The 60,948-nt window shown below is 34.0% G+C and overlaps 3 protein-coding genes across 3 annotated transcripts; 2 read left to right on the forward strand and 1 right to left on the reverse strand.

The window, feature by feature from the left end:
- Nucleotides 1-13,385: 13,385 nt before the first annotated feature.
- LOC133311396 (endoglucanase 1-like) lies at nucleotides 13,386-16,633 on the forward strand. Its single transcript, XM_061512441.1, has 7 exons — nucleotides 13,386-13,616; nucleotides 13,746-13,955; nucleotides 14,515-14,715; nucleotides 15,091-15,183; nucleotides 15,267-15,428; nucleotides 15,525-15,636; nucleotides 16,140-16,633. The coding sequence occupies exons 1-7, from the start codon at nucleotides 13,386-13,388 to the stop codon at nucleotides 16,631-16,633; spliced, it is 1,503 nt and encodes a 500-aa protein (XP_061368425.1).
- A 26,397-nt stretch (nucleotides 16,634-43,030) lies between these two features.
- LOC133311406 (large ribosomal subunit protein uL11c) lies at nucleotides 43,031-45,608 on the forward strand. The gene is made up of 4 exons (XM_061512455.1): nucleotides 43,031-43,295; nucleotides 43,373-43,545; nucleotides 43,645-43,708; nucleotides 45,212-45,608. The coding sequence occupies exons 1-4, from the start codon at nucleotides 43,115-43,117 to the stop codon at nucleotides 45,421-45,423; spliced, it is 630 nt and encodes a 209-aa protein (XP_061368439.1). The 5' UTR covers nucleotides 43,031-43,114; the 3' UTR covers nucleotides 45,424-45,608.
- Nucleotides 45,609-47,426: 1,818 nt separating this feature from the next.
- Nucleotides 47,427-49,895, reverse strand: LOC133311409 (mitochondrial import inner membrane translocase subunit Tim13). The gene is made up of 2 exons (XM_061512457.1): nucleotides 49,736-49,895; nucleotides 47,427-47,833 (listed from the first exon to the last, which is right to left on the reverse strand). Exons 1-2 carry the CDS (start codon nucleotides 49,847-49,849, stop codon nucleotides 47,684-47,686), a joined length of 264 nt encoding a protein of 87 aa, XP_061368441.1. The 5' UTR covers nucleotides 49,850-49,895; the 3' UTR covers nucleotides 47,427-47,683.
- Between the last annotated feature and the right edge of the window lie 11,053 nt (nucleotides 49,896-60,948).

Raw genomic sequence — 60,948 nt, forward strand, 5'->3', positions numbered from 1 at the left:
GCTTCGAGGCAGTTGAAGCTTCACGAGGAGAACTACTCGACTCATGATTTGGAGCTGGCTGCGATTGTGTTTGCTTTCAAGATTTGGAGGCATTATCTTTTTGGTTTGAGGTTTGTGGTGTTCAGTGACCACAAGAATTTGAAGTACCTGTTTGACCAGAAGGAGTTGAACATGAGGCAGAGGAGATGGATGGAGTTCATTAAGGACTACGACTTCGAGCTGAGGTATCATCCTGGCAAGGCCAATGTGGTAGCTGATGCTTTGAGTCGGAAATCCAGTAGTTCATCCAGTTTGTTACTTGGTAACTTTGATGTGGTTGAGAAGTTCCGAAACTTGGCAGTGACCGCTCCGTGTGAGAGTGTACTTATCGAGTTGGAAGCAGCATATGTTGTGAACGAGCTGCTAGAAAAGATCAAAGAGGCACAAGTTCAGAGAGAGTGTCTGGATTATGTGAAGAACCAAGACGGTGTGTCTTGGAATGAGGATGGATTGCTTTTGTTTCAGCAGAGGATTGTAGTTCCTCGAGGTCCGTTGACAGAGGAGGTTATGGCAGAAGGCCATAAGGGTCAGTTTTCTGTTCATCCTGGTGCTACGAAGATGTACCAAGACTTGAAGAGAAATTTCTGGTGGCCAAGAATGAAGAAGGACATAGTTGTGTATGTGTCCAAGTGTTTGATCTGCCAGAAGGTGAAGATTGAACACCAGAAGCCGTCTGGTAAGCTTCAACCTCTTGAGATTCCAGATGAGAGAGCATTTCCATGGACTTCGTTGTGGGTTTGCCGAAGACTCAGGTTGGCTGTGACTCGATATGGGTCATTGTGGACAGATTGACGAAGTCTGCCCATTTTCTTCCAGTGAAGGTGAGCTTCACTACAGAGCAGTTGGCCAAGCTTTATGTTCGCGAGATCGTGAGGCTTCACGGGGTGCCCGAGAGTATCATTAGTGATAGGGACCCGAAGTTCACATCTCGGTTCTGGGAGGCGCTGCAGGGAGCTTTTGGTACGCAGTTGAGACTGAGTACAACCTATCACCCTCAGACTGATGGACAGACTGAGCGGACTATCCAGACCTTGGAGGACATGTTGCGGGCTTGCACGTTGGAGCAGGGCTCGACATGGGATAGGTACCTTCCATTGGTGGAGTTTTCGTATAACAACAGTTTCCATGCTAGCCTGGGCATGGCACCCTACGAGGCGCTCTACGGTAGGAGGTGTCGTACACCTACATGCTGGTCGGAGGTTGTGGATCGTGAGTTGTTTGGCTTGGACTTTGTCCAAGATACCACCCTGCAGATCCAGATGATCAGGGAAAAGCTGAAGCAGGCGCAGAATTGCCAGAAGAGCTACTACGATGTCAAGCATCGACCACTGGAGTTCAGTGAGGGTGAGCACGTGTTTGTGAGACTTTCACCTGTCACTGGTGTTGGACGGGCACTCGGAGTGAGGAAGCTGAGCCCGCGATTTATTGGGCCATACCAGATTCTTGGTAGAGTAGGACCTGTTGCCTACCGGCTTGCCTTGCCTCCGAACCTGGCCAACATCCACGACGTGTTTCACGTGTCTCAGCTTCGGAGATACATAGCAGATCTGTCGCATGTGGTGCAACCGGATGATGTGGAGGTTCAGGAGAACCTAAAGACTCCCGTCGGACCACTAAAGATTCTCGATCGTGGCGAGAAGCAGCTGAGGAGCAAGATCATTCTGATGGTCAAAGTGCAGTGGACCGGGAGGACTCCTGAGGAGTGTACTTGGGAGCGTGAGGACGAGCTTCTCTGGCAGTACCCCGAGTTTCGATCAGGTATGTTTCTGATTTTGAGGTCAAAATCCTAAAAAGGTGGGGTGAATGTAAGAACCCGCACCATTAATTAAGGAATTTAATTAATAAATTATGAGAAAATAGGAAATGATTCCATAATTGACCCTAATAATTATTATGAGGCTTTAATAATTATAGTGAGTGAGTAATAATGCTGAAAGTCGCTTTTCGGAATAAAAGTGCAGATACCGGTTCTGCTAGTCGGTACAAATGTGTACCGAAAAAGTATCCCGAAAAATTAATGTAAATGCATGATAATTACTAGAATAATATGTAGGACTTGTAAAACGAGTTTCAAGTCCAAATAATGAGAACTGGTGCTAGAAACCGGTACTGGCTTGGAAAAGCGCATACCGGAAAGGTGCTCAGAAAATTATAAGAAAAATATGTAAATTCTTGGAAAAATGTTAAGTGTAGCAATTAAAGTTAATATTGTGTGTTTAAATGTTAAGTGGCTATATATAGGCTTGTTAGCACAAAACCCTAGGCCATAACACATTCTCTACATGAGTCTTGGGGCTGGCCAACTGCTGAGTACTGTTCCATTGTGTTCCTCTTCCATTTCTTGAGCTTTGAGGCAACTTCCTTCACAAATCCTTCTCCTAAACACTTGGTGTCGGGTGAGAGTAGCTTTGGGGTTGTGTTGTTGACCCTGTTCTGTGTTGGGGTTGCTGCTTGTGAGTGTTGGATGGGCTGTCCTCTTGAGTTGAGGTGGTGAGAGTCTTGCTCTTGGCTTGTGAAGCTCCAAGGAGCTTCCTTTGTGTGGTAAGGGCCAAGCTTTGGTAGCATTTTTCGTGTACCCTTCAAGTCAGACTTGGAGAGGCAGAGTGTGGAGCTCCAAGAGCCTTTACTTCTGAGTTTTGAGCCTTGGTATGTTGTACCAACCTTTAACTTGAGTTCTAAGGCTTAAAAATTGTACCTTGATGCATCTAATGGTTAAAAGATGATAACTTGTTGTTGGGTAATGTTGAACACACCTAGAAATGCATGTTTAGGTGTTTAAAATCGGTAAAAAGCCAACCTTGGAAGGATATCTTCACGAAATGCAGTTTCTGCATTCTGTCGTGAAATATCCGGATATGTGCCCGAACAATATCCGGATATGTGATATCCGAATATGGGTTTTGAGTATCCGGATATGGGATTCTGGATATCCAGATATTGCATATCCGGATATGTCCAGTGAGATATCCGGATAATGCATATCCGGATATGGTCCCGAGGAATATCCGGATATTCTAGGATTTCGTGAAACAGTAGCTATGCTGTGTGTACAGTAGGCTATTGGGGGTTTGTGGACCCTAGTTTGATGAAGTTGAACTTCTGTAATTAATGAACTAAGTCAGAATCGTTGTGATTAAGGACTTATGGCTTGGTATGGAGCCTTAAGCCGTAAAATGTAAGGAAAGGCGTTGACTTTAATTTATATGCTTGTGTTGCATTGTTATTGATATAATATTGGTCCATAACAGATTGTGAATCTGCTGTGTTTGGACTTTGAGCTTTGGACTCTTGGCTTTTGGAGTTAGCTTGCAAGGTAAGCTTTCGTGTCCTCGGTTTAGCCATGTTGTGGTTCCACCATGTCCCATGGGGGTATGGATGTATGCATGTTGTGTTACATGCTTTGAATATTTGAAATGATGTTGAGCTTTACGTGTAATGGCTTTTAATATGCATGTGTTGTTTCATCTTGATGGTAATCTTGAGTATGTGGCGTCATACGATATGGTGATCCGGGGTGAATGCAAGTAGCGTCTTGCACTAGTGTGGGTATTTAGCGTATGTAAATCCTGCATTTCTCTGGCCAGTAGAATAGAATTGACACACATGACATGATTATCTGCTGCATTACACTATTTTAGAACTGATGATGATAAACTGCTTTTAAACTTATATTGCACATGTAAGTGAGCTTGGGGTGGAAGATCCTTGAGGACCCTTTGTCTTACTGAGATTTCTTGTTTAGAGATCTCACCCCACGTTTGGGGAATGCTTATTTCAGGTTCTGGTAGTTTGGTGACTGATGCCTCTGGCGGCAGGAGGCCAGAGCTTAGTTGATGATATTGATGTTTGCTGCCATGACTGGATATGGATGCTGTTTATGTTTTTCGCTATTTATGTTTACGTTACTTTTGAGACTGATGTGGGGCATGTTGCCTTATTTGAGTGAGCATGGGGATTGTCCATGACACTTTATGTTAGTGCTTTTGATTTGGAGTTGTATAAACTATTAGATGGTCTGGTCTACGTTGTTGTAGTTCCGTGACTAGAGCCACACTCTTATTATATATGTTATGAGGTATATTCAGTTAGCTGTTCTATTGCAATTACATACAGGCGATGCTTTATTAATTGATTAATAAGCAAGATGGTAATGATAATGACATCATAATTGAAAAGAAAAAGATATTCCGCATTTTAAATTAAGCGCTGCTTAATACGATAGTATGATAACATTACCGGATATATACGGGGTGTTACAGGGGGTAAGTAACCACTCTTTAAAATTAATGAATTGGTATGGTGATTGGTAAATTCATATGTTGAACATGTCATTGAATTGTTAAATTACCTTAGAATTGATTAATTGTTGGTGAGTTTTGTGTTGGTTGTATCTTGGAACCTAGAAGAGGAAAGGCTTAGAAGTGATCTTTAAAGATAAATTCTTGGACCTTGGGATTAGTCTCATTTGGTGTTCCACCACACTCATTGGAATGTTGGTAAATTGCTTGATTGAGTGGTTGTTGTTAGAGCTATAATATAGTTGCATTCATACAGACTTGGAGTGCAATTGGTTGTTTAATATAATGGGCTTTAATGTGTTAGCCATTATATTGTGAATTGATGGAATAAGTTCATTAATCAATGGAATAGGTATTGACTTCCCTTTGGGATCTATTCTAAGAGGTTGTTGCGAACACGACAAGTATACCGGTCGTACAAGTAATAAAGTGATTAAGTAAAAGTATCGTTCCCACGAGGACTAAATTCAAGCAATAGTTTCACCATTTTTATCTAAGTTAGACAATTCAAAAAGTTATTTCAAAGGTAACCAATATTTAATTAAAAATTCAATTAAAGATGCAGTAAAAGAAATTAACTAAAAAGATGAACTTGAAATTATGAATAAAAATGCAGTTAGGTTTACTTCACCTCTGGTCCCCCTTAATTGGTTTAATTACAATTCAAAAATATCTTATCTCAATTATTTCAAACAACTCATCATCTAAAAATTAATTGGTTAAATCCTAATGTCTTAGTTCTTTAACCCAATCGGAATCCTAATATCTTAGAAATCCCTTTTAGATTAAGCCTTAAGCACAATGAATTATAAAAGTTTGCAATTCTTACAAGCCTATGTCTAGATCATGCAAGAATCGGTGGTCTACCCTTGTCTAGATCAAGATCCCAATATGTCTATTGTGAACCCTAACCCTCTTTATCCCTATATAGTTGGCCAGATCATACAAGAATTTAAACATGCAATTCAAGGTAAAAACAAATAATTTGAGACAGATTATTAATGAAAAGATTTAAACAAAAACAAGGATTCACGTTGGATCCATATCCCTAACTACTAAGAAAACTAGCTAGACATAGCTGGCTTAAACAAAACAAAGAAAGAAAAAGAAATCATAAAGAAGAAGAAGAAGAAGAAGAAGAATCAATATTGCTTAATCTCCTTCAAGCTTCTCTCTCTCTCTGAAATCTCCAACTCTGGACTCCGGTGTTCTCCTTGCCTCTGTCGAAATCTGAATTTGTGTTTCCAAGAGATGCCTTTTTATAGCGATGAAACCATGTCTTTTAATTTTCCATACTATCTTCAATGAAATCTTCACTAGAATCTCCTATTATATCTTTGATCCAATCCTTCAAATATTCCCTTTTTTAATTTAATGGAAAACTTTCCTTAAAAATATTCAAAGGAAGATTTGATAAAATCTTCAATGATTCAGAAATTCAAAGCAACTCTTACTTGATATCTCCAATTTATCTATTTATTGAGCTGAAATTACTGCATAATATAACAAATCTTATGACAATATTATTGTAAATAAAATAACAATTTAATTTTAATTCTCATAACTTTTAATTACTTTTAAATCAATTTCATGCTCATATTAACCCTTAATACATAGTAAATTGGAGACTCATCAAACATACGGCTCTTGAAAGTTCTACACAAACACTAGCTTCGAGGTATGATTCATTGGAGTGGTCTAGTGAACAAGTGTAATCAATTCATTATTGATTTTGTTTATATGATGATACTATGTCATATGCCCTGACCTTTCTAGCAAGAAAGTAGGGCCGGCAAAATGGGCTGAGCCCGCCGGGCTGGCCCGCCCCGCCTGCCAAATGGGGTGGGCTGGGTTGAGTCTTTCAACCCACCAGCCCGCCCAACCCGCCCCGCCAAACCCGCCAGCCCATATGGGTCAGCCCGCCAAGTCATTTTTTTTTTTTTTTTTTAGGTTACCCAATTGTTATATAGCTCCGTATCTTAGATTTCTCTGCTTGCAAGTGGCTTTTTTGAATTGTTGTGGACTGCTCATACAACACTTTGTTACTTGTTTTGTTATTCTATTTTATCCTGATATGATTTTATTTTTTTATTATTATTTTTGGATTGAAAGATGCATATTTATATGCAGATTATTAAACACTGATCTTCTTGGTTTCATAAGCACATTAGGATTTTATACAGATTTTTGTATGCTTTTATGCAGATTTTTTTATGTGATTTTATGCAGAATTTAATTTTTTGTATTTTATTTTTATATTTTTTTTATTTTAGGCGGGCTGGCCCGTAGCCCGCCAGCCCACTCATAAAACGGGCCGGGTTACTCAATTCAACCCATTTTGTCAAAACGGGCCGGGGCGGGCCAGCCCATTTTGGGCGGGCTAGTGGCGGGCCGGGGCGGGCTGGCCCATATTGCCAGCCCTACAAGAAAGTGAAGTTAAGGGTGGTGTGTTCCTCCAAGGACCCTAATTTTACTGAGATTATTATCTCACCCATTTGGAAATTATGTTTCAGATACACTAAGGGAAGGAGCTAGGATATCTCTGGAAAAGAAACCCATTTAATGCATATTCTTTTTGAACTTAGCTTATTGTGGTGATGATAACAAGCTAGAACCATTTGATATGTATACTTGTATGTCAACATGTTTTGAGTTGTATATATATAGTCCAACTTGTATTTTTTATAAATGAGAAGTCAAGTGTAGTAAGGCATTGATGTTTTATATATATATATATATATATATATATGGGTCAGGATCATTTTACACCAGTGTAAGTTACACTCTCAATCTTATCCGTTGATTTCATTTATATCTAACGGCTAAATTTTTTTAGTAATGTGAGCCATTAGATACAAGTGGATCAATGGTCAAGATTGAGTGTAAGACTTCTAACTCTTACACCGGTGTAAGAATATCCTGCCCCTATATATATATATATATATATATATATATATATATATGAGTTAGGATCCTTTGACACCAGTGTCAAATTTGAAGTTTGACACCTCATCTGAGAGCCGTTAGATCAAAAAAGATCAATGGTGTCATATATTTACAAATCAGAGTCGTTCATTTTTTTTAATCTGATGACTCTCGGATTAGGTGTTAAATTTTAAATTTGACAACTCATCTGATATCTGTTAGATAAAAAAAGATCAATGATGTCAGATGCTCACAAATCAGAGTCGTTTATCTTTTTTTATCTAACTGCTATTAGATGAGGTGTCAAATTTGAAATTTGACATTTGTGTCAAAGGATCCTACCCCTCTCTCTCTCTCTCTCTATATATATATATATATATATATATATAATGGATGAATGAATATAGATTCAATAATAATTTTACCTTTTTATTTTAGTTATTGTTTTAAACTATTTTAAGTGTGAGATTTTTTATTCATTCTTAAGTGATATTTACAATAAAATTAACTTTAAAGTAAAAATATATATAAATTCTTCTCACGTACCCACATATTCTATAAAGTATTTTTTTTTTGGATACAGTATAAAGTTATATATAGCAAAATACATTTTTATTACTATATTATGTTTACTATTTATTTTAAATTTACAAATAATTCATTTTATATATTTTTTATTTTATTTTTCTAAATAATAGAAATTTTAATGAAGGAAAAAAGTTTGGCCCATGAATTAGTTCTAACGAAACTCATTAATTCATAGGGTTTTAGGGGTTAGGGTTAGAAAAAGTCCTATCACAAAGCGGGTTTAGTAGGTTAGAGCTAAAGATAGGGCTTTGCAGGCTAGTCCGCGGGCTAAAGCCTATTTTGACACATCTAAGTCTTAATATATATATTTTTTGTCTTATTATACTAATCTATTTATTTATCATATACATATATATATATATATATATATATATATATATATATATAAGAATTTATAATATTTACATAATTTTTTATTTATACATTAGGAAAAGTGTTTCTCTATAATATTATATAAAGTTATGTCCTACAACCTCAAAACAACGTAGTTTTGAGGGTTAGGATTCAAAATAAATGGTATTTTGAAAAAAAAAATATTTCTCTTTGTATTATGAATTTTACTAAAATATCTTTTAATTTTATTCTTTAATCTCAAAACGACATCATTTTTTGGGTTGAAGGAAATAACTTTATCTCCTGTAATAAGAGAAATGTTAATCTCTTATATATTAGTATAATATAATTACTTTATACAAAACATAGTAATTTCATTAAATATTATATTTATTTAAAATTTTAAAATTTTAATTTTCTCAACCTATTGAAAGGCCTTCATGTAATTTATGCCTTCAAAAATATTTTCGGTTTAATCTATATTTTTATATGTTTTTACAAAAAGTGTCATGCATAAAATAGGCATTTATTTAGGTAAAACTTAACTTTACCTTACTTATTTCCTACAAGAAATAGTCACTCAAGTTTGTTGAGATATTCAAGTGTGATGAGTCTCACATTGGTTGGTAATGGACTAAGTGAAAAGTATATAAGTGGAAGGACCCATGAACCCACTGTCTTAAGGTTTTGGGTTGAGATATGGTGTTGGACTCACTTGATGTATTTTATCCACTTAGCTCATTGATGGTGGTCCCCCGCCACGGGCTTCCCCATAGACCCGTCTGACATTGGTATCAGAGCCGGAATAGGCTCGAGCTAGGCTGGTGATTGGTTACGAGGCGGGTCGAGTACTTTGGCCATGGGGTACTCGGTTGAGGAAGAGCATGCCAATGGTGGGTTTCACACTTGAGTGGGAGATCGTTGAGATATTCAAGTGTAATGGGTCCCAAATTGATTGGTAATGGGCTAAGTGAAGAGTATATAAGTGGATGGACTCATGAATCCAATGCCTTAAAATTTTGGGTTGAGATGTGGTATCGGACCCACTTGGTGTACTTAGAATAGTTTAACCCATTGATGGTGATCTCCCGCCACGGACTTCTCCTTAGACCCGCAGATAAAGTTGATCACAAACAAGAAAAAGTATAAAACAGGTAGTGGCAAGTTAACGACAAAAAAAATGCACTTCGTTTAGATTTGCATTTGACAGTTCAAACGTCGGTTTAGGACTTAAAATTTACCGTTGGTGGTATCAATGATGTTTGTTAAATTTTCTGTTTACTATTGTCATTGAAATTAAAGCTGCTCTAACCTTATGCAGCTTTTGTTGCAATTCCTCAATGGAAGCTTTGTTATAGATTTGGCACACAAGATAATTAATTGTTTCAAAAAAATAAAATAAAAATGGTGCCGTGTATTACCACTTATACTCCACGATAGGAAATAGCCACATGCATGTACATCCCTAGGCATAGACAAACCACCGTTTTACGAGCGACTGAGCGAGAGCCGTAGGAATGCTTGAAGTTTTCTTCTTCATTTTAATATAACGAGATTTATAACTTGCAATTACAGACTAATAGAAAAATCGAAATTGAACACAAAAAAATTAATACATCTTATATAAATAATGGTAGATTTCATTATAATTTTTTAATTTTATATTTCAATTATAAGATGAAAAGTTTTGTTTTTTGTTTTTTTGGTAGATTTCAACCAGTGTCTGAAGCCTTAACAAGTCTAATTAATCTGGTTTCTGGTTTGAGTCTTTCCACCCTTTTCAGAAATTACGACTCTCATTAGTCAAATCTATTATCTTTTGGGTAAGTCAAATCTTAAGATCTAATTGGATCACCACTGAACCAATAACATGGCTAAGATAAAACTTTCATGTTAATATAGTGTGAAAAAGAATTTATACTCAAAAGTTACAATTTAATATGGAAAAATATTTTCTCATGTTGTATGAGAATTCAATTCTCATATTGTGACTCTTCAATTTGCGTGCAAAGTTTTTTTTTTTTCTCTTTTTAATAAATGTGGGAATCACTAATAGTTGAGTCACAACATGAGAATTCAATTATGATGTAACATGAAAAAATTAAATCTCATTTAATATATAAAAACCAGTAGCAATTGCGGGTCATAAACACATGGGTTTGCATTTGTCATTTAACATGACATAACAAACTTTCCTACACACACAACATTTTGTGGGGTCCACACTTTTTGAATAAAAAGAAAAAAAGGAAATTACGGCATGCAAAACGAATCTCTATAACATTACAGAATCATTTTTCCTACAAGAGTTATAAACCCCATAAACAAATTAGATGATAAAAAAGGGAGGCGTTGGATCAATTAATTGGGTAACCCAAAATCAAGCGGCATCTTTTTCTCTCTTTTCCATGGATTGATTGCAAATTAGAAGATGCACTTCTCTTCCCACCGAAAGAAATGCAGAAAACCTTGACCATTCATGTGAACATCCTTATCACGTGATACTTATTACGGTTTTCTGATTGGCTCCATGACATGCCAAGCTTCATTAAAAATGTTGGCGTGCAAACCTACTACATCCCCACCCTTCTCTCTCTTTTGCTATCTCTTGCTAGTCACTCGTGGCCTTCAACTTGGTTGGCTGCTCATGTGACTCTGATCTTCTCATGTCCGTGACTTTGTTGCTACGGACAAATTACACTTCTCCGTAACACTTACAATTCTCAAAACACACTGTGCCTTAAATTTTGGTACCCGGTATACCCGATTTCTAACAAGTGTAAGTCCAACTTCCTGGCGTAAGTTACGCCAACAGTAACAGCACAACAGTAATAACTATATTCTAATGTAACGTGCATAGGTTTAGTGTTTTTATAAAAGGATGTAAAGTCATCTCTTACCACCAAAATATAATTTTGGCGTTTGAAAACAAAAATATAGTGTATTATCAATAATTTTGTGTTCAAACCCTATAAACACTGGCGGAGCCACTCCTATGCCAGCAGGTGCCAAGCTTGGTTTTAAAAAATTTATTTATTATATGTAAATATATAATTAATTATAATTAACAAAGATTAAATTTATAATTTGGCACCACCTAAATAAATATAATTATATTTATATTTTTCAATCAGAAAAATAAAATCCAATACCCAAATCTTTTTACCTGACCCATAAATTAAAATCACTTTCAAAGTCCTAATTTGTGACTTACAATTGCAATCAGATTTCTCTCTCTTGCTCCTTTTTTCATCTGACTTGTTGCACAACTTGCTAGCTCTGCGAGACTTCGATTGAAATAGCAATGGCTTACGAAATTAAAAGATGGAAGAATCAAACAAAAATATATTTTGTAAATAGAAAAGTATAATGAAGGAGAATCCCTTTGACTCTAAATGTTGTCCGTATGCTTTAATTTATAGTTAATATCTCAATTATAAAGTAAAATTTATAAAAGTATTATATTTGTGTGTTTTCATATCCTTATGACAATGCTTGGTTCATTACTTATCATGCTATGGGAAGAAAGTGAAATTCTTATGTTTGAAATGCTTACCCAAAGGTTAGTGTCTTTTTATATGTTTGTTTTGATATGTAATCATTTAGAAAAATATTTCTGCACTTAATGCATATAAGTTATCTACATTTACTCTCAAAATAACGTCGTTTTGGGATTGAAAAATTAATAAATTATAATTATAAAGACTATAATAATCCTAGAATAAAATAAAATTACAAAATACCATGATTTCCGTCCCAAAACGACGTTGTATTGGGCTTACTGCAGATAACTTATCTACAATGACTACAGAAAAAGCGAACCCATAATCATTAACGATTGTTCATTTGAATTTTTAATGTTATCTGATATTATTTAATACATAATTTAAATAACAACGCTAGAATTCATAATAATTTTTTTTGATTAATTTGTATAATTACGATAAATATCTTGATAATTTAATATGTTAAATTTTTTTGGCACCACCTAAACTTTTGGTCTGGCTCCGCCACTGCCTATAAATGGAGAAAATAATTTTGAGAGAAAAACCTCTTAAATGAGTATGATAGTCTTCGAATCAGATTAGTTGTTTATTGAAAAAAAAATTATATTAAAAGAGAAAAACAAAATTTTTCAAAATCTGTGTATTTTTTTATTTTAAAATTTCAAAACGATATCATTTTGATTGTATGTACTTATTTTATTTCACGTGACAATATTTTTCCCTTTATTATAGCTATCTATCTATTTTATTTTTATGAAAATGGCCTTTTCTTATCTTCAACTATTCAATAAGAGAAGAGTTATATTGAGAAACTTTTTTTTAATAAACTTATAAATTACACTATGTCTTACCAATCAGACTTCACAAAAGTGTCTTTAAGATATAGTGTAGTTTATATGAATTTATAAATAAAAAATTTGTAAATATAACTTTTCTCGTTCAATAATAAGAGCACGTTTGTTTCGCCTTCCAGAAAAAGGAGTTTTTATCTCTTCCTTATTTTAATTTTTTTTTTTATAAAAGTTAAAATTATTTATATTTTTATAAAGGGTTTGTTTTTCTGCAGTTACTGCATATAAGTTATCTGCAATAAGCTCAATACGACGTCATTTTGGGGGCGGAAATCATGGTATTTTGTAATTTGAATTTATTTCAGCGTTATTATAGTCTATACAATTATAATTTTTTAATCTTTCAATCCTAAAACGACATCGTTTTGGAAGTAAATACAGATAACTTATCTGCATTAACTGCATAAATATTTTTCTGTTTTATAAAAATATTTAATTTTTGAAAAAAATATTTGACTTTTGACTTTTTTTTTTTTTTTTTAAATTAAAATTTTTAGCTTCTAATAAAGGTAAATTTTTGACTTTTTTGTGACTTCTATTTTTTTAAGAAGCATAAATCTAAACGAACTTAAAAGTGAAAACTGCTTCTTCTTTTTTTCTTGAAAAAAAGTCATCCAAACGAGTCTAAGAATAAAATATGTGATGGTTAGACTTTCTAGTTTCTAGTATCCCGGTTTGGCGCAGTTGATCCCGTGACCAATGAGCATTAACGTCCAATTAACCAACCTTCCAACTTCCCTACTTCTCCGTCGCATATAAATACGACACATTTCCACGTTATAACCCCTCACTTAATATTCTCTGAAGCCTCTTAAAACTGTCAGTAAACGAAAAAAAACCGTTACATGACAAAAGGGATGGCTTCAACCACCACATTTTTACTAATGTTACAGTTTCTGTTCCTAGTTTTTTGCTCATTCTATAAACCAAGCTTTGCTTTCACTTCACAAGAGTACTATGATGCTCTTGAGAAATCCATTCTCTTCTTTGAGGGACAAAGATCTGGAAGATTGCCTTCCAACCAACACCTGACATGGAGGGGAGATTCTGGATTGTTCGATGGCTCTTCTTATCATGTATATAAAATTTTAAACTAAAAAATTAAACTTCCCAATTTTGATTTCATTACCATAAGTTATAAAAAAAAATGTTCTTTGCAATTTGTATTCAGAGTTTTAGTGTCTCTATTGGTTTATCTTGTTCAGGTGGACCTAGTGGGTGGTTATTATGATGCTGGAGATAACGTTAAGTTTGGTTTTCCAATGGCGTTTACAACTACATTATTAGCATGGAGCGTTATTGAATTTGGAAGCTCAATGCAGAACCAGATTGAAAATGCTAAAGCTGCTATCCGGTGGAGCACCGATTACCTTCTCAAAGCAGCTACCACCACCCCTGACACATTATATGTCCAAGTGAGTAACAATTAACTTCTATCACATTTTTATGCTTATATAACATCACATATAAACCGTGAGAAATATTTATGGTACTATTGTTGTACCATTCATTCAGTGCATCTATTCAATAAAAAATTAGAAATGATTGTCATGTTTGTACGGAAAGGAGAGAAAAATATTTCTTTTATCCAAGTGTCACTTGTTGAATGACAGATGTACCTACTTCATATGCACAGAAGATGATCTCGGAATAGTGACCTAAAATATCACCTTTTTTGAAAAAAATTGTCAAAATATCATGCCAATATTACTTTTTATCAGACTGCCACCTGTCATTGTGAACTTAGTTAGGCCACGTGTCACTTTCCCATTAGCCTACCAAAGTGTGCATGTGGTCACTTTGATTCTTTTAATTTATTACTTTACTTCTTTTAAGTTATCTTGGGTTTAAAAGAACTAGAAAAGGAATAAATATAGTAATAATTTGATTCTTTGCAGCCATAGTAAGAAATAGTAGAGTAGAGAAAATAAATTTGTAAGAGCTGAGGGGATTCTGGATTGGATTATGGTGCAGGTAGGAGACCCAAACATGGATCACCGGTGTTGGGAAAGGCCTGAAGATATGGACACTCCACGCAATGTGTATAAGGTATCAGCACAAAACCCAGGTTCGGATGTAGCAGCAGAGACAGCAGCTGCATTGGCAGCTTCTTCATTAGTATTCAAAGATTCGGATCCCAGCTATTCCTCTAAATTGCTTCAAACAGCCATTCAAGTAATAAAAATGCTTTCGTTTTTTATATGAATTTTATTGCTTTCGCAATTTTGACCTGAACCCAATGTTTATTCAAGAGTTATTTATTTAAGAATGGAATTTCCGATTTTGTATTACAGAATAACATAAATTATTAAAAAGGGCATCACCTAACAGCTTAAATTTTTAGGTTGAATTGACTATTTACATGATATTAATTAGAGTGTGCAATATATACGCTTTTGGAGTGTGTTAGAGAATAATATAGGCCATCACTGAATAGCTTAAGCTTTTGGATTGAATTGGTTGTTTACGAAATTCAATCTCTCTCTGCAACTTGAACCCGTTAATTGGGTCATATTCATGTTCTAATGTCAATGTTATATATTTTTGCAGGTATTCAATTTTGCAGACCGTTACAGGGGCTCTTACAGTGACTCACTTAATTCGGTGGTGTGTCCATTCTACTGCTCTTACTCTGGATACCATGTAAAGACACATCTTCTTCAACTTAATTGCATTATTGTTTTGAAACGAATCACATGCGTTACTGAATTTGTTATTGTAAACAGGATGAGCTTCTATGGAGTGCATCATGGATTTACAAAGCCTCGGGAATTAACTCATACGTGCAATATATACAATCAAATGGACACATATTAGGCGCTGATGATGATGTTTACTCCTTCAGTTGGGATGACAAACGTGCTGGAACAAAAATCCTGCTTTCCAAGGTACCCACCCACCCTTGTAGCTCTGTTTAGTCTCTGACTCAATGTTATCACACATAGATCAAATAAAAGGTTTATTTTGCATGGGCATGGTCATAGGAATTCTTGGAGAAAGACTCTGAAGAGTTCCAATTATATAAGGCACATGCAGACAATTACATATGTTCACTAATGTCAGGAACACCTGGTTTTCAGGCTCAATACACCCCAGGTTAGCAATCTGAATATTCTATTGTATTGAGAAGGCAAAGAAATAAAAGTGACATTTTAGTAAAATTTTACTGAACTTTAGTACAATAAAACAAAAATCAATATGCATACCTCTAAAATGGATAAAGAAAAAAAATTTACAATAATTTTGATTTTGAACATATTATTATCTTTTATGGTCACAATGTATTTTCAGTCACTTTTGTGTGAATTTGGTAAGTTTAACATAAATTTAAATTAAAAGTAGACAAAGTCACTAAGATTGGTCTAATGATAAGGGACTTGGGTAGGTTACATTAGTTTATATATTCAATTCTCACTTGTTTCCAAAAAAAAAATTAAGAGTGGGCATGGTTCATTCCTAGCTGAACCGAATCAAACTGATTTAAACCGGTTCGCTTTCAAACCTAATTGTTTTTATTTTTTCCAATGCGATTATATGAGATTTGACACAATTGAATTTCTAATAAAATTAAATTAAATTGTCACAATGTATTTTTGCAGGGGGTCTTCTGTACAAAGGAAGTGCAAGCAATTTGCAATATGTCACATCAACCGCCTTCCTTCTCTTAACATATGCTAAGTATCTCAACTCAAATGGAGGTGTTGTCTCCTGTGGGACTTCAACAGTAACGGGAGAGAACCTCATAAAACTAGCTAAAACACAAGTTGATTACGTTCTGGGTAATAATCCAAAAAAGATGTCTTATATGGTGGGTTTTGGGGAGAGTTATCCAAAACATATCCACCATAGAGGTTCATCTCTACCTTCTGTTCACGTGCAAGCTCAACATATTTCATGTAACAACGGGTTTCAATACCTCGATTCAGGTTCCCCCAATCCAAATGTCCTTGTCGGAGCCATAGTTGGTGGTCCTGATAGCAATGACAATTTCTCTGATGATCGAAATAACTATCAACAGTCAGAGCCAGCAACTTACATCAATGCACCTTTTGTCGGTGCTGTTGCTTTTTTCTCTGGCAAAGCCACAAGTTAGCAATAAATACATGTAAAACTTAAGCTTAATTAAAAGAATCTTACTACGGTCTGGGTTACACCCATATAGGTATATGATGCATGGTCCAAAACCCCCACTCATTTTCCGTCAAAGGTGTTACTTCAACATGTGGTTTGGTTAGTGAAAAATTGGTTTTTATCACATTATGTGCGTATCATCTCCTACATGTAATCGATCGGTTAAATTAAGTTGAAAGTTTCTATATTATTTGTGAATTGTAACTAAGTTTTTGAGTTTCCAAAGTTTTTAATTGAGGTTGGATATATACAGACATAAATACTTAATATTGTTAGTAAGGAAATCAAACATCATCGTCAAATCTTAGAAAGTTTCATTTTTCAATAATGATCTTACAACAATGCTTCCACCAATTTATATCGATGGTGAATAGCAAAGAAAACAAAAACTATACACCAATGAAAAGAGTACACATTAGCAAATAAAATAACAAACTAACTATAACATATGGAACTGACTAACTAACATCTGGAACTGACTTAACAGAAAGACGGTTAGGAGTTTTATCCTTGTGCTTGACTATCATCAATAGCTTTGCTAATTTGCTATCAGTATTAGTTCCAGAGTATGGTAACATCCCCCTGCAATTGGGATTGTGGATATTCATAAGTCCCAACTTGGAAGTAGCAGTCTGAAATGCAGTGGCATACAAAGCTTTGGTGAAGACATCAGCTATATGATTTAAGGAAGATATAGGCAGTGAATGAATGAGTCCGCTGATTACTTTTCCACGAACCACATGACAATCCAGCTCTACATGTTTAGTACGTTCATAAAAAAAGGATTATGTGCAAGATATCTAGCAGATGCATTATAACAATAGACAGATATAGGCTCAGATATGGGAAAGCATAGATCATTAAGTAAATAAGAGAGCCATTGAAGCTCACAAGAAATGCTTTCCAAAGCATTATACTCAGCCTCACAAGATGATCTAGAAATTGTTGTTTGCTTCTTTGATTTCCATGAAACAAGGGCAGACCCAAGGAAAACACAATTCCCAATTAAGGATCTACGAGTGTCTGGGCAACAAGCCCAATCCGAATCAGAAAAGCTAGAAAGTTTCAAGTTGTTTGTCGAGGGAAAAAAGATACCAACACCAGGTGAGTTTTTGATATAACGAAGGACTCGTAAATCTGCAGTTTGATGCACATATGTAGGAGCAGCCACAGACTGACTTAGCTGCTGAACCGAGTATGAAATGTCAGGTCTCGTTATTATAAGGTATAGAAACCTCCCCACAAGACAACGATATGAGGAACATGCAAAGGAGTCCTTATAGAATGCCCAAGTTTAGAAGAGGCATCCATTGGTGTAGAAATTGGTTTTGCAGCAAGTAAACCACTATCACTTAGAAGCTCTAAAACATACTTTCGCTGATTAAGTATGATTCCCTTCCTTGAACGAGAGATTTCAAAGCCAAGGAAAAATATGAGTGACCCGAGGTCCTTAATGTGAAACTGCTGATCAAGGAAAGTCTTAACCCGTTTAATTTCAGCAATGTCGTTTCCTGCTAAAACAACATCATCTACATATACTAGAAATTTAATAAAAAGAGAACCACGTTTAACAGTAAATAGAGAGTGATCAACTGAGGATTGAACATAGCCAAGGGAAGAAAGGGCTAAGGTTAATTTTGAATGTCATTGCCTACTAGCTTGTTTGAGGCCATAAAGAGATTTCAGCAACTTACAAACTTGATTTGGCTTCTCACTAACAACACTAGGCGATAAGACCATATACACATCTTGATGGAGGCCCCCATGCAAAAAAGTGTTATTAACATCCAATTTCTTAAGGTGCCAATCATTGGTAGCAACTAAAGCTAGCAAGATCGTCACCGTTGTCAACTTAGCCACTGGAGAAAACAACTCAAGGTAATCAATGCCTTCAACCTGAGTATAGCCCTAGGCAACTAGCCTTGCCTTGTGCCTTTCAATAGTGTCATCCACATTATATTTTGTTTTATAGACCCATTTGCATCCAATGGGTGTTGTGCCCTCTAGGAGATCTACCAACTTCCAAGTGTTATTCAAAGCTAGAGCTTTCAATTCTGCATCCATGGCATTTTTCTTGTAATGATGTTTGACAGCCTGACTATAAGAATTTGGATCCACCTACAATGAAACATCAAGACAAAATTGTTGAAATTTGGGAGAACAATGGTTATAAGTGAGGACATCATGTAATGGATATCAAGTGGAGCAAGAGGATGCATGGGAAGTATTACAATGAAAGTCATGGAGATAAGTGGATAGATGTTTATATGTTATCCGGTGGAGCACCGATTACCTTCTTAAGGTAGCCACCACTACCCCTGATATGTTATATGTCCAAGTGAGTAAACATCAACTTCTATCACATTTTTATGCTTACATAACATCACATATAAACCGGAACAGTGACCTAAATGCCACGTTTTTAAACAAAAATTGTCAAAATGTCACGCGAACATTACTTTTTTATCAGACTGCCACGTGTTTAAGTTCGCGATCTGTCATTGCAAACTTGGCAATATATATATATATATATATATATATATATATATAACCAGATACAATTCTATGGCTGTTTGGACAATTTTGAGGTGTTTGATGGGTTATTTGAGCATTTGGATGGGTATCAGATCTTGTGTCTCAACACAAGTTTACCTTTTATACGGAGATGAATAATCATAGCTAGATCCTTAAGGATAATAATAACTTCTTCATGAAACATCTGAAATGTATTAAGTCTATGTTCTCCACTACTGACTAAAGCTGTGATCAATGAACTATTAAGTTGAAAATGTTTGGCCGCGGCACTCCTTGATCGGAACTAACCATCCATTACGAAACATTTTTCCAACCTTACCAAATAAGTGAAATAAATGCCTATAATTTTACCCCTAATGAACAGCTGATAGAAGACATACAAGCCAACCATTATCATAACATTAAGTATTCTTTATGTAAATGACTAACAAATGTAAGCAAACATTAAATGAACTAAAAATATTAATTAATGTTTTATAGTTGAATACATACATAATATTGGTAAAAAATTGTCATGCTAACCCTACCCTATCTTTTGCAATGGGTATGAGAAACTATATTTTTTTTTATAATTTACAATTCTTAATCATAAGTATCAATTGACGAGTTGTGAAATAATTAAAAATGAATACAGAGGATATTTAACTAGGCAGTTTAACTTTATTATCTTCTCACATGAATTAAAACTTACACTAACATGCATACCAATTATAGTTCAATATATTGAAACTTAAAATAAATAGATCACTTAATAAATAGAATGAAATACATCTGGAATCATACTTAACTATATTAGACTAATTTTTTAATAAAATAAAAAATAATAGTTAATTATATTTCAATAGACCAATCAGGAGTGAGTACGTGTGTATACGGTCAGCGAGGTTAGGATCCTGCATGAGGATAAAGAAGCATCTAGAGTACGTTTCATGGTGTGTTTAATTGATTGTGATTTTTGGTGTGCGAGAATGAGGGTGTATAGTACAATCTCTCTATTTAGTTGTTATGGGTTGTCTTGTTTGGAGAACAACGAAGCTAGTGCCTAGTGAAGTAATGATAGTGTCAATGGTGTCTACCTTGTAAACAAACTCCTCTGGACTTAATAGGAGATGTCTACAGAGCCTAAGGTTGCTGTCGAAATTGAAGGTGAAGAAGATATGCTGATTTTGCAAGAAAGTACAGGGCAATTTTGTGCTAAATTAGTTTAGTTCTTGTTTAATCTATTTACGATATGTATTGGGTACTTGTTGTGATACATTAGTCAAATTTTTTATTATAATTGTTCCCACAAAATTAAAATCGATTGGAAACTAATTTGTATTTCATTAGAAACTATAAATAGCATTTGAAACATAGAAAAATAGAATTGGCACTACAAGGTAAGGAACTAAGATCAAAATAGAAATTACAAGTAGTTTGAATTAGCCCTTAAAACTATTACATAGCTGGAACCACATCTCATGTTGGAACAACCCAAATAGGAGGTGGACTAATCCTATCTACACATGGAGTGAAGAGCTTGACAATTCTGTCTTCAAGACCAAAAATACCCCAATCATGACCACCATAAGACCAATCCAAATCCTTCTCTTCCAACCCATCATCTGTGAAATAAATGGAGTTTGCTTAATATAACACCTTACATATTTGAAATGAATTATTAATAATTAAATTATGGGTTAGAGGGTTTATTTAGCGAAAATCTTAAAATTCGGGTGAAAATACATGCGAAGGGTAAAATGGTAATTTGGAAAATACGTAACCCTAACCTATGAAATGATAAATTTTGACTTTATTTGATGAAACTAATAATGGAATTGGATTCAAAACAAAATTTGGAATGAATAGACACTTTTCAGGAAAATTGATGAATAATGATTTTTATCGGGTAAAATACTGCGATACAATTTTACCGGAAAACTCAGAAATGAGATTACTATCCTATGAATGGATATATGTTGAAAAAGGTAATTCCTTCCAAGAAAAATAATTTTTGAATTATTTGGTGAATTTTGGTGGTTTTTGGGGAAACGTGCTGAAAGTACATAACTAAGAGTAAAATCATAATTTTACGCAATTACCTAGAAATTTCAGATTCATCTATTATAGTAATTTTAATGGACTTTGATGAATGTTAAAATTTTGATTTAAGAGATGATCCATGAGTTAATTGGAGATTAGTGTGGTATGTGATTGGTTTAAGTAAGGATTAGTTTAGTAATTACACATATGAGACCCACCTCACTTAAGTGACTAAATGAGCACATGTGAAATCAGAAAATTGAACTCATCTTCCTCCCTTTTCTCTCTCAAAATTGAGCTCCCTCCATGGTTGGTGAAAAATAAAAACTTGAAAATTTCAAACAAACATAACTTGAGTTCTAGCCACCAAATTTAGTGATTCCAAAGCCAAACTAGTGTAAAATCTTTAGAGGAACACATTTCTACACTTATTTTTGAATGGGGGATCATTGTGTGAGGAGATCCTTTCTTGGGAAAGTGATGGTTTTGAAGAATTTTCATGACCTTGGAAGCTTGTTGGAACTTGTTGCACACTTGAAACCTCATCCTTGGAGGCTTAAGAACTCATTGGTGGAAGTGTTTCCATTCCCTTTGAGTTTTTACTTTGGATCAAAATTTTATGCCCTAATGCATATGTGTTGTTGATGAGTATGGTTGGAGAGGTTTAATGACCATGTCCCTTATGAATAGAACAGGTGTTCACTCAAGGATTTATAATAGGGATCATGATGACTCAAGGACACTACATGTCTATTGACTGAAACTTGTTTCTAGTCTTGAATCATCAAGATAGAGAATTAGTGATCTCAATAAGACTGGTACGACATCATCTACTTGTATGGAGATACAAGGTAGGGAAATCATGGAATGCAGGCATGGTGATGCCTTAGCTGATATCGTGGGCGGATCTGTTAGAGAACAAATGGCACTGAACTAAGCCGCCAAGAGACTCCACAAGGATTCATTATAGAGAGTATAATTGGATTTGTAAAGTCTATCATCGTTTGGTAGTACGAATCGTCCTAGACTTGAGGATGTCATCAAATACTATGTCCTAGGGTTATACTTTGATTGTACAACTCCATCCGCTTGAAAAATGAGGAGAACAGTGTACTATTGGGTATAACTCGCATACATGAGTATAGATGGACATGCCGAAAGGATTCACAATCCCCTATGAGGGATTAGTCGTTCACAATAACCGGTAGAACTTGGATGACTTCTAAATGACTTAAGAATCTATGCATAGTAAGAGATCATGAGGAGTTATGATCCGTCTTAGAGTCAATAGAAGAAGATTCCTAGTTCTGTGAAAAGCTATATTTAGTCAATCAAGATAGATGATACTATATCCTTGCTCTCGACTAAATGCGAATGATGATGTGAAGGATGATACCGGCATGGTATCCAAATTAAAAAGGTAGATCACTTGATCAACTCGATTAGTTCTGGGGTCGTAGAGCATTGCTAGTGTCTTATATGGTCATTAAATAAATTGGACCCGTTAAAAGAGTTTAATTGGTTAAAGTTTATTTATGTCAGTGACTAATTGGGCCTAATGGGTCACACACTAAGGTTATTCTTGATTGCTTATATTTAGCAAGTTTGGGCCAATAATTGTTATTGAGATTTTTCAAGACTGTAGGTGTAATTGGGTTGGAGTTGGACTCCAAGCCCAATATCATAATGTGCCCAAATGTGTTAGTGAGCCCAATAGGGTATTGGGCCATGATTCATAGCAAGTCAAATAATTGACTTGGCCAAAATAAGTTTTGGCACAGTTTGAATTTTAAAATTTTGAATTTTGAATTTGAATTCAAATCTAAATTACGAGCTAGGATAAAATTGAATTTAAATTTAAGTTTTAAATTTAAATTCAAGATTTAAATTCAAAAAGTTAGATTGTTAAGGATAATTTTAAATTATCCAAATCGATATCTAATAAGATTAGATAGAGATTTATTATTACTATTTTACTTGAATTATGAATTTAACTAAAATTGTATTTTGCAACAATAAAGGGATTTAATGAAGATTATAAAAGATTATAAATGGATATGATCCATTCAATTCTATTCTTAATTGGAAGTCAAATCATGAGGTGTATATCTTCATGATTAAAATAATATCTTAGGAAGATATACCATATCTTCGTGGATAAGGGCCTAAGTAATGTTATTCAATTAGGATTGAAAAACCCCCCTCTCCTTCCAAGAAAGAAATGTAGCGCCTCCCTTAACTAGAAACCCTAGTCTTGGCCACCCTTCTCTCTTCATCTTTTCTTCCATTGTTGCTCCTCTCACCTAACCTCAAGACAACATTACATTCTTGAGAAAATAATCTAAACACTTGAAAGCCTCCACCTTGCCATAGCCTAGCAAGCTTCCAAGGAAAGGAAGACTCAAGGAGAAAGTGTTTCTCAGAAGCAACCAAAAGGTAGTCGTGTGGATTACCGTTAAAGAAAGTCATCTTCTTTGATGCCTTCAAGTGAAAAAGGTATGAACTTTAAACCCTACATGTTTTTAACGGGCAGATCCTATTACATGAGGCACATAGATTGTTGTAACGCCTCGTCTGCAGTCGGTTAATTAACATTCATATGATAGTAAGCACAACATGCTCAACTTAATCAATGCGGAAGCTAACTGAATAAATTTTCTCTTTTTCCTCATGTATTGCAAATTTTGCACTTCAATGACCAAAATAAAATGGACAGCATCTCGTCTGTATTTTGGACCACTGGGGATAATTTCCACCATGATAATTTCATCTTAATTGGCAGTTTAATATAATCCAGGCATACCAAAACATAGATAAAATATATTGTCCAGCCATCCATGGCCTAGGCTATCCCATACATAACAAGTCTCAAAATAATATCCGTAGAGTTACTTACATGATTACATCAACCAACCAAAAGAGATGTAATCAAATAAGTAACCTAGACATATATATAGACATAACTAACAAAATATATAAACTATCAACCTGGCATAGACATCTCTCATGCTCTCAAAATAATGACATGGCATATAGATACATATCCAAAATAAAACCATGCCAAAAAAAATCAGCATATCAATCAAATCCTACTATCATGTCAGATAGTATCTCTCCTCTGGTCGCTTGCCACGCGATGCCTCAGCACCATCAGCTCATGTACCTGAAATGGTAATCCTTATAACGCGGGGTGAGATAATATAATTACCTCAGTAAGTTAGGGACCCTTGGAGGGCTCCTCCAGCCCTAAGCTCACTTTCGGTATAATCACAGTTTATAAAATATACATGCATGCATCAGAATATGTATGACAATGTAGTGTGCAAATATTAAATCCTACTGGCCAAAGAATATGACAAGTATGCATTACGCAAGGAAACACCGTCTTGCAACATACTATATGAGAAAACACCATCTCATACTATGCATAAGGAAATATCGTCTTGTGCCTCACACAAGGAAACACTATTTTGTGTGGCATACAAACATACATACATATACATGCAACATATAAAAAATCATTTTCAACATACCATATCAAACTACCATCCTCCCTCGGAGTCTGGTGGAACAAATGGGGGATTAACCCCAAGGACCAAAAGCTTACCTGTCGAGCACTATCCTCCAATGCACTCCTTGTATCCAATGGGTCACAACCATAATCTCTCACAATATCACATCCTATTCGAAATATATGAAGGCAATCAATAGTCTACCACATTCAATTTTTTCCATACTACACATACAAGACACCTACACTTGATTTTTAGTTCAATTTATCAAAATGTTCTAAATGGAGATTTCATAATTTTTCCTTTTACAGGAACCAATCCCAAACATGTTTAACAAAGGGACTCACCTACAAATCACGCTCCAACTATTCATGCCATTTAATTTTCAAAATTGACATATAGCCAAAATCCATGATTTTATATAGTAAGCGAAACATTGATTCTTTTTTTTCTCATCAAGAAGCAATACTAAGCATATTTAACAAAAGAAGTTATATCCAAATCACTCTCTAACTATCCATACCATTAAATTTTCGTGCACTATTCATCACAACACCTAGAATTCTTGAAATTTCATGGAAACAAGAAAAGATAGGCGATTCTTTACCACAATGTACCCAAGAATGAAGGGGAAAGCTTACTTCAAGCTCTCATGGCCTCAAGCTCCATCAAAAACCTTATTTTCCATGAAACCTGAAATCTTAGGGGAGGACGAACTCTTTCTACAGTGAACCCCACATGAAAATATGGGTACCAATGTGTTCCTCTCAAAACTTCTCACAAGTTTGGCTTTGGAACGAAGTGATTTGGAGGTCTCTAGCTCTCTTTATGAATTTTGTAAGATTTTTACTCAAAACCTCTTTTTTTTTCCTTTTTTGCTCTCTGTCGTTGATCCGTCGAAGTGGAACAGGAATAGTAAGATTTTTTGAAAATTTTCACTTACATAGGTTAAGTGAAATTCAATTGGGTAAAGGCTTATCTACCTACTCACCTCTATTCATTACCAAACTTTACCCAATGGGCTAGAATATTTTTCTAGTCATGTTTATATTTTTACTTTTACCTTTTGGATAATTTTGTCTACTCACATTTTTATCCCTTAACTGTCATTTTAACTCATTTTTCACCAAAAGAGACTTTATTTCTTTTTCTTCTACTTTCCTTATAATTATTCTTCAATATTAAATCCAACACTGCATGTGAAGGTTATTATAATTGTCTATGCTTCCGCATCAAAGATAATTTTTTTTTTTTTTGTTTTTCACCCTCAGGTAGGCGCACCAAGGTTTGACCAAGGTGCAGTCTTTCTTCACTTTCACCATTGGGAGGAATGGCTGGAAGTGTGATTGATTGTAATATTTGCTATAACATGATCTCACATTATGAATTGAATTGTATGGATAATATGCTATGTGTAATTGTGATCTTTGGCCAATAGATAATTGTAAATGGAACCTTCCATGGGTACGGTAATGACCTCCGCAGTAGGTATGGTAAAATAACCTCCATGTGGGTATGGTAATGGCCTGTGTGAGTTGGTATTTTGGCATGGGTATAGTAATAACCTCCACAGTGGGTATGGTAAAATGACCTCCATGTGGATATGGTAGTGACTTCTGTGAATTGGTGATTTGGTATGGGTATGGTAAATGACCTCCACAGTGGGAATGGTGAAAATACCTCCATTAGTGGGTATGATATATATAACACCCCGTATATATCCGGTAATGTTATCATACTATCGTATTAAGCTGCTCATAATTAAAAATTGCGAAATATCTTTTTCTTTTCAATTATGAAGTCATTAATCATTACCAACTTGATTACTTAATCCTTTTCAAAACATCGCCTGTATGCAATTGCAATAAAACAGCTAACTGAAATACCTCATTAATTAAATAGCATAATGTATGTCTCTAGTCACGGAACTACAACACGTAGACCGGACCAACTATCAATTTATACAACTCAACTCAAAAGTACTAACAACATAGTGGCATGGACAACTCTCATGCTCACCCAAATAAGGCAACAAAGCCCAACGTAAGTCTCAACATCAACAACATAATAATAATGCGAAAAACATAAACAGCATCCAGTCCAGTCATGTTAGCAAATAAGCAGTAATATCATCAACTAAGCTCTGGCCTCCTGCCGCCAGAGACATCAGTCACCATACTACCTGAACCTGAAATAAGCATTCCCCAAACGTGGGGTGAGATCTCTAAACAAGAAATCTCAGTAAGACAAGGGGTCCTCAAGGATCTTCCACCCCAAGCTCACTTACATGTGCAATATAAGTTCAAAAGCAGTTTATCATCATCAGTTCTAAAATAGTGCAATGCAGCAGATAATCATGTCATGTGTGTCAATACTATTCTACTGATCAGAGAAATGCAGGAATACGTCTATTACCACACAATATGCAAGACGCTACTTGCACCCACCCACGGACTCACCATCTTGTATGACGCCACATACTCAGGCTTACCGACTAAGTGGAAACAACACATACATATTATAAGCCATTGCACATATCAGCTCAAAAGCATTTTAAAATATCCAAAGCATGTAACACAGCATGCATATAACCATACCCCCATAGGACATGGTGGAACCACAACATGGCTAAACCGAGGACACGAAAGCTTACCTTGCAAGCTAACACCCAAAGCCAAGAGTCCACAGCTCAAGTCCAACACACAGCAGATCACAATCTGATATGGACCAACAATAAATCAATAAACATGCACTACAAGCATACATCATAAAGACAACGCCTTTCTTATGTTTTACGTCTTAAGGCTTCCCACAAAGTCATAAGCCCTTAATACATTGATTCTGACTTAGTTAAGTATTTACAGAAGTTCAACTTCATCAATCTAGGGTCCACAAACCCCTAAACATCAGTTCTGGATGAACAGTACGCTACTGTTCCTCGCAAACCCAGAATATTTGGATATTCCTCGGGGGCATATCCGGATATCAATATCCGGATATCTCTCTGGCAATATCCGGATATACAATATCTGGATATTTCACGAGCAGATATCCGAATATTTCGCGACAGAATGCAGTTTCTGCATTTCGCAAAGATATCCTTCCAAGGTTCCATTTTTAACACTAAAACACGTTAAAGCATGCATTTTTATATCCTCATAGGTTTACATACCAGTTGGTTACTTGCTTAACCCATTAACATGCAAAGTTATCACCTTTAACCCATAAAAACCCATGATCAAGGTTGTACAACTCACCAAAGGTTCAAAACAGAGGCAAAAGGGCTGCTCTTAGAGCTCACAACCAACTCCCAAGGTTCTGACTTGAACACCAAACGAAAATGCCTTCACAAAGGTTGGTTCTTTCACACCAAAGGTCACCACTTGGACCTCAAAATGCCATGACCATGGCTCAACTACACCAACTCCCAAATTCAGCACCCAAAGGCCCTCAAAACAGCCCACCAACTCAGAAATGGAGCTCACAACACACTCACCCAAGTATTTCCCACTCACCCAAGGTGTTTTGGAGAAGAAACCAAGGAGAAAGGAAGCTCCTTGGCTCACAACAATGGAGGAGAAGGTGGCAAGATGGTGGCTGACTCAAGACTCATCAAAACTCACGTAGGAGGCAGCAATTTCTGACCTAGGATCACGTGCACTAAGCTTATATAGTCACTTAACCAATTAACACACAGTATTAACTTTAATTGCTAAGCTTATCATTTTAATCCCAAACTCAGGATTCTTAACCTACTCAATTTTATAAGAATTATCATATTTTTCTTATATTTTTCTGAGCACCTTTCCGGTATGCGCTTTTCATAGCCAGTATCAGTTTCTGGCACCAATTCTTATTATTTTGACTTGAAACTCGTTTTACAAATCCCACATATTATTCTAGTAATTATCATGCACTTATCATAATTTTTCGGGATACTTTTTCGGTACGCATTTATACCGACTAGCAGAACCGGTATCTGCACTTTTCTTCCGAAAAGCGACTTTCAGCATTCTTAATCACTTGCTATAATTATTAGAGCCTCATAATAATTATTAGGGTCAATTATGGAATTATTTCCTAATTTCACATAATTAATTAATTAACTTCCTTAATTAACGGTGCGAGTTCTTACAATATATGACCTCCACAAAGAATTGGTATCGTAATATTTGTTTATGAATGCGTTGCTATTGTGGGATCCCTATGGGTATGGTATCATGACCTCCATGTGGGATTATGGTATGCTGGTTAAATGTATATTATGTTATTCCTGTATTATTATTTATGCACATTGAGTGAGCTATTGGGTGGAGTGATCCTTCAGGCCCATTGGTTTACTGAGATTGTCAAATCTCACCCCTCGTTATGGGGATTACATTTCAGGTACCACTAGTGCTGCTAGAGAGGCTTTGGGCAAGAGGCCCACCTAGGGCGTTAGAGGTGGACATTGGAGTTAGGGGTGAAACTGGGTCAGGCCGGCCTACAGGGGCCTACGGCTCAGCCTACGTCAGGCCAGACCTGACCTAGTATATTTCATAAAATAGACCAGGCTTGGGCCTTGAAAAAGCTTGTTTAATAAAAAGTTCGCAGGCTCATTCTCACAAGGCCTGGCCTATAGGCCTACAGGCTGACCTATATTGACTATTTATTTTAAATAAAATAAAATAGAATGAGTATGACTTGAAGAAAAAACAAAAGATATAAATTTAATCAATTGTATTATTTATAACTTAATTATATTCGATTATATTTTAATAGAAATCTGACTTTATTTCTTATGTAGGAGGAACCAACATTTCAGCATGTTAGATTGTGTATATGAATATATTAAAACGTTTTTGGGAGATGTTATACTTACTACAAGCATCATGATGTGTTTGTTGGATTCATGTAGTTATTTTAATTTACATAGTATGAATTTGTTTGTTGGATCTGATGAAATATATGTTATTTAATTTGATCATTTTGCTTTTGAAATTGACTTAAATGCATATTGTATGAGTTTTGTTGTGATTTATGATTCTGTTTGGACGTTGAAATTATGATTTCTGGTTTAGCAACATAATTTGAGTATTTTGTAATGTTGATTCATGGTTTTGCTTGGAAGTTAAAAATTAGCAGGCTAACGGGCTAGGCCAGGCCATTTGTTTTTTATAAACGGACCAAACCAGGTTAACACTTAGACTCGTACTAGGCTTGGGCCAGGCCAAATTAAAAATTTTTGACGTAGGCTTGGACTTTTTGGGGCAAAGCTTAGCCCAGCCCAACCCACTTTCACCCTTAATTTGAGTGTTGCTATAACATTTTGGGAGATATTTACACATGATTTATTGTATATGCTTATTTAGTATTATGACTTAATGCATGAACATTGGTCTTGCATGAGATGTATTCCCATGCTTAGGGTTGTTCATGCTTTTGGTATCTATGTCATATGTTTATTATTTTGGTTATGTGGTAACATGTTGTAGAGACATCAATGACTATGTAATAGTTATATTTGTTTAGTTGATATAATCTTAATTGTACCACTTGAAGATCTTATGTATGTGATATTTGATGTATATGATGGAAGGGCAATAGGCCTATTTTAGATATTAGTGTTGTATAATTACAATGCATGACAGTTGGATAATGTGTATGAAATGGGAATGATGATAATTGATTAAGAGGAAGTTGATAAGTATAATAATGCATAACTTGTAATTCAAATAAGTTGCGGATGATGACTTGAGGTTTAAGTAATGATGTAAATTGTTGTACATTGTTGGGTTGTAAGAGTACCAAGGTATGTTGAACATTTGTATGTCACCCTATGGTTAATTAGGTACCCTTTTGAGAAATGGAACACACTTGAATAAAGTGAGAATAGTTAATACAACAAAAGTGATGTCAAAATTTCTAGGAAAATAGTCAGAATTACACCTAACTTTGAGAAACCATATCTCCCTCCACAATTGTCCAATTGAGGCGTTCCATACATTATTTTAATGCTTAAGATATCCTCTTTCTTGTCTTGAAATATGAGACAATTATAAGTAGTATAACCTGCCGAGGTTTTGAATGAATGAGGACTGCTCTATTTCACGCTGAAGGATGCAGCCTCTATTCGCAATTCTAAAAAATTCATATCTTCTTCCTTTATAATCCAAATTAGGTTTATGATATATAAAATTAAAGCTAAAGGTGTCCCCTAAAACATATTAAAATTGGAGAGAAATTTAAGTTATAGATCGTTTGGAATCGCAAAAACAATGAGAGATGTTGAGTGTCCTGTTTTGAGTCTGTTGACAGTTTTGCTTGTCTAACTTTCGATAGTTATTCCCGGGGCTTAACAACTCCAATTGAGGGTCGGGATACCTCGTTGGAAACTATAAGAGTTTAGTTTAACTAAAATGTTGGTTATTTTTTGTAGGGTGGATTATCTGCAATTTAAATAAAACTGCGGGTACCTTATGTTGGAAAAATGTCAAATTGTGTAATTATGTTTTGTTAGTTTATGGGAACCACCTAGCAACTTTAGACCCATGTTATATGATGTTAAGCTATACTATTTATGTTTTCGCAATAATTTTTTAGTTATGATCACAAGTTGTAAAATATTTTAATACAGTTGTTTTAAAAGTGTGAACGTTATTAAAAAGAAAATATTTTCCCCGAATTTTTAATTGAACTGTTGTTATTCTAACTGCGCTTAATATTATAGTTGATGATAATATAACCGGATGCATACGGGATGTTACACTTGACATCCTGATAAAGCTTCAAGCACTGATTTAGACTCAATGGTGCAATGCGGACAAATAGAGCTTGATCGGATCAAATCCTCTCTTTTTCCCACTTGATCTTTCCAAAGTCAAGTTTATACACAATAAAATGTTTTGTTCTGTAAAGGCAAAGTGTAACACCAAGTGATGATGAAGTGTATGTTTCATCTACTATCGCCCCATCAACGTTGACGAAATTCCCAATATACCTCTTCACCAACAGAAACTCTCCCTTTGATATCACCAAGTATATCTGTGATGAAAACGTATCTCTTGAAAAAAATTTGTATTCTTCCTCATCTTTCTCAGTGGTTGGCTTTACACCTAAGACCTTTCTTGGAGTTTTGTGACAAATATCTCATCCTTCAACAAAACCGTCTGTTGCCAAAGCGTAAAGATAACTGTTGCAAAACACAATGTCACAATAACAACGCTTTGCTTAGGAAAGTTCAACCCAGGAATCAGCAACACATAAGGCAAGCTTACATTGGTATCCATACAATATAGTAAGGAAGTAATACGAACGAAAGGCAGAATCCATAAACACAAATTTGTTTACAAAGGTTTTCCTTAAGTCTTCAGCAAAATAGGAATGTGTGATGTTGGGGGCCAAGAATATATGGGGAAATAATGGCAACTGAATGAAAGAATTAGAGGAGGGATGAAGAATAAAAGGGTAACCGTCCCTGGCTAAGACCATGAGCCAATTGTTAGAAGAACCAACACACCACGCATCTTCATCGAACATACTGAGGATGATGCAATTTGTTCTTGTGTCGTGGTTGTCGCCAATGTCGATGTCAATATTAGATTATTGAACAGGAAGGATGGCATAGGAAAGGAAAGGGAGAAGGAAGTCGTTGCAGTGTGATTTAGGTAAGTTTTCTTATGAATGTGAAGTAATGATATGCTTATATGTATAGGAAGCATTAGATGTTAAAATCACTTTCCAAATATTTTAGTTCATTTTCACAAAATCTCATTGTTGCATTTGCTATAGAAAATCAAGTGTTTCATTACTTTGTCTCTCATTTATTTTCTTTATTTTTCTCACAATTGTCGTAGTTATTTAGGCTATGAAGTGACAGTAGCTCTCAAGTCACTATTGCTACTCTCTTTACCGTTGTGAAGTAGCTGCCCCCTCATTTGTTTTCTTTAAGTGGTTGCACATTAGGGCAACTAATCTAAACAAATAGGTTACCAACACGACAAATCTCTCCTTTTATGTCTACGAGGGAAGAAACATCGATGTAATTCTTTGTTCAAAATCATGTGTAACTTCCTTTCATAACTCAAACTTCCAATGTTAGCTTGATCCGTATAACACCTCGCAATTCTAAATTATATATTAAAAATATTAAATGAGGATTAAAAGGGAGGATTAGTGAAAATCCTGAAAATTATGCCAAAATACAAAGAAAGGGCAAAACGGTAATTAGCCAACACGCAACCTAGGAAGATAAAAATTGAGTAAAAGGTCTCAGATGATAAAAATAACCTTGGAAATGGATTCAAAACGAAAAATTGAGTGGCTAGGCAAGTTTCAGAAAATTCAATGAATAGTATTTTTACTGGGTAAAAAATACTGCGGTACAGTTGCACCGTAAAGCGTGCCGATTGAGTTTTGAAGTCTAGGTTTTGAATACAAGTTATAAATGGTTTATAGAACTAGGGAATATGATTTCTGATGAAATTTGACGAAAATTAGTAAGTTTGGGGAAGCGTGCCTACGGCGCGCGCAACAGCTTAAAACAACATTTTCTCCGAATGACCGAAAAACTCTGGATTCATCTGATCAAGGGTAATTAAAGGACAATGGTTAATGTTAAAAATTAGAGTTTCTAAATAGGTTACGAAATCATGGACGTTTAGTGGAATCGGAGGAAAATTCGAATTAGTTTGAAATCGCGTGAGGTGGGGGTGGGGCCCACCTTACTTAAGTGGACTTAGCCACATGGACCAACACTATTCATCATCATCCAAAACCTTTTTTCTCTCTTTAAAATTTGTGCTCCCTTCCCCCCTCCATGACCATTTTCATTCAAATCCTCTTCCTCCCTTAACTTCATGGATTCTTAACCGAATCAGACGATTCTTGTCTTGAAATTTGTTGAAAATCACCTTCCAAACACATTGGTGGTATCCATTAGCCTTGAAACCCTCTCATTTGTGAGAAACAAGCAAAAACCAGCCACGAATTTCTTGAGAATTTTGGGGTTCATGGAGTTGTTTGGAGCTCCAATGGTTTAGGGTGTCTTGGAGGAGCCTTGTGCCTAGCTTTTGAGTAAGTTTCTTCATCATTTCTATGGTTTAATTTTCAGATTTTATTCATGAACCCTAAAGGGGTGCTATTGATTTGTGATGTTAGAGAGCTCAAATGGAAAATGTTTGTACATGAATGTGTCTTAGAATGATGTGTAGTAGTCATAAATGCAATAATAATTATTGAGGAAAAATGTGATTTTTTAACTTTAGAAAATTTTTAGGATGTCGTGACTTTGGGTTTGAAATTATTGTTAGGATTGAATAATGGGATTGTGGCATGGTTGTATGATGATATAATAGGATTTATGAGGTGTGGAGTAGTTAAAATTGATGGAAATTCCTTGGATGTACACCATTGTGAATTCGGCCCTTTAAAGGAAAATTAGAGAATTGATGTTGTTGGAAATTGTTTGAGTGATATATTATGTGTTAAATGGTAATTAGATGGGTTGTGTGGTGGTTGGTAGGTTGGAAAACCAATGGAAAAATAATTGGTAGTGTTGAGTGGTTAATTGGACCTAGAGCAAAATATTAGGCAAACCGACGTTTTAATGATGAAAAATAAAAAGTGGCACTTGATATGGCCTTTTGGTGACCTAAGTATGCCTAAGAAAATGAGAAAGAAAATTTAGAAAAATAAAATGTAAAATAAGACTTTGTAGGTCGAACCTACCTTGTGTAGGTGAGGTTTTTTGACGTTTTCGTACTTTGATAGATTTGCCGTGTATTGATGATTCGTACATGGTAGTTGTAGGTTGTCGTACGTTGATTTGAACCCCGAACCGTGAGTTTGGTGGATTGCCCTTGGTCCTGGACCAAGTGGGATTGAGGTAAGTGATTGAAATCATGCTTGTGTAATTGATGATTTGCATGAATTTTAAGTAATTGGGAATGTCCTCTGTGTAGGCATTTCTGCTGTATAAAGAGCTTGGAGAACATTTTATTGGGAGCTAAGTGAAGAGGACTAAACAGGTAACCTCTTGGTACTGGGGCTTGATCCCCTTATGTGTTTCACCATGCCCGTGAAGGTGATGGTAGGAAATGTGTGTAAGTAATGTAGAATAACATGATCATGCATTTAGTATGTATGTTGGTACATAGAATGTACCGAGTCTCTGGCCAGTAGACAATTTGCTTTCGGGCGTTTCGGACTTCCACGGGATAGGTCTCCGAGAGGGAGTTCCAGTTGACCTAGGGTCGTGGTGTGTGATCCGGATAGGAGCACACTAGGAAGTCTCGGGTGTATATGGATGGGAGGGGTACCTTGGTTGGATGTTTATGGAACACGCCTTGGATGAGACCCGTAGGCTTATATGCCGAGCCATTAGGCAGGACGTTGCGTAGTATTAGTAGCTACCTTTCTAGCTTCGTCGTATTTTCTATCCATATGTTCCCCAGTTTCTCTAAATCCCTTGCTATATCACGTTTCTCAAGATGTTATTTTATATTATTTATATGCATCGAAGTGAGCCATTGGGCGGAGTTTTCTCTGGAACCTCTGGGTTACTGAGATATATTCGTATATCTCACCCCGTCTTGGGGGCTTTATTTCAGGAGGTAGCAGAGGTGCAGGAGCGGCGGGCAAGAAGCCCGTAGGATGAGTCGTTGGAGGATTTTATACACTTTGCATTTTGATGGCCATTGGGCCTAGGCTAGATTTAGGGCATGAACATGTAAATGTTGATAGGATGAGAATTATAGTCATATTTGTTCATGTTATTTTTGCCTAAGCTTAGTTGTATTTGGATTATGTCATTTGGAAGTTTCTTTATCATGTATTATTTGGAGATTTAAGTTGTAAGTGTAATATGTCATGTGAAGCCTTGTAAATTATGTATGAGTTGATGTAATTATGAAGTACTCGTAATATGATGGAAGGGCCTTAGGCCTATTTTAGAATTATGAATATGTGTATGATTAGCGAATGCATGCAATTGGACTTTGATGATTGAAACGTATTAAGTATTAATAAAGAAAGCAATGTGATACGTATTATATAAGTAAAATAAACTGTGATGGGTTGTAAGTGCCCCCAAGGCATTGTTGGTCCTTGTGTGTGCCACCCATGATTATTAGGTACATTTGAGGTCCTAGATCACGTTAGCAAACTTGGGGATTTTAGTAAAAACAAAGGAAACTCTGGCGAAATTTATAGTAATTGGCATAATTTAGGCAAACTTCGGGAGAGCATATCTCCCTCCACAGAGGTCTGATAGGGACGTTCCATATGCCATTTTGAAGCTTGAGATGTCCTCTATCTCGTGGTAAAATGTGGTAGAATTGTTATAAAAAAAAATGTGGTAGAATTCTAGATTAGACGTCGGCCTGTAGAAGGCAGAGAGTGCAGACTGCCCATTTGCTTACTGCACTTGTGGCAGCTCTGGACCGGTTTTGGGAAATTAATTTCCGCTTCGTTTCTTAGTCAAATTAAGTGTATGATACATAAAATTGAATCTTGAGGTGTCTAGTTTGTTGTATAAAAATTTGAGAGCAATTGGTTGAGTGGATTTTCTTCAGTAATTCGTGGAGTGAGAGATGTTTGGAGCTGTTTTGAGGTTGGTTGGCAGTTTTGCTTGTCCAACTTCAAACTGCGATATCCGGAGAAAAGAGCTCTAACTAAATCGTGTGATGGCTTCCTAGAAATTTAATTGAGTGTAGAATAACATATCAAAAGATGGGAGTTTTTTTTTTAATGCGGTTTATCCGCAGAAAATTAAAGACCGAACCATGTTCGGATAGGTAGAAAACGTAAAATTGAGAAATTAGCTAAGTGGGTTTATGGGAACCCCTTAGTGACTTATAGTAATTAAAATAAGTTATAAAATTAGTCTAGATAAGTATTCCGCAAAGAGTTTACAGTTACGGTCATAGCTTTTAATTATTACGTTTTTTATTGTTTTAAATACTCGCGTAATAACGGAAAAAGTTTACTCGCATTTTTATAAATGAATTGCTGTGATTGTAACTATAATTAATATTAACAATACCGGTGTACAACGGGCTGTTACAATCCAGCCATGCATGCATATTTTTTGTGTGCACATTAGGTATAGGTTTTTTGACCAAAGTTATCTTGAGCCATGTGCATACTTAGAGCCATATGCAATCACCCTTTAATTAAGGAGAAAAAATACCTCCTATAGAAATTACAATATAGAAATTTTGATTTGAACGCATAGATGACTACTTTTTTGGTCATAGTCCAATGGATTTTGTTTAACCATCTGATTTGCCGATCTTTACAAAAATCTACTGAATTAAATTGATTCGTAGCAAATCATAAACACATTCCATTTGTTGATATGCCTGGATCGATTCACTAGTTTTCGATTTTAACTGATTCATAATCAAATCAAAATTTATATTCCCTTCCAAAATTGAATTTGAACCTCTCAGACATAAGTACAACTTTACATATTCATTAGAGATTAATTTCTTAATGTATGATCAAAGTGTAAAAAATGTGTATTCCTCTTAATGATATTTTTTTCTACATACATAAATTGTAAAATAAATGAAGATCACATGTTTAAAGGATCTAATCCCCTAGGACCAACACATTTACTTGAATATCATACCTAAGAAAACTTTGACTAAAATACATATCACTTACTCAAACCTTAGCCTAAATTAATATATATATATATATATATATATATATATATATATATAGGGAAAACATTTTCTCATGTTGCATGAGAATTCAATTCTCATGTTGTGACCCTTCGATTTGCGTGGAAAGTTTTTCTTTTCTTTTTCTCTTTTTAATAAATGCGGGATCCACCACTAGTTGAGTCAAAACATGAGAATTCAATTCTCATGCAACATGAGAAAATCAAACCCCATATAGGGAAGACATTTTCTCATGTTGCATGAGAATTCAATTCTCATATTGTGACCCTTCGATTTGCGTGGAAAGCTTTTCTTTTCTTTTTCTCTTTTTAATAAATGTGGGATCCACCACTAGTTGAGTCAAAACATGAGAATTCAATTTTCATGCAACATGAGAAAATCAAATCCCATATATATTTATATATATGAGAAAAATATTTTTGCAGTTAATGCAGATAAGTTATGTGCATTTATTCTCAAAACAACGTCGTTTTGATATTGAAATCTTAAAAAATTATAAATATAAAGACTATTATAACCCTGAAATAAATTAAAATTACAAAAATACCATGATTTCCGCCCCAAAACAACGTTTTGGGCTTACTGCAGATAACTTATATGCAGTAACTGCAGAAAAAACGAACCCTATATATATATATATATATATATATATATATATATATATCTTGGGCTTTCTTTTTCTTTTTTCACATGAGAAAAGAAACTTTTCTACATACACATGTTTAAGGTAGGTCCCACCATTAAGAAATTAAAAAAAAAAAAAAGCAAAGCACAATGTATGAGTGACATAAGAAATACTTTCTTCAATAACATAAGAAATTTCCCCCCCCCATATATCCTATCATTTACAAATTATCAATTCATCACCAAAACACGTGAATCAGCTTGCAGGCATAGAAAATCCCCTTATACACGTTATATTTACTCTTGAACTCATATCTCTTACATTATTACACTTTAGGTGTATGAAATAACTAGGGGTGGCAATCGTGTTCATAGGTCGGGTTCGGGTCGACCTGTGTCTGACACGAACACGAATAGACCCGATCCAAACACGACACGATTAACAATTCGTCTTATAAAACTCAACCTGCACATGACCCATTTATAAACGGGTTGACATGATACAACCCTAATTTGAGTGCAACCTGTATTTACACGACCCGACTCGACCCGACCCAACACGACCCGACCCGACACGAGTAAACACAAAATGATATTACTTCAAATCATATTAAATTTGTTTAATCTAATTCAAATCAAAATAAGTTACATTTAACTCCATCAATCCAATATCAAAACATAATTAAATGCAACCTACAACAAATGTCTCATGCTTACAGTAACTTCTTCCACCAAAATACACATTAAGATCACAAATCCAGGATCATGTAACTGATTAAAATATAAAAGTCATTGTCAAACTGAGTAACTATTTTGAGCGCCATGATCAGTTATTGAATGTAGACTCATTTGCTCCATGATATCTTCTGTCAATTCTTCCAGAGCTATTGTTGATTGCTCTATAAAAATAAAAATCAAATGAATTACTTAAAATCCGTAAAATGAATAGATAATGAATAAGTGATTGATAATGTATATTACCTTGCTCTCCATACAACCAATCTCTAGTGAAAATCAATGCTTCAACTATGTCAAGTTTGAGTGCACTTCGGTATTGATCAAACACTCTTCCTCCAACACTAAAAGCACTTTCCAAAGCAACGCTAGAAATAGGTATCCCAAAAATATCTCTTACCATTGCAGCAACTTCTGGATACCTAAATTGATTAGCCTTCCAATATGATAACACATCCAAGCTAATATTTCTTCTGTCAATCCTTGGATCCTCTAAATATAATTCAAGCTGAGTCTTTTGTGGCACAATCACTTCATGAAAAGTATCAAATTCCTAACAATATTATAAAATAAATAAAATCAATAAATATACAAAAGAATAGAAACAATTGCAAGACAAATAATTAAGTTAACTTACACTCAAAACATCTCTAGATATTGTAGAAAATGAGGTTTCATCAGTTGTCTCACTCCCACCATCTCCAGCCCTCCTTGTTGAAGAAATAGATGAATAGTTTCTGATTCCATCATTTGCATACTCATTAAACAAGGAAACCAATTTGTCTTTCATGTTCGTTGATTCATTCATCCCATCATCACCATACAACTTATTGTAGCACCATTCAGCAAAACTCATCTTATATCTAGGATCCAAAATGACAGCTATGGCTAAAATCATACTAAATTCAGACCAATATTTGTCAAATTTAATGAACATCTTTTCAGCCATATTCACAATATAAGCATCATCACTTTTTAATCCTTTTTGTAATGTCAGATGTGCAGTAAAAACATAAGGAAAGTAAAGATTTGCAGTTGGATGCTTGGTTTTAGAGAAGACATAAGTAATCATAAAATACATGCAAGAACTCGTTGATCTTTTCAATCCTGTCCCATTCATCTCTAGATGGACAATATTTGTAGTTGGAATCACTTAACTCAAGGTGCATGAAGGCACGTTTATAGAAGAGTGCACTATCAAGCATGAGAAAAGTATAATTCCATCTTGTTGGAACATCTTGCCTGAAACCTCTTCTAGATGCAAGAGAACTTTGAGCAACACACTGCAAAAACTTTTGTTTCCTTGCTTGTGACCCTTTCACTTACTTAACATTTTCCCTAACTTTCACAATAGATTCATCAACCTCTTTCAATCCTTCTTGAACTATCAAATTTAATATGTGAGCATAACATCTCACGTGAAAAAACTCACCATTGCATAAAAGTCCACCTCCAATCAACAGTTGATCTCTCAAAAATTGAACAAACATCATTTGCAGAAGCATTATCCAATGTAATTGAAAAAATCTTCCCATCTAACCCTCAATCCTTCAAAAAGGTGTGGATTTTTTCAGCCAATGAGATTCCAGTATGTAAAGGTGGCATAAACCCAAATTTAGAACTCTTTTATGTAGATGCCAACTCTTGTCAACAAAATGTGCAGTCAAACATATAAATCCATTAGTGTTTAATGAAGTCCATAAATCAGATGTTAAACTAACTCTACTAGGATTCTCCTTTAACATATTCAAGCATCTATCTTTCTCCCTTTTATGCAACTTAACACAATCAGCCTTCACTGTGTTTCTAGTTACAATATTCAAATCCGCATGCAAATATAGAAGAAGAGCTCTAATGCCTTGCCATTCAGTAAATTGAAATGGCAAATCATGCATAATAATGGCAGCTATCAATAACTCCCTAAATTTCTCATGGTCAAATTTAGGGTCTAAACTTAAGGAGCTATTTTGATTTGAAAGCATCATCTGCCCAACATCTCTAGTATCTCTTCTCACACATCCATCCAAATGTCGTTTTAAATTACCAGTGCCATATTTACTATCAGCCATGTATAATTGATTACAATACTTACATTTGGCTTGAATTTTACATCCATCCTTATTTTTTGGAATGCGCTCGAAGTGTTGCCAAACCTTGGATACTAACTTTCTCGGTTTCTTTGGTGGCACGTTTGTGTCTGCTGACCCAGCTGTATTATCACCCCCAACATTTGCATCTTGAACATCTACCTCCCGATCCATCATTTCAGTGCTGTTTTGTGATTCAAAATCCATCTACATGTAAAAAGGAGAAGTTAGATTATCTATTCTACAAATGAGAAAGCAAAATTCAGAATTTATTAATTTTGCAAAATGTTAGGTAAACTAATAAGTTCAGTTTATTAAATTTTGATGTACGCAAGCATGGGATTAGACTTTTATTTACTCAAAGCAAAACCGAATTACGTATATTATATATATAACTCAATTGATGTTACTTGAAGCAAAACCGAATATAATATATTATATACAGTACATATATTACATATATTATTTACTCACATTTTGAAACTTGAAAAGCTCAAAAAAAAGCTGATCAAAAAGGCGAAGTACCCATGAAATAAAAGCTCAAAAAATGCCAATAACTTGCAAGATTAAACAAAAGTTGATCCATTTAAGCTGCAAGATTATTTATTATTCCTAACCGTCTTTATGGTTTCTTTTGTTCCATCCTCTTAACCCACACATTTTGCATATTGCAGTCATTATTAATTGTTTTTTCTCTGTCTCTTTCTGATATTATTCAAACCAATAACTCCAGAGCTGAGTTCTTTTCTTCCTCCCTCATATTTGACTAATTCTCAATCCTACAGATACTCTCTCTACTATTCAAACCTATAAACTTATCTTGAAGCGAAAATGGCTTCTGGTTCTGGTAAACCTTTGGGTTATCAAACGATGGCGACGAATCATCCACAAAGTCCCACACTGTTAATGCTTAAGGATTATCTAAGGGACGACCTAAGTTCGTGTTCATCAAGCAGTTTCAAATCAAGTTTGGCAAGAGAGCTTTCATAGTTTCATAATGATTATCTCTTCGGGAATTAACTGCTCTAATTGGAAGCACACGGAACAGAACCTCAACTCAAGTCTCTGACAAAAAAAAATAAGAAGAAGAAGAAGAAGAAATCATCCATGAAAACAGAACAAAAAAAAAAAGATTTGTAGCAAGAGGTTTCACTGAAACTGTTTCGGGACCCAAAAAACAATGGGAATGGTTAAGGAAGAGGAAACAGCCAGAAAGCAAACCATAATATTCACAATATATATTTTGATAACAGAGACGAAGGCCACCCAATAACAGAGACGAATTATTTTAGCATATTATATATAATATATAGTTCAAATTCACATACTGTAGCTGGTTCGAGAAGACAACCCACCAGGTTGAATATATCGCTGCATCCAAATAATTTAACAAAACAACTATTAGACTAATTATTGTTGTACTAAAAGTGGCCAAAGAGGTTTCATTAAAATGAAGGAACGGTATAGTGTGGGGAGAGCGTGTAAAATGCAGAGTGTGATTAATGTCAAGAAAGAAAAAACTTACCGAGAAGAGGGGAAAATGCAAGTGAAGATAATGTGAGGTGAGAGAATTAGCTGCTGCAACAATGCTATATCCAGAGAGCTGCGGCGCAGGAGCTTGGAGTAAATTGAAACCTAGGAATTCTTTTTCGTTTTATACCATGGTTTACGGGTCAACGTGGGTTCACGAGTTAACCCGTAACCCGACACGATTTTTTCGTGTTATTTTTTTCCCAACCCGAACACGACCCATTTATTAAACGAGTTGACTCATACACGAAAATTTCATGTCGGGTCCGGGTCGGGTTGGTAGGTCGGGACACAAATTGCCACCCTTAGAAATAATGTGTAAATACAAGGTTATTGTTATACAAATGTAATAACACGATTTATTAAGTTTAAAGACTCACACAACAAAGAAAAGAAACTGAAACCATTAAAGGATTTTCTGTAATTTATATTTAATTAAGAGCTCTTCTAATCTCATGCAATAAGAGAGAAGATCTCTTATGTTGTATACACATATGTGATAGGATCTACCATTTAAAAAATAAAAAAAGTGTCAGACGGATTTATTGAAAATAAAAATACTAAAATAAAAATACTGTCATATTGCATTTGAGTAGTTTTCCCGGGGGCTTCTTTAGCACTATAAAAAAACTAAAATAAAAATAAAAATTACGTACTAGATATTGTTTCGACTTTAGAGTCGTTCTATCCGAACCTCACCCTTTAGCCAAGCTCTGTTGGGGGAGTTTCAATGGCGTCAAGTCTCTTCACCTGTCCATCATTGCATTCTTCATCTTCTTCTTCAATATTTTCCACATCCTTAAAGCCAATTAACATTTCTCTCCTTTTTCTTAAGAACAAAAACCCTCTTCCAAGGCGCTTCAATGTCATTGCTATGGCCCCCCCTAAGCCCGGTGGCAAGGCCAAGAAAGGTAACTCTCAATTTCAACCCATTTCCCCAAAGTTAGAATCTTTTCAAAGTTTTAATTATTGGGTTGTTTGGTGGCAGTGGTTGGAATTATAAAACTGGCTCTTGAAGCTGGAAAGGCTACACCTGCTCCTCCTGTTGGACCTGCTCTTGGTTCCAAAGGTGTCAATATTATGGCTTTCTGTAAGGATTACAATGCCAGAACCGCTGATAAACCTGGTTATGTTATTCCTGTGGAAATCACTGTCTTTGATGTATGTTTTGTTTTTTTTTCTTTTTTGCTCTTGAAATTAATTTCTTCTGATTTATTTTAACATACGCTGTCGTTTTACTTGTTTGTTTCCCTTGTGCAGGATAAAAGCTTTACTTTCATATTGAAGACTCCACCTGCTTCGGTTCTATTGCTTAAGGCTGCTGGTATGTTCTCTTAACGTTCATTGTCTCCAAGGTGTTTGATGTTATGTTATTCGCAGTGTAATTTGTTATGCATAGTGTCAATGATTTTCAGTGTGGTGCTTCGGAAGGAATCATCTTTGTCAAAGTATATAAAATCTTAATTGAACTTGTGTGCCTAGTCATTAGCATGTTTCTTCTAGCTCAAATGTGATTAAGGATCACAGAATCTTGAATTCGGGGGTAAGTATTATTTAATTCAGCTACATGGTGAGATGCTTCCATTTTGGAAACTGTTCTGATTTGAGTTTTCATGGAATAGACCTGACAGTGGTTGTTGCAAGAAGCGCCTCTAAGTGCTTCGGTGTAACATGGGGGTGGTGTCGGGTGATGCCTTCAAGGCATTTCGACACTCAACTCAATAGGGTGATAGGTAAGGTAAGAATGATACCTGTGTTGCATAATGAATGAGGGTTAAGGGCTCTGCATATATGTGGTGGCTCCTAGGAGTCACCAAGGAGTCTAGGATTTCTCCCTTAGTTTGGGTCAATGATTAGTGGGCCTGAGCCAAACAATATGTGCAGAACAGAGACTTATTTCTGACCTGCTTGAAATTAATGAATCACAAACAAATTCAGTTTCTTGCTATATTGCATTTATTGGAATACATTGCCCAAGTTAAAAATTTTGGTCGACATCCATATTAATATTTGAAAATAGGTATAAATTTGAAGGATCAAAAGCATGAATTGTTTTAGCTTCCGTTTACCTTGAATGTCAATCTCCAATTATTTTAAGCTGGATGTAAACAAGGGAAATACTTGTATGTTCTGACTTCTGAGAGTAATAATCTCAGCAATTGGGATCTGATTTAAATTTTATAGTTTACATTGAATCCAATGGAATGTATAATGCCGTGCCATGTAATTTGTCTCCTATTACATAAGAACTGGTTTGTTTAACACATTTTATTATCTTTCTGGGTACACTTTGTCATATTAATTGGCTGTTAATGCTATATTAGCAATACTCAAATGAGATTATAATAATAATAAAATTGGTCTTGGCCACAAGGTGCTCTTAGTGGGTGTTGAACCCTGCATTGCCATTAAAATCTGCCCATATGGAACTAAGTTTGCCTTTCTATGTGTAAAATTTTATTTATACAGTATGCACTTGATTGGTTTTATATATGGGATGTTGGCGATTGTAAAAATATCATTTCCCATTAAATCCAACTAGCAAGGGTGGGATGGGATGGGAGTAATTCTTGTACACAGCCTTATCATTGCAAATTTGCAAAGAAATTGTTTTCTGCATTCGAATCTGTGATCTTTTAATTGAAATTCAGTTTTTGAATGAATAATCTAGCTTTGTCATACTTGATCTAAGTAAACAAAATGCAACAGATATGTCAAGATTATTGATTTTATAAACTATGAGGCGTTTTAGTACTCTACACAAGCATATTGTGTTTTTCAGTGTTCAAGTTTTAAACTGTCTAAATTATATTGATTTGCTACGTAGGGGCGGAAAAGGGTTCAAAAGACCCCAAGGCGGAAAAAGTAGGAAAGGTTACAATTGACCAATTGCGTGCAATTGCTACTGAAAAGTTGCCGGACTTGAATTGCTCGAGTATCGAATCAGCTATGAGAATTATAGCGGGCACTGCAGCAAATATGGGAATTGAAGTTGATCCTCCTGTTCTTGAACCCAAACAGAAGGCACCTGTGTTATAAAGTTCCTTTTTGGCCAAGCTGGCCTACTTTTAGTACACTGCTTTGTCTTCTAAATCGGCAGGGAAAAGAACACTTGTTTTTAGTATTTCGTATTAATTGATTTATATATATACATGGGTTTCACTTTGTTATGTCATAGTAAAGTTGGCGTGTCCTTAATATCAGTCACAAATTTGGTTGCACCCATTTGACCCGATAAATCTAAAAAATTAATTTAAACTAATTAAATTGTTTTGGTTTGGTTTAATTCGGGTTAATAGGTCATATTGGATCAAATTTGAACAAACACGACCTTTATTGGTTTGGTTCTTGTATTTCTCATGTGTTAAGGGTGTGCATGACAACTATTTTATTTCTTAACATTGATTTTAAAAGAAACAATTATTTTCTATTTTTGTGCCTTGGAATAGTTTTTAAGGAAAAAAAAATTGTGTTTGATAACATATTTTACTTTTATTTCGACAATGAGAATTATGTTTGGTAACACAATTAATATAATAAAAAATAATTCCTATTAAATATAAAAAAATTTGGATCATCACTTTCCTTTTCATATGGTGTGGTTGTGGTGGTGGTGGCAATGAGAGGTGGCACGGTGGTGGTGGTAGCGGCAGCGGTACGGTAGTGGTGGCGGTGGCGACAGGGTACGGTAGTGGTGGTGGCAGTGACGTGGTGATGATAGTGGTGGTGGTTGTGATGGCAGTAGCTGTGGCGATGGCGGTGGTAATGATGGCGGTGGCAGTGGTAGTGGTGGGGATGGTGGTGGTGGAGGTGACGGCAGTGGCTGCGACAATGGTGGTTGGCGGTGGCAGCGGAGATGATAGTGGTTGCGACAATGGTAGTGGTGGCATCGTAGTTGTGGTAGTGGTGACAATGGTGGAGGTGGCAGTGACGTGGTGATGGCGATAGTGGCGATGGCGTTGGTGGTGACAGTGATAGTGGCGGTGGTAATTGTGGTGGCAGTGATGGGTGAAGGTGGTGATGATGGTGGTGGTGGCATCATGGTGGTGGGGGAGGTGGCGACGACACTAATGGTACGACGATGGCGGCGACAATGGTGGCGGTGGTCGTGTCGGGATGATGGTGGTGATGGTGATGGTGGTAGAGGTGGAGAGTGATTGAGAGAGATACGTGTTTCTCATTTTATGCCCGTGAACAAAAAAGTAGAAATTTTCTGATTCTTTTTTCTATTCCCCCGCACAAAATTAAACTGGTTCATCCCGGGAACAAAAAAATAAACCGATTTTACCAAACGAATTTTCTATCCATTTCTGTTATCGGGAACAGAAATTAAAAAAAAAAAATTGATTCTGAAAAAGTTATCATGCGCACCCTAATTGTCTGACGTATGGACTTGAACAACTCTCCTTTGTCTTTTTTTCTCTTAAGGATATGTGCTGTGTTTTGAGGACTTCAAGCACCCTCATTTCTTACTCATTCGAAGAACCAAATCACATAGCTACCAACGAAGTCTTACTATGGATGAATTCTAAGTTCTTTGTGCTATGGATGAATTCCCACTATTTTATTCTCTGCAAGAAAAATAGTAATTAGTGCTAGAGAAATGGTTGATAAATTATGGTTCATCGACTTCTAATCTCCATAATCTTGCTTTTAAGCTTATTGGACAACCATTCTCATCCTCCTCTCGTGAAAGAAATTGAAGCCCGTATGCTTTCAGTCATTCAAAGATGACAAATAACTCATGAAGAGATTAAGATTTGGTCTTAGTTCATAAAATCTTCCGACTTTTTGTCGTAGATTTTGAAACGATGATAGAGATGGGTGAGAGTCAATTATTCATTCTTTCTCTTTTGGCTTTGTTGACGTCAAAATAATGTATATAATTAATAAGCGGCAAGTGAAATCAAATATAACCTGTTGCATATATGTGAAAGTTTTCAAACGCGCATTGAACTTCCTCCAGCATCTTCACACAACATATTTTATGAATGAAAATAATACTTCCATAAATGATTAAATATTAGCTTATAAGACGGATCTCAAGCCAGTAATTATTTTTCTTCTTCTTCTTTTTGGCTCCTTTCTAATTAGAACATAAATACATAAAGAGTTGTAATAAAAACAGATAAGTATTAAGGGGGAAAAACAGTTAAAATAACCGTGAATCTCACGGGGCATACACAATTGTTTTCTAAAGACGACAAAAAAGAAAAAACACGGAGAACACATAATCTCCAACGCCAATTCGTTCTCAAAAGTTAAGCAATTTTAAGAATTTCCGAGGAGGTTGTCCACTTCATTGTGAACCACTAAATAACGCTTTGCTAATTATGCCTGTGGCCTCAATATATCGGTCTACGCACCTAGAGATGCAACTGCTTTCACTCCCACTGAGACTTGAACCTGGTTTTGTGATACACTTCTCAAAACACTTTCCTCTCACTGTCTGCAAAATAAATGGCAATTAGAAGGTAAGTGAAACTGTAGCAACTAGCAATTAAGACACACCGTACAAAATCTGTACTCAATTTATCCCCTAACGTTTATCAGTTCTTCTCATACCCCCAGCATTGCCCCGCCCCAGCACAAGTATGGAATGGTCTTACTATCTCACCCTGGTTAAGATGATTCATTTGTCTGATAAGATATTTTGCTAAAATTTATAAGTGGCTGGGGAAAAACATTAAAAGGGTAGGGAGAATCAAATGCACCGTGAGACTTTTCAATATTTGAAAGCATCAATTATCCGGTGCTTATCAGCAATAAGGATTCATGAACAAGAAACACATCAATGACTAAATGTAATTGCATCTCTTTCTATATGATGAGATCAATCTCCCAATGACATACATAAGTGAATTTTCAGTCTTCACGATATACATTAACAAACTATTACTATTTCATCAGCCAAAAAGACAAATCTTGATGCACAAGGCTCCCGAACTTACGAGGGTAGGAATAAGGATTGATTGCACGCAACCTTACTCTTGAATTTTTGCAAAAAGGCTATTTTTCAGATTTGAACATTGACCTTCAAGTCACAAGGGGAAATATTTCATCAGCCAAAAATGAAAAAAAAATAAAAATCAACGAGGTTAGTAATTCTCCTCTCCTGGAGACCGTGTGACAATTTGCCAGTTACATAATCTTTAGTTGGTGTTCCTCTTTACCAAGGGCGACCATAAAAAAAAAACTATTAACTGAACTTATGTAGCACCGATGCTAACACGATACGACACGACACTCCGACACGTTAAATCTAAAAAAAATATTAGATTTCGACACGTTTTGATATTAAATATTATTTTTAATTTATGTAATATATATTATATTTAATACTCAATAATTTAACAAAAAAATGAAGTTAAACTTATAATACCCATCAAGTTTGCAAAGAAACATAAGATATTTCAAATATTTATATTAAACTCAATAAAATAGTAATCATAATTCAACGAATCTAATACTTGGAACTAAAAACGCAACACAACGCAATCTTTGAACTTTTTTGAATCTCTACAACGCGTGTTGGAGTGTCGGGGAGTGTCGGAGAGTGTCGGGAAGTATCGGACACGACAAGTCAAGTTTTTGAAGTGTCGATGCTTCATAGAACTGAACTGATCAAACAGTTTTCTATATAGTTTGGTCTTTTGTTTAATGTGGTCCCGTTACTTGTTTTCTAATAATAATTGGTACTAATAATGCAAAAAATAATAGAGTATAGGATTTACTCTGTATTATTATGCTTTCTCTATATACTACGATAGGCAACTCTCTGTTTTGTGATTTAGTTTCTCAGCTCAGGGTTCTGTTAGAAGTTAGTTTTGCTGAGCTGGGGAACACTGTAATCATTTTAATCTTCAGTCAATAACACAGTTCTCACTCAGAAACTTTTTCTGATCTCTTCTCTCTTTCTCCTCCTCCTCCTCCTCCTCTCTCTCTCTCTCTCTCTCTCTCTCTCTCATACTTACATTTACTCAACAAACATAAACACATATTAGAACAGAAGAAAAGTATAAAAAAAAAAACAAAAAACAGAACACACTGAAAAAATAAAAAATAAAAAGGAACCTACTCAGTCACAAAATTATATTCCGTTATGTAAATAAGTTTACATTATTTCCAATTCCTTCTTATACTCAAACTACGTTGATTGAGAAAACTGCATTACACTCAACTAACAGAAAACAACCTTTTCGTCCTAATCAGCAATAACTTTGGGGTAATAAGTTATGAGTCAGATTAGTTCTAGCAAACCCAACCCCATGAGCATGTAACCAAGGAAAATGAAAATGTAGAGAGAAAGAATCATCAAATAAAACCGTTAAAACGGGGGGGAAACGGATACCTCAAGAAATTGTTGAGCATACTCCAAGGCAAGTTGACTCTTCAACTGGTTTTTGAGATCCTGCGCCGATAATTGAGGTGACGATCCAGACGAGGTATTTGAGTACGAATCCATTGCTTCCCGACTCTAAAATCTGCAGCTTAGAATCGTAATAGCGGCTTCTAACACAGAAGGAAAAATGTAAAACCCTAGCAACTGTTAAATAACCCCTTAAAACTCTAATTCAGAGTGCTGTTGGGCGTGCGTGGGCGTGGACTACCGACAACAGTCCAAGCCCAATCCTAGCTTCCATGCTACTTTTTTCTTGTCCAAATATTTATATATATATATATATATATATATATATATATATATATATATATATAGGGATAGGATCAACTTACACTGGTGTAAGAATAATAAATTTTACACCAAATCTTAATCGTTGATTTCCGTGCATCTAATGGTTGAGATTTATTGGGAATTAAAAATTAATTAATGAGTGGAATCTAATAAATCTTAACCGTTAGATGCACAAAATCAATGGTTAAGATTTGGTGTAAGACTTTTTATTCTTACACCGGTGTAAGATGACCCTGCCCCATATATATATATATATATATATATATATATATATATATATATATATATATATATATATATATATATATATATATATATATATATATATATATATATATATATATATATATATATATATATATATATATATATATATATATATATATATATATATATATATATATATATATATATATATATATATATATATATATATATATATATATATATATATATATATATATATATATATATATATATATATATATATATATATATATATATATATATATATATATATATATATATATATATATATATATATATATATATATATATATATATATATATATATATATATATATATATATATATATATATATATATATATATATATATATATATATATATATATATATATATATATATATATATATATATATATATATATATATATATATATATATATATATATATATATATATATATATATATATATATATATATATATATATATATATATATATATATATATATATATATATATATTATATATATATATATATATATATATATATATATATATATATATATATATATATATATATATATATATATATATATATATATATATATATATATATATATATATATATATAAGAAAAATATTTTCTCATGTTGTATGAGATTCAATTATCATATTGTGACCTTTTGATTAGCGTATAAAATTTGTCTTTTCTTTTTTTTAATAAATGCGGGGCCTACCACTAGTTGAGTCATAATATGAGAATTCAATTCTGATGTAACATGAGAAAATTAAACCTCATATACATAGTTGTTAAAATCTCGATTTATCACTACGATTTTACGTTTTTACGATTTTTTTTATCAAAATAATTTTACCAATATTTCAAACGCTTTCACGTTTTTACGATTTTTTTACATTACGATTCTACGTTTTACTATTTTTTAATCTCCTTCTGATTTTACTTAAAATCTCGATTTTAACAACTTTACCCATATATATATATATATATATGAGGTTTATATTTCTGTAGCTGGTGTACGTGCAGCAATCAAATACTTGTCATATATACACTTGAAAACATTGTTATAAAAAAAAAAACATTACATACGATGAATCATAACTATATATAGAATAAAAGCATTAATTGTGAGGAATCATAACCATACACATGTTGTTGTTATACATAAAGCGGCTCCAAAAATGATTTTACATATATATATATATATAATTGAGCCATTACTAATATAACTCTTCGGTATATTTTACAAAATTTAACTATATATATATATATATATATATATATATATATATATATATATATATATATATATATATATATATATACGAGTTAAATTTTGTAAAATATACAAGTTATATTAGTAATAGCTCAATTAGATCTTACGATTTGTCATATCCAAAAGATAATAAGTTCAATTTTTGGGAGTCGTTACGAAGGATGAAGATATTCAAAATCAAAATCAGATTAGTTGAGTTCTTTAAGACATTGCACATTAATTGATATACAGATGTCTTTAATGTTTCTAAAGTGAATGTAGATAAGTTATTTATATTTGTTCTCAAAATAATGTCATTTTGGGTTAAAAAATTAAAAAATTATTGATGGAATAAACTATTATAATCCTGAAATAAATTATAATTACAAAAATACATTGATTTTTGCCTCAAAATGACGTCGTTTTGAGCTCAATGTAGATAAGTTATCTACGTTCAATGTAGAAAAAGGAAACCCTGTATAGAAACAAAAAATGATAAAATATTATTATTTGTAAACAATTTTCGTACACATCACTTTGATTAGTCCACAATCAAATATATTGAACTAGTAATATACATAGGAAAAATGTTTGTCCTTTAAAATGATATAACTTGTATCATTTCACTCTCACAAAGAGGTAGGACTCACACTTTTATTTTTATTTTTATCCACTTTCTTTCTCATATTATCTATCTATTTCTCTCGCTTAAATTGACATATTTTACATCCTTTAATATGACTGATACTTTTCCTATATACATATAGTTCAGATAATGTGTTTGAATTAGTTGGGAAAAATATTATTTCAATAACTGATTATAATTATAATTGATTTTCTTTATAATCGATAATAATGAAATCAGTTTTATATTAGAATACGTTAAATACAAATAATTTTAACACAATATGTGTCTTTTGAATTGTGTCAAAAAAAAAAACCTCTTTAATATAGTAAATTACTAAAAAAAAAAAAAACTTGACAAAAATCTCAAGTTGTAATGATTATAATCAAAATGCGGAAGCTTTTTAAAATAATTATTCCTAGGTTATAATCAATTTACGCATTCTTCACAAACATCTCATAATTTTATCAAAAAGTTATTGTTGGAGAAAATTATTACTTTCTGAAATATATTTAATTGCTTATAATTATTTAGAGTTAATCATAAACCTTGATATATTTCCTTTTAAATTGGCGGTTAATCATAGTCAAATTATCAGTTAAATAGATTTGATAGTTAGTTGATCTTATTGATGTTAGGTGATGCATATAATGTGTACGTAGAATTATATATTTTTATAATATACATTTCTATTTTTTTTTTAATTATTCAAACTAAATAAGCATGTTACTATGTAAAGAGTTCTAAAGAATTGAGTTTAGAATTCTTCTTTTTTTAATTATTAAAGGGTTCATACCTAGTTGAATCTTCTGTCCACGCTAATAGTTGCGACTTTGATTATCAAATTTCTCAATTAGATAGACAATATGTAATCTCATTGTAAACCCTAAATGAGCTTGAAATGCATGCTATAGACCCCAAAATGCATCCCATAGATGAGAAGAAAGCTACATTTGTATTTAAAAAATGCGAGTGAAACATATTGTTAGGTCATGAAAAAAAATTCTTTAACAAATTAGCAGCAATGTCAAAGTATATATCGATGACATGTTGGTCAAATTAGAGGCTTTAGACATGCAAGAAATCTTTGACTATCTAAGAATACACAATACTTAATTCCTTAAATGCTCATTTGATTCGAAAGATGGGGAATTCATATGTTTTTATTCTGAATAAGGGGGTGACAAAAGCAAACCTAGAAAAATGGAGAGACATCGTAGAAACGAAAATGTTTTGCATTATTTTGGGCCTTGAGCATCTTTTATTAATTTGGACAGGACTCGACCTATTAATAGCTAATGCAACTTAGGATTTCTACGCCTATTTATATTCTCTTGTAAGATAGTGATTGCAAAAAGTATTGTGAGGAGAAAATAGTGAAAAAGACATTGCAAGACAAAGCCTTATACTAAGGTGAACACAAATAATTTATGTCTCCTAATTTTCTCCCTTTTTTCTCGTTTCTATTCAATTGTGTGTGATTGACTGTGATATTTTCAACATGAAGTATATAATATCAATGTATGTCTTCTTAGATGAACCCAATGAAATAATCCTAGTGACTAGTGAGATCCTTTAACCAGAGCCAAGTCTTGTCCTCTTTTATATAGATATTTTCTTATCTAGTATAGTCGTTTCTTCTCATCATCTTTTTATTTCTTTTCTGAACAAAAATGTATGAACCCCTTCTCTATTATCCTCTTCTTGTTTATTTTTTTTTTGGGTTAGGATTCAGGCAAAATGTCTATATGGTTTGTATCCAAAGGCTGAGATCATTTTTCTCAAAAAGCAAAACCACTTTTGTTTTTTGTTTTTCCTTGCAAACGACAACAAAAGGGAAATTTCGTTTTGTTAGGGGTGGCAATACGGGTCAACACAATATAACAGGAAATCGACCAACCCGAACATGACACATATTCATTAACATATGTCAAAAACTCGAACCTGAACATGACCTACAACATGTTACGGGTCAACATGACACAACAACAAAAATTAAAAATTTATTTAAAAAAAAAAACCTTAAATGGACAAGCAAACTATAAAATTTCTATGCAAGTAAACGATAAAATGGTCAAGCATTTAAAATAAAAATAAAAATAACATTCACTAAAGTCCCAAAAATTCCATCTAACTTAGCACAAATTGTCATCGACCTTATAAAAAAACATCAACAATCTCATAAATAATCCAAATGAGAATATACAAATAACATCAATCTCATAATTTCATATTACCATAATCATCCTCATTGCTGGCACAAAGTATAAACCCATCAAAATAAAATTATACAATGAACATTCTAAATTGATCTCAAATTCCTTAAAACAATTACTAGTTTGTGAACCAGGTTGATTTCTTTATTAATCCACCGCACAATCCTCCATTATGTATTCAGTTAAATCATCAACAAGTATTAGTTTCATTATCTAATGTAAAACAAATATTAAAAATAGTTAGAGTAAGAAATTATATCTCCAAAAAATCATCCACAATGTAAATAAGGCAAAAGCATTAACAATGGCATCAAACAGCCAATCTCTAGTGCAAATTAAAGCCTTCATTACATCATGTGTGAGAGAACTTCAATTTTGGTCAAGAATACTTTCCCTAACACTAAAAACACTTTAAAAAGCAATATCAGAGATGGGTATACCAAAAATATATCTAGTCATTGCAATAACTTGTGAATACCTGAATTGTTTACCTTTTCAATATGCCAATGCATCCAATTTGAGCTTTGCATCAAGTCTTGACTCCTCTATATATAGCTCAAGTTATGACTTTAAGGGGACAATGACCTCATTAAAAGACATGAATTCCTAATAAAATTAAATAAAAAACCAAAACACAAATGAATTTAAGTGAAAGTCAGAAAAGAATCAAAGCAACAAATAAAATAGAAAATGATAAAAAAATATCAACTTACACTTAAGACATCATTAGAAACCTCTGAGAATAAAGACAAGTAAGGTCAATGGTTGCACATCCTGTGTGTTTCATTGAGGAACTTATTGAAGAAGGGTCGCATGCTTATTAAACATTTTGGACAACTACCACTTCACCTTTTTAGTTTCTTGGATAGTAGAAGTTTCACCAAAGAGCTTTTCATAACACAGTTCAATAAAATTCATCCTATAACTAGGATCCAAAATGCATACTATGGCCAAAATGATTCTATATTTAGACCAATACTTATTGAATTTATTGAACATCTTTGAAGCCATCTCCCTCGTGTAACCACCATCACTTTGCAATCCATTGGGTAACCAAATGAAAGTACAGATTTGCTATTGCATACTTGGTGCGAGAAAATATACATTTAACATCATAAAAAATCATCAAAAACATGTTGATCTTTCCGATCCTTTCCCATTCTTTTGTAAATGGGTTGCAATTGTTGTTGGAACCACTCAATCTAAGATGCATAAAGCATGTTTATAATACAAAACATTATTAAACATGATAAGTGTAGAACTCTACCTAGTAGGAACATATTGTCTTAAACACTTCGTAGAAACAAATGAACTATAAGTGACACATTCCAAAAATTTATATCCTAGTTCGTGAACCCCTCACATATTTGATACTTTCCTTCACTTTTACAATTGAAGTTTCAAAGTCTAGTAGGCTTTAAACAATTAAAGACACATGTAGTTATCCATAATGCTTTATAAGTTTAAACTTGTAAAAAAGAGCAACTTCAATATCAAAGCAGGGGGGATAAAATTTTGGAACACTAACTAAACTGGCATAAGTGGTTTAATATGTAATGTAGATCACTAAATGTCTAATATGCAAAAGTGGAAGTAACAAACTATATATACTACTTAATTTAAAGTCCCACACTAAACTTGACAGGAAGTTTAATGAACAAGGTAGGTAACTTGTTATTTGTTTTCAAAGAACCCAAATCATGACTGGGAGAACAAAAAAAATCATCATTTTTCCATTAGTTTTCAGGTTAGGTTTAAGAACAAGAAATAGCTAGAATAATGGCAGTATAGTCTAACCCAACAAATATTATTGTTTTCGTTGTATATAAGTCACATTGGAAAAAATTGCAAAAACTTGTACCAAACACCAAAGCAATAAATCTGTCAAAGCATTAAGAAGTTCTCCTTACTTGTGCTCTAATTACAACACTTCTATTGTCTTGCCCAGCTTTTTTCACAACAAATTTAGCCCTTTCGACTTCTTATGCGGCCACCTTCTTGGCTTCAATTGCAGCAGAAAATTCCTTGACAAAGGTCAGACTAATAATTGCCTCCTCAATCAGAATCTTCCAGATTTCCTTGCTAACAACCTATAAAGACTAAGGTAAATTGAAACACATTTTCTTTGTTATAGAGCTAAAATATTTAACTTGACAAAAAAAAAAACATTACATGAAATTTCAAGAAATTAGGAGGATGTGAACAAACTAAAAGAAGCAAAAATACACCCCTAGTTCACATGGCAATAAATCATCCTTATAATTCCATTTTGATAACATAACACATATTTCTCTTGACCTTTTGCTGGGTAAGCTAGTGGCATCGTACTGGGAAACCATAACTTTCAAAGTTTCATATATAATTGAAGGTAAAAAAATCCTTTCATTATAATTCTCTCCAATGGTTCGATAAATAGTTGGTAAATGGCTCGGTAGAGGACGAGTTGAAGCCCGATTTTCACATCTATAACATGTATATGCAATTACAAAATGGTTGAGATTGTGCATGGTTGAATCTTTAAAACATAAAATGTTCAAAATATGTTTCCCAAAACAAAACATCTTATCTACCTATAAATTATTGATTAAAATTTCCAATATTCTATCATTCGTAGAATTTAGAAAAGCTAAAAAAGGCATAGAACACCTTAATAATGTGATTTAAGAATAAAAATAATAAACTAGGAGAAAGAAAAAGTGATTACAAGAAGAATAAGATAGAGTGCATTCGTGAAAAGGAAGAATAGAGAAGAAAAGAGTAAAGAAGAGTGAGGGAGATGAGAGACAGCAGCCACAACATAAAAAGAAGATAGAAAAACCTAACACTAATTGAAAGATAGGATTTTATGATTCTCATGTATAATTACTAAAAAATCCTTAATGAATTTGTGGGTTAACACATATCTGTGTGTCAACCCGTGACACGTCATGGGTCGACACAACATTCATTTTGAGGTGTCGTGTCACAAGTCGACCCAACACTAGATGATGTAGTAAAGCCTACAACAAACACTAAATACAAGTCACTTATAAATAAGCATTGTTTAAGGCTAAGAGCACAAAATATAACTATAGTCCATAACGTAAGCTTTAAAGCTCTTGGATGAGTGCTTAAGTTTTGTTAATTAACAAACTATTTTGAAAATACACTTAAAAATGTGTTACCATTGGGCTTTAAGAGTTGTTTCATGAGTTCTTACTTGTAGACTCTTGATATAAATATACGAAAGATCAAATAGATAGCTCGACGATAATTACTTCAAATGAGAAAATTGATAAAGTTCATAACATCCATGTTCACATATTAAGCAAGGATACTTCAACATCTCAAGTATTGAAACTCACAAAATATGTTCAAGAGATGGAGAACACTCTATCATGAAGAATAGAATTTAATTGATATACGTATGAGAAATCAAATTAAGAGTTACAATTAGTTTTACAAAGTTGGTTCTAACCATGACAAGAGTTGAGTCGAGTCACAACATATTCAAGTTGCATTATTGGACAAACGATATGGATTAACGATTGTATCTCCAAAAAAGACACAATAAAGGATAGTAACAACTAGAATCATTCATTTACATATTAGAAAACTTCAAAACACAAACAAATAGTTTCCAAAACTGGAAAATGGATTTCGAGTTAAAAAAATTAGTTGTTGGAAGAGAAAAGCTTGAATATAACATGAAAAATGCAATTGCACCCTACACAATTCTATTCTTGTTATCTACTAGGTCTATCTTAACAAAAATCATATTGTAGGTATGGCATTGTAACTTATGTAAACTCATTCTTTCGATGATTTGGAGGGCTACCCATAGTTTATTCTTACATTAAACACTTGAACCTCAGGGATTATATTCTAGTGTGCTAGTGAATTATAGTAGTTACTTTAAGGTTGTCGGTTCAAGTCTGAAGAGGCTACATAACAAATAATACTTGTTTGTTGTAGCATAAAGCATAGATGAAAAAAGTGGCGCAATAAAGTGCGATATCGCATCGGTAGTGCGTAACAACACTTAGTTGCAACAAACCACAACAACAATAAATTTTAATATTGCAGCAGTAGTGACTGATATTTGTAGCAGTGCTTTGCAAGAATAGCTATGTGATTTCAACGCTACTGATGAAGGAAGAGAAATTTTTTAATGTTAAGGGTATTATTGTCTAATATTTTAATTTTAAGGGTAGAAAAGACTTTACCCCTTTTATTTCTGAACCCTACCTTACATCACTCCAAAATATCGATCTACATCGTCACCTTTGTTTCGTTCTATTTCTCTCACCCATTGTCTGGCCCTGATCTATCTTTTTCACCAATTGTCCGATAAGTCTATGGCGACATAACCTCTTGGATTGTGCCAGAACCTTATCTTGTAGATTCTTTTGTGATCTCCAGCATCTTTCAATCTCTCTTACTCTATTTTCTGTATTTATCACCAACGTGAAGGAGTAGTTGTCTCTCTTTCACACACATATTTTGTAGCAAAGGAAACCCAATAACAATCTTTATTTATTCTGATCTCCATTAGGTATTAATCTCCAATGGGTATTACTATTATTAATATATATTAATCTGAAACTCTCAGTGTATTATTAATCTATTTTTGTATATATTATTAATCAAAATATTATTAATATGAATACACACACATATATATATATATATATTATTTTACATTGAATGATTATAAATGATTAAACAGCCATACCCACTCCATCACAATTATATTAATATATTATTATTATTATTTCAATTTATTAATATATTTATATTATACGTATAGTATAATTTAAGTATGTTATTTATGTGGAGGCCAGATCGCTAATAATAATTAAGACATGGAGAGACTTATGCATTCAGGTTAACCTTTCTTTGTTGAACCCAATGTTGTTAAACTCGACCTGGTTATTAACCTGGTCGAGATACTGGGTTAGTGGATCACTGGTTCAACCAGTGGGTCACTAGTTGAACCGCATGACCAGGTAAGTATATATAAATTTATAATTTATATTAAAAAATTATAAATATATTTAAATACTTATACAAATAATTTCAATTTCAAATATTTTCTGTTTTTTTGGTAAATAAATATTCTAACTTTATTAATAATGAATAGGGATAATCTTTTCTGACCGATTGGCCCGGTAACCGGCCCATCAACTGGTCCGATTATGGTATTGGACCGCTTAAGTATGTGACCCGGTGATAAACCGCGGTTCAACCGGTGAACCGGTACCGATTTTTTCATTAAATCGAGTTTTTAAAATTAGCTACAAAATATATTTTTCGCAGCATGTGAGATTCGAACCCGACATACTGGAGTTAGGCACGCCACTTCATACCACTAGACCACCATCACAAGTTGAATAAAATACATCATTTAATATATTTATTATATAACTATTAAGTTAAGAGAATTAATTCAAAAATTACATCAAATAGGATTTGAACCCCTTCCATTAAAGATATACAACATAGAAAATACCACTAAACTACATCAGGTTATTGTTTAGCTGACACCATTTAAAATATTTATTATATAATTAAGTATAAAATATAAATTTATATATATATATATATATATATCTGGTTCATGCGGTTCAACCAGTGACCCAGCGGTTGAACCATTGACTCAGTGACCCGGTACCTTGGCCGGGTCAATGACTGGTCCGGTTCTAATAACATTGTCTTCTACACTCGCAAAATAGATGAAAGATGAGAAAGAATAGATGAGAAAGAAAAAGTATAGAGTGGAATCCACCTTTGAATTGTGTGTAAGAGAAAAATATTTTGTCATGTAACATGAGAAAATATTAACCTAATGAATATTACATTTTGTATTCCAAAAGAAAAAATATCACATTTCAAATACAATTTAATATAATAAACTTTTCAAAAAGTTGTAGCTTTACAAAAGTGTTGTTCCATTTGACAGTAAACTACTCATTTCACTTTAACAATGCAATAAATGTAATTCAGCCAATTTCATTTTCCAATACAATAAAATAAATGCAAAGTACAAAAGCATTGACTGGTAAAGAGAAAGAAACAGCTATCTCACTCGTACAGCAAACCCATCATATTCCCAATTTTGTTTTTATCACGTTATGTCTCTTTTTTGAAAACAACTATCATCTCTCTTTCTTTCTTTTTTTGAAAATAGCTATCGTCTCTTTATCTACTTCTTCTTCTTTGCCGTAGTTGCCACAATGGCCAAGGCCTTAACAAGTTCAAGTATCAACAAGTTTAAGCTGCTTATTCTTCTTCTTCTTCTTCGTCTATTTATTGCCTCCGCCTCCTCTGCACTGACCAGATCTCTGGCAAGACATCTATACCACCGTGTGGCTTCCCTGGAGGACCCCATTGCCAACCGAGTCATCCCCAGCGGCCACCATTCCATTTTTTTTTGCCATTTTTCCTTCCCTTATGTTGTTTATTTTGCACTCGGCGAGTCACCGGTTTTAGTAAAATCGGTCAGTTTTAGTAAAACTGGCCGGTTTATT

Source organism: Gastrolobium bilobum, unplaced genomic scaffold (genome assembly GCF_033153095.1).
Source record: "Gastrolobium bilobum isolate Gb01-03AN ecotype WA unplaced genomic scaffold, APGP_CSIRO_Gbil_v1 utg6009, whole genome shotgun sequence".
Lineage (NCBI taxonomy): Eukaryota > Viridiplantae > Streptophyta > Magnoliopsida > Fabales > Fabaceae > Gastrolobium > Gastrolobium bilobum.

Excerpts from the sequence above, each read along its gene's own strand:
- LOC133311396 (XM_061512441.1), top strand. The coding sequence starts at position 13,386 with ATGACAAAAGGGATGGCTTCAACCACCACATTTTTACTAATGTTACAG. Across the intron at positions 15,429-15,524 it reads CAAAAATCCTGCTTTCCAAG|GAATTCTTGGAGAAAGACTC; the intron begins GTACCCACCCAC and ends GCATGGTCATAG. Across the intron at positions 15,637-16,139 it reads TCAGGCTCAATACACCCCAG|GGGGTCTTCTGTACAAAGGA; the intron begins GTTAGCAATCTG and ends GTATTTTTGCAG.
- LOC133311406 (XM_061512455.1), top strand. The coding sequence starts at position 43,115 with ATGGCGTCAAGTCTCTTCACCTGTCCATCATTGCATTCTTCATCTTCT. Across the intron at positions 43,296-43,372 it reads CGGTGGCAAGGCCAAGAAAG|TGGTTGGAATTATAAAACTG; the intron begins GTAACTCTCAAT and ends GTTTGGTGGCAG. Across the intron at positions 43,709-45,211 it reads TCTATTGCTTAAGGCTGCTG|GGGCGGAAAAGGGTTCAAAA; the intron begins GTATGTTCTCTT and ends TTTGCTACGTAG.
- LOC133311409 (XM_061512457.1), bottom strand. The coding sequence starts at position 49,849 with ATGGATTCGTACTCAAATACCTCGTCTGGATCGTCACCTCAATTATCG. Across the intron at positions 47,834-49,735 it reads ATGCTCAACAATTTCTTGAG|ACAGTGAGAGGAAAGTGTTT; the intron begins GTATCCGTTTCC and ends TTTATTTTGCAG.